Source organism: Cinclus cinclus, chromosome 13 (assembly GCF_963662255.1).
Source record: "Cinclus cinclus chromosome 13, bCinCin1.1, whole genome shotgun sequence".
NCBI classification, from domain to species: Eukaryota; Metazoa; Chordata; class Aves; order Passeriformes; family Cinclidae; genus Cinclus; species Cinclus cinclus.
This window is the reverse complement of record NC_085058.1, coordinates 12,041,977-12,113,138: the sequence shown is the minus strand read 5'-3', so window position 1 is coordinate 12,113,138 and position 71,162 is coordinate 12,041,977. Positions and strand designations below refer to the sequence as shown.

At 42.1% G+C, this 71,162-nt stretch overlaps 3 protein-coding genes, 1 long non-coding RNA gene and 1 other non-coding gene across 5 annotated transcripts in view; 1 reads left to right on the top strand and 4 right to left on the bottom strand.

Moving 5' to 3' along the window:
* The window catches only part of WHAMM (WASP homolog associated with actin, golgi membranes and microtubules), a 13,837-nt gene extending 7,140 nt beyond the window's left edge, over positions 1-6,697 (bottom strand). Inside the window, exons 1-5 of the mRNA XM_062501504.1 lie at positions 6,111-6,697; positions 3,082-3,255; positions 1,644-1,794; positions 986-1,155; positions 159-324 (exon numbers count right to left, since the gene is read on the bottom strand). Coding sequence (XP_062357488.1) covers positions 159-324; positions 986-1,155; positions 1,644-1,794; positions 3,082-3,255; positions 6,111-6,653 — 1,204 coding nt within the window. The 5' untranslated portion in view covers positions 6,654-6,697. The remainder of the gene's footprint in view (positions 1-158; positions 325-985; positions 1,156-1,643; positions 1,795-3,081; positions 3,256-6,110) is intronic.
* A 4,382-nt stretch (positions 6,698-11,079) lies between these two features.
* On the top strand, positions 11,080-24,140 carry FSD2 (fibronectin type III and SPRY domain containing 2). The gene is made up of 12 exons (XM_062501554.1): positions 11,080-11,835; positions 11,915-12,010; positions 13,081-13,314; positions 14,542-14,564; positions 15,515-15,636; positions 16,629-16,784; positions 17,599-17,733; positions 18,493-18,646; positions 19,029-19,162; positions 20,758-20,890; positions 23,004-23,180; positions 23,888-24,140. Exons 1-12 carry the CDS (start codon positions 11,080-11,082, stop codon positions 24,138-24,140), a joined length of 2,373 nt encoding a protein of 790 aa, XP_062357538.1.
* Positions 24,141-25,191: 1,051 nt separating this feature from the next.
* LOC134049216 (uncharacterized) lies at positions 25,192-28,349 on the bottom strand. Its single transcript, XR_009933599.1, has 3 exons — positions 28,214-28,349; positions 27,241-27,301; positions 25,192-26,275 (listed from the first exon to the last, which is right to left on the bottom strand). It is a non-coding gene; the product is annotated as an uncharacterized LOC134049216 (long non-coding RNA).
* Positions 27,462-27,593, bottom strand: LOC134049409 (small Cajal body-specific RNA 15). The gene has a single exon (XR_009933607.1). It is a non-coding gene; the product is annotated as a small Cajal body-specific RNA 15 (non-coding RNA).
* Positions 28,350-37,894: 9,545 nt separating the features above from the next.
* On the bottom strand, positions 37,895-68,150 carry PDE8A (phosphodiesterase 8A). The gene is made up of 21 exons (XM_062501842.1): positions 68,109-68,150; positions 65,512-65,702; positions 64,279-64,335; positions 62,760-62,817; positions 61,251-61,339; positions 60,945-61,023; positions 59,198-59,335; positions 54,837-54,925; positions 54,204-54,255; positions 54,061-54,103; positions 53,068-53,145; positions 52,059-52,129; positions 51,330-51,494; positions 49,588-49,636; positions 49,184-49,319; positions 47,212-47,410; positions 44,227-44,444; positions 43,253-43,385; positions 39,781-39,945; positions 38,770-38,899; positions 37,895-38,001 (listed from the first exon to the last, which is right to left on the bottom strand). The coding sequence occupies exons 1-21, from the start codon at positions 68,133-68,135 to the stop codon at positions 37,895-37,897; spliced, it is 2,274 nt and encodes a 757-aa protein (XP_062357826.1). The 5' UTR covers positions 68,136-68,150.
* Between the last annotated feature and the right edge of the window lie 3,012 nt (positions 68,151-71,162).

Sequence of the window (71,162 nt, the reverse complement as noted above, 5' to 3'; positions counted from 1 at the left end):
ATCAAAAGACGGATGGTGCCACAGCATTAACGTTTTCCAGCAATGCTTTCTACTACCAAGACCTGAGCAATGATATCCTTTTTTTAAAAACTGAAAACAGAGAAGGCTATGTCACTTCTGTGTTCTGAATATGTGCTTAAGTAATATCTTAGCCTCACCTTTAATCTGTCTCTTTATAGTGTCCAACTGTACAATAAGCAGCATCTCTTCATGTTTCAATACTTCAAGCTGTACATTATATAATTCCAGCTGTATTTCATAATACTGTATTTCCAGCTCCTCCACTATACTTAAATTCCCTTCTTGTTCACCAAGATTCTCCATCTGCAATGGAAAATAAAAATAATTAGTAACAAAATACACACACATGAAACATGTCTGGGTGCACAAATGCCTGTAAGGAGCCTGGTCTAACTGGCAGCTGCTTTGGTATGGAAAACAACAGAGCATTAGAAAAGGCTTGGAGCAGAAACTCAGAGGACCAGAGAGCCTTATTAACCTAAGGCATAAATTTACCTAAAGTTTACCAGGAGGGACTTTAGTTAATCTGCACAAACAATAGTGCTGCTGGAAACAATTATATTATTATACTCTTGGAAAATAAGTATCAGGTACTCCTTGCAGCAGTTAGATGGCATCAAAGATTAATATTAAGTAAGTATCTTAATTTTTCAGTGTCCTCTGAAAATAATACCTGGTCTTTATCTCCCTAAAACTAAACAATTTCAAAGATTATTACCACAAATGCTCAAATGATACTTGAACTGAATAAGCATGTATCTTAAGATTTGCTGAGTGTCCTCAAACAAGCAGGAGCAATTAAAAAACTTCAGACATGCTTTTTCCACAACATAAAACCACGCTGAAAACCTAAATTGTTTTATGTACAAAGACTTCAAAAGCCTACTCTCATGACCATTTTGGTAGGTTTTGATCAGCCCTTCAAAGAACAGTGACCGAAAAGGAGGCTTTGTTAAGGTCTTACCAGTTTCTGAATGCCAGTTCTCTTCTGTTTCAGGCACAACTCTCTTGCCCTCAGATGCTGAAGTGTTTCTTTTGCTAACATATATTTCAGGTTCTCTAGTCGTGGCAAAGCTGATGCCCAGGTGGTTTTACCAAATCTCTCCTCATCTTGTTCCATCTGTTTGTGCATTGCTGTAGATTTAAACATGGCAGTAAAACATGAGAAATGCAGTGTACTACTAACCCTTGTGTGTTTCTGAAGTATTAAAAATGCTAAACTCTTATTAAAAAAATTCTGAAGCTTTAGAAATTACAAGATTACAAGGTTGAATTTGTGATCTTATACATGTAAATAAAATACTTCATTGCACCATGGAAACATGCCCAAACAGTTGTACAGCAACATACTCCGTTCACATGCTGAAATCCTTGAGGCTTGCACATCAAACATTAAAAGCACCCATGGTTTTTGTGCAGAGGTTTGCAGCCATAAGTCTCAGGCAAGTTAAATGCAAGTTTTAAACCAAATTGGTTAAAAGATATAAATCTTAAGTGAATAAAGTATTTCTTTCTAAAGCTGGATACTCACCTGATCCTCAGGTTCTGCACAGAGATAAGAAGAGCTCTCAGTCACCCAAGTTAGGTATTACACAACCTTTTATGTAAATCATTCTGATTACCTGCCAGAGCCTTTACAGTTTCCTTGAAGTAGTTCACGGTGATATCCTGAATGGAGCACACAGCACTCTCAGCTCGCTTAGTCCATTCTTCAGCATCCTTCTGCAAAGCTGCTACTCTTCTAGGCCCCAAATTATCATACTGCAAAGATTTCTAAAAGGACATAAAATTCTCGGTTACCACCTGGTTTCCACTGAGGTGCAGCCACACTATGCTACACTTAGAGATATTTCAATCATGGTGGCAAACACGACTTTCTCCTCACCTGTCACAAAGTGAATTACTGCTCATTCTTATTTCTCATTTTCTAGGTTAATTCAGAACTTTGTTTCCCAATCCTGACTTGGATTAATTTACTTCTTAAAATATTTTTAAACTATCATCTTTAAAATTACATCCAACACAAGTGTTTTTTATTGTTACTAAAAGTAACTCTTCCATGTGCAATGTTCTATTTTTCTCCATGTGTTGACAGCACATTGCACCAGCAGGTTCTCCAGTTTGGCAGTTCTTTCACACAGAAACAGGGATACAGAAAAGAAGCATAAGAGAATGTTCTCAAGTCCACAAAGGAGACATGGGCACAAGTCCAGTAGCCAAATAGATTTAAAAAATAATTACATTTCAAATGAGCCTAAATATCCCTTACAGTTTTTTTCTAAATACAAACTTTGCTTCATTCTTTCAATTTCAACTTTAAATTTCAGAATAGTACATTGAACATTATATTGTCACAGGTTTAGACCTTCAGTATCCAAGAACCTTAATCTAAACTTGAAACTGTTCTGCTCTTTTTGAGAACATTTACAGCTCACTTAAATTTTAACACACTACTTAAGAAAAATCAACATAGTAAATGGCTGACATTTCCAGGGGCATCCTAACTTCCAGAATGTGCTTCCAGTTTAAGATGCACATAAAATAAGTGAACACAGTGATAACTGATATGTTTTCATCAGCAGTTCTAGCAGTAATAGCAAACTCCTTTGAGTGGGAAGGTCTCCTCTGTCTTCTGTTCTACCTCCTCAACTGAGTTAATCAGGTGCATCAGCATTCCTGGGGGATGACATTATCAATATCAAAAAACTAATCCCATGGAAGGTGGCACAATAAAGGCTACTTATAATCGCAGTAAATTCAGCCTCCCAGAGAGTAAACCCCAGGGAGGTAGAGCCTCAGGACACTCTCCTTTTAAGTGGCACACTGGTGGGAAGTCAGCTGTAGTTCTAGTCAAGCCATTATCACAGAGACTGAGATCCTCTGGGAGTGGCTGTGCCCTTACTCTGAATTTGTCAGTCATGTTTGGTGGTTTGGCAGAGGAAAAAAAAGCAGGTACAGACAGAACTAGGGAATATTACATGATTTGAGCCTGAACTGCTCCAAGAGCAGCTGATGCCCCACTATGTAGCTTGGCCTTTCACTTTTTAAAGGCAGACTTACCAGGATTTCCAGTTTGTACAGCGTCGCCAGCTCTCGCATATCTCTGAAGGGCTGCAGTAAATACTGGTAGAATTGTGTTGCCATGGTGACCAAATCCTGATAAGCTTCATCTTCTTCTTCATAAACCTTCATCAAAGCCACCATTGTGTCAGCACTTTTATGCTGCTGCAGAATCTAATGGGATAAAAGGTAAATCAGACACGGCTGCTTTGCATTTGTGCGTGCTGGATGCTGCGAGGCTCCGGTGGGAAGGACCTGTCCTTCCACAGCCAAGACTTCCCACTGCACAGGAAGCCTTTGCCAAACATTCTGCAGCCATCCCAGATGAAAATACCTCCAACGCCACACTGGTAAAGGCACTAATGGCTGCACATTCATTCCATCAGGAGTCTGCAAGGAGCATCCTGCCTGAGGCATCCACCAGAAACATTCTAATAACTGTGTGCAGATAACTTGGTTCCTGCTTTTTATAAACATAAATGGGAATCTTGGGAAGTCTGTACTAGAACGAAAAGCGAGGTATACTTAAACTAGCTGTTGCATTGCTTCCACAATTACTAAATGCCTGCTAATGAGTTTCTGGATCCAGAATTTCTGTCTTCAGGCACAGAAAAAAAAAAAACAGATTAGCATTTGCTTCTGATACACCCTACAGATAAATTACTTTAACGATTGTATAATTTATAATAGCTTATTCTAACCTCAGTTCTAGTGGTATGGCACTATTTAAGCCGTAATTCTTCCATGGAATTACTGCCTTTCAATACACTAGACCCTATTTATTTTCTTCTATGACAAAATAAAAAGTTGGGGATTTCCCCTCAATTGCTTTTGTTTACTGGTACCAATCAAAGCTTCAATGATTTTTCTTTGACACCAGCTGGCAGAGACCATGGCATGCTCTACGTGCCAGGATAGAGTGATCTGGCTGAGAGAGCACATCTAAGTTCCACAGAGAAACAGACCTTCCTGGAAGGACAGTGTGTGCTCTGCAGCTCCATAAAGAGGGAAGGGGATGGGAGGGGTCTGTGTGCTACCAGTAGTGAGAAAAAGCATTACGAAGAATAAGCTGGGGTTGTGTTGCAACTGAAAAGCACTGAAATTAATCCATCACCTTTGCTCTTGCCAACTGAGTCCGGGTAAGACAGCAGAGCTCCCATGAACGGAGGAACTTCCCCAGAGAAAATCTGTGGAAGTCAGCTCAAGGGCATTTCCCACCCACTCTGTCTGCAGGCCTGGCACAGGCAAGACAGGGGAACAAGAGATCTGAACTGCAACATTTCGGATAAACCCCTAAGTGTGACAGCCTCTTGGGCCTCCCCAAGAGCTCATGGTAGCTCAGACACAATCCTAGGACCCACCTGCAGCAATTTCAGAGTCTGCTTTTGCCCCACTATGGAAGCCAAACACAAATGCAAGAGCTGACTTTCTGATTCCTATTCTAAAAGCAAGAAGGGAGGGTCATGCTGCTCCTGGCGGATGCTTAGAGTGAGTAGAAGGGAAGTACTAGCTAAGGAAATGAATGTAAAAAGGAAAAAAAGGATGCTCTAGTACTTCAGGTTGGTTTAATGTCCATTTCTCAAATCTTCCATAACTTAGTCTAGACTACAGTATAACAAATTTATGTCCCTGTTAGGCCTGCAAGTATACCACCACTCTACAGCATGTTTAGCCATATCTAAAATACAGCTGGAAATCACAGTAACTATTAGAGGCACCAAGCTGTACTTTCACTACCAAGCCCCAAACCGCCACAGAGCTGAACATGCTTGTACTGCTTCCAAAAGGTTGTGCTTGGCTGGAATGTATTTTTAACTGGGCTGTGAACTGTTAGTCAGTGGCAGACACTGACTTTTGTATATAACAAGGTACATGTTCATGTAAACTAAAGCTGTGTTTTTAAAAACAGTGTCTTTCTGAAAAAGCAGTTTCATCTGTTAAACACTGCAAAAGGAAAGGGAAGGCTGAAGTCGACTGTCATAACTTTCCTCCAAAGCATGATCACTTTCATAAAATACCCTTCAGCTTACTTTCAGCCAGAAAATAGAGTGTAAACAGGTACTGCAAGAAGCAGCAGCAAAACACTGGTGAGCCTGAACTATCTGTAACTCGTCAACATCCCGATGTCCTAACTGCAACTCTGCAACTGCATACCACCCACTGAATTCATGCTTACAAGGGGAAAAGATCAAGAAACACATCCACAGCAAGAAGAAACCTCAGGTACCAAAGGAAGAAAGTGCTAACATCATCCTTACCTCAATTATTAGGGCAGAATTTGACACTTAAACCAGCAACAAATCCACACAGAATTTCTCTGAAGATAAACCACCTATTCGTGTAAGACCAGGACTAAGTTTGGTCTTAATATAAGACTGCGAATCCCCCAGCTACAAGCATTACTGCAAATATGTCTCTCTTCACAGAGAGGTTAGGAAATTAGCACATTATTGTATTCTCCTCTTCAGTTATTGTTCCACCCACCGCCCAACACTGCTATATGTTTTTAGCAATATGTTTTTGTAGGAGTGCCTGAAGCTTAAGTAAGAGCCCCAAGGCCTAACACTGACTGCCCACACAGACGTGGCTTATTCCCCACTTAATAAAGGTGCACTTATAAGACCAATGACACTTAGCGCTTCAGAAAGTTGATTTCGTGGCTCCCTGACAATAGAGAAGTGTCTGTGTAAGCACAAATCTGGACATTGGACAACACCACGAGCAAGTTGGTATCAGTGACTTGGTCATCCTTGCTCTCGTGTGTCTGGCCTGTCTGCCCCTGATCGATGAAGTCCCGCAGCAGCAGCGGCTGCCCGGCCTATCATGCAACTCCCAGGTGAGCACGGGGCGCCGAGCTGAGGCTCAGACAGGTGGACCCATGAGCTAAGCTGCAGCACCGAGCGCTGAAGATAGTCCTACACCGACGGCCCCCCCGTCTCCTGCCCGCAGAGGGTGGCCCGGCAGCCCCCGGCCCCGCACCCCTCGGGGCTGGCCGCGGCTCCCTCCGCCCCGCGGCCCGGGGCCCGTACCCGCCGCAGGGCCTCCTTGGCCCGGGCCAGGTGGCCGCGCAGGGCCTTCCCGCGGAGCTCGTGCAGGCTCTCGAAGTACTCGTCGTCGCAGCAGCGGTCGGCGGCGAAAAGCGCGTCCAGCACCACGCGGGCGCCGCAGAGCTCCAGGGCCCAGCCCAGGTACAGCTCCAGCGCCCGGCACAGCTCCTGCAGCTCGGCCTCATCCGGCGCGGCGGCGCCGCCGGGGAACAGCACGGCCCAGAGACCGCCGGCGGCCGCGCCGGGCAAGGCGGGCGGCAGCTCGGGGAAAGCGGGCTCCAGGCGCGGGCACACGGCCGACAGCTGCCGGTGGACGCCGCGCAGGGCCGGCGCCGAGAACAGCCCGGCCCAGCTCTGCGGGGCCTGCTCCGCCGCCTCCGCCCGCCCGTGGCAGGTCACCGCGAACGCGCCCTCCGCGCCGTTCCAACCCACGAGGAAGCGGAGCCGCGGCGGCGGCTGAGGCTCGGCGAAGGCGGTGTCGCGCACGGCCACCCATCCCTCCAGGCTGTCGGGCTGTGGCTCCATCGCGACAACGCCGACGGCGGCGCCCGGACCCCGGAGCGAAACAGAAACCGAGCGGCGGGCGGGGCGGGGCCGCGAGTGGCGTCACCGGCAGCTCCCGCGCCCATTGGGAGAGGCAGGGAGGCGGGGCTGCGGGGGCGGGGCCAAGACAGCGGTGAGGCTAGGGCGGCCCTCACGGCGGGCGTGGAAAATGAACGGTGCGGGAGTGAAAGGAGCGGGAGGGGCGGCCCCGGGAAAGGCTGTGTTTAAACGGGTCACGGGACGGGACGGGACGGGATCCGACCCGACCCGACCCGACCCGACCCGACCCGACCCGACCCGACCCGACCCGACCCTGAATAGCATTGTGTTCCCACCCCTCTGCCGTGGCACGGACTCCTTCCACTAGGCCAGGTTGCTCAGAGCTCCATCCAGCCTGGCCCTGAACACCTTCAGGGATGTGGCATCCACACCTTCCCTGGTCAACCAGTGCCAGAGCCTCACTACTTTCACAGTACAGAATTTCTTCCCCATATGTAACCTAAAACTACTTTCAATTGAAGCCATTCCCCCTTGTCCTGTCAATACATGCACTTGGGAATAATCTTGCCCCATCTTTCCGGTGTGTTCCCTTCAGGTCCAGGAAGGGGAAAGCTTTGTGAAATAGGCCACTGTTTCTGTGAGGAGTGGTGGGCAGGGAGCACGGGACACGGCCCCGCATTTGAGCTGCTGCCTGAGGGATGGTTTTCCTCCCGCCTGTCATTCCTGTGGTCCTCGCAAAAGTCCGCGAGTTGTTGCATTCTCCAAAGCAAGGCAAACCCCACGCTCCTGCCCCACGCTGCCTTCAGCCAGAGCCCCGGGGCCCCATGCCCACCAACAGCCAAAGGGTGCTTGTCCTGACACCCGGCTCAGCTCCGAGGTCGCTGTGCTGTGTATAAATGCCACCCAAACTCTGCCTCATGGCACCGAGGGGAGCAGAGAGCAGCAGGGTGATTGAGCAAGAGCAGTGTCACTGCTCTCTTATTCAGGCCCTGTGTCCAAGGCAGAATGTAATTCACTATGCACCAAACGTTATATTCCAGTCTTTGGCAGCAAAGCTGACACTGTTAATTTTTCAAGAAATTAAGGCCTACAAGATAGCACAGGTTAAAACAAAGCAAAAGGAAGGTCTCATTTGAAAAATTAATCAAATCTGCCAGACAGCATAAATGTTAACTTTCCAGCAAGTGCTGCATCACTTACATGGAAACACTTCTGCTCCAACATCACAGATGATAGAAGCACTGTTAGCAGTAATGAGATCGTGCCTACATGGGAAATTAACTTGTGATTCCTCACCAAACAGCAAACAATTGCACTGCTAGAAAAGTGAGGAAATGACACTAAGATAATTGGAAAAGGAGAAAAAAGCAGAGCTGTGTCAAGATCTAATAGATATTGTCCCTTGTGGTATCCCCTGAGCTCAAGCCATATATAATACAACATTCTCAAACGTGCTTAAAAATCTACTGCCAGCAGGGCTGGCTCTGTAGCATGTTCACAAGCAGCAGCCTGTGTGTGCTGGGCAGCTGTGGGTTTGAGCAGATTCACAAAGCTCAAGTGCTACAGTGGTCACTATAATCAGTAGTAATACACAGCCTGTTTTTTATCAGGTTGACCTCTGCTGAGCACAAACTGAAGGGATATGTTCCTATGAAAGCCTCCCTAGTGGGGCCAACATTCACTTTCTTCACTATAATTAGCTTTCCAGAGGTCTGGAATACACGCACAGGGTGCAAATGTGTGGATATATATAATAAGAATAGGCAATGGTATGATTTTTTTTTCTAAACTCTAAATATGTATTTTTTTCTAATGTATGATCATGATTCCAGCTCAGCCTCATAGAAAAGCTTCTGCTAATTTGAGAGAGATGACTTTGCCAGTAAGTGTTTGTAAAGAACAGAGCAGGTACTTTCATTAAGTTGTGCAACTCTGTAAACACATGTCCAGCCACCTGAGTTGTTTGCACATTTTGTGAATCCTACACACCATACTCTGCCTAACACCCCAGCCTTGGAAATCACACCCAGAGGCAATGAATGCACTCTGCAGTGTTTATTAATACCACCTCCAAAAGTGAGAGGGTACTCTGGCTTTAGTGAGGGCTCTCTGTAACTGTTCTAAGTACTTCAGATCCAGGAATCAACCTTCAGAGTCTGTTCTCAGTGTATGACATTCATCCTGGTGACACTCAAGTAGCACACTGCTGAAGGACAGCCGGGGCACATCTATATTTGTGCCATTGCTCATTGCTGGCATGCCCCTATCTGAGCAAAGAGGCAGGGTAAGGTTACTGCAATAAGTCTTCCAACTGCAGTTATAGGAAAGTGGCAAGGAATTGCTTTCATGTGAATTAATTTTTACTAAGGGGAATAGAAGTTAACTGTGATGCCATCTGAGCTATCAGAAGAATTTATGACGTCTTAAGATAGAAGGCAAGTTTTTAGGTAGTAACATTCTTTGTTATGTATTTATGATAACTGACAGTCACAGATCTAAACGTGCTTCGTGTAATTTTATCTGTGCCTGCAAAGCAAGCAAACACTGAGCAATCATCTGAAAATCTTATTTAGGCAGCAGGATTGCAGACAAGCTTAATAATGCTCATTTTAATTTATTTAATTTCATTTTGCTAGGAAAAATATATGTTAATTCACTTTTCTAATTAGTAGTAGCTTCTAAAGCAAGTCTTATTGTTTTAATTATGGGGAAAAAAGTCTTTGCGGGAGCCAGACAACATTTTCTGGTATGTGTTAAGACCTCTTCTCTGTTTAAAATGTTAGAATTTGCATGATTTATTTTATTGCCTTTAGCATAAATAGTATTTCTGCCTAACTTCAGTGTTTTTGTCTATAGTAGGGTATTGCTAGCTCTAAAATCCACACCCATTTCTGCAGTGCCAGAAGACAAATGGTGAAATTCTGTGTGGGTTTTCTTACAGATCTGTAGGGCTGGACTCAGCCAGGGATGTAAAACCACAGAGGGCAAAATGTCTCAGTATTTTTTACTGATTTGGGAAGTTGCTTTCTACTAAATAATGGTTTGTGTTGATTCTGTTAGCTAAGCATTTCTCAGGAAAATGAGTAAAATATTGATTAAATAAATTTGAGGCAATAGCAACTACTCAAAACTAAAAAGACCATAAATAGTAGTTTTAAAGCAAACTTATGTGAAAGCTTATCCAGAAGCTCTGATAGAATTGATGTCTGATTGATCTTTTGGCTTTTTTCTTCTGTGAGAAAGTGATTTTAAAGCTTTCATATGCCTTCACTTACCTAGGGCTACAGATTAATTGATATTCAGCTGAAATCTTTCCATGAAGTATTTTGCTTGTGGTACTAAACTACTGATGAAGTTGATCTGAGTAGTTTTGTAGCTATGATTCCATTCATGCTGATGAGCAGTGGAGGGCTGTGGGGACACCAGCTCAGAGAGAGCTCTGACTCTGCACTGGCATTATTTCCCTGCTGTTAATACAGGCTGGTTGGAAAGAGTGGGCTTGGGGAATCTGCATCAAAATTGGCTTTGCACTTTTAATGTTGTCCCACATGAATCTGCTTTATCATACAGCTTTGTGTGACACCTGCACATGCTCTCTTCACACCTTCCTCCTTGCACACAATAGACAAAATGTGCAAGGTTTGGGTCAGAGCAGGCATTTCTCAGTCCAGAGGTCAATGGCCTGCCTTGCTCCCTAGTCACTAATAGGATGCTTTATATGTTAAAATGTGTATTTTCCACAGCACATGAGAAGCTCCAAAGGGCAGTATGTTTTCTCTGTGGTATTTTTTGTAGAAAGGACCCAAGACCTGGACTCAAGTTTCAGTATTATGAATGGGAACTTGAAAAATACAGAACAGGACTTTTCAGGGCATTTACTAGTGTGTTCTGTGGCATCAGTGGTCACAACAGAGGACATTCTACATAATGCCTGACAGTTCAGAAAACATGCTTGACAGCAGCTGAAGGGTGAGCAGGCTTCAAAACAGGCCATTTCCAATTGCATAGAACAGCACTAACTGTGCCTGAAGCACACTGTGTTTATCTGAGGACAGAACTACTCCACAGTTGGGAAATCAGGCATCAGGGTCACATATGAGGTACTCAGAAAAGAGGATGCACACCAGAGACAGCTCTCTGCTGTGCTTTGCACTGAGGTGAGAAGAAAACAAGTTTCCTACGGCTTCCCTTCAGAACCTTCACTTAGAGATCAGAGCTACTGACTCTGGTCTTTCCCATGCCTTTCCATTCCCTCCAGGACCTGAGCAGTTGTCAGCCAAATCTATTCTATCTATATGCTTTTAAGCAAGAAAAACTTAACCCTGGTATCTAAGTATGTAGCTAAAGATCTTTCTTACCTTTTACAAGCTTGAGACTCATCATCTCAAAAGCCTCCCTGAAGATACCAATGTCATCCAGATCTGGCAGCACGAGAGGCTATGAGACCAGTGGCCAGTCACACGATCATTCAGCTTCCCCACCAATCCCAGAGTCTAGTGACACTGAGACTGAAGGTTTGATATTTTATCACATGGATCTTTATGGATCAAAGGAGAGGTTTGATATCTTTCCTGAAGAGCTCTCTGGTCGAGGAGACAGGTCTCTGGGGGATACGAGAAGGGAATCTGCAGTGAGTAGTGAAAAAGTTCAGCGCCCACAAGAAGTTGGCTATGACTTGGAAAAGGAGGTTGCAGAGTTGGCTAAGATGTATGGACTTGATGAGGATAGAGAAAAAGAGCTTGAGCTTCTTGGAGGACATCTGGAGAAGGTGGAGAGCAGATGGCCACCTGCTCGCACAGAAAAAGCAGGATCACAAGGCTCCATCTATAACACATCAAAAAGCAGCTCTTCAGTGAAAGATCCAAATCAAAGCACAAAGCAACAAAGACTTCCTGATGAGGTTTCTCAAGGTGAAAATCAGAGCAAAGCCAGAGCAGATGATGAAGCTGAGAACAACATATGGTCCAGAGGGGGGCTAAGCAGTGGTGGCATGTCAGATGAGTGGAACAGTGAGGCTGCCAGTGAGGAGGAGGAAGAAGAGGAAGAAGCAGCAGATGTTTTTTGTTCTACCTGCAAGATACCAATCCGAGCTTTTGACAAACTATTTGGTGAACACAAGGATCACGAGGTTGCTCAGCTCCCCAGTGCTGTGGAAAGTGAAAAGGTGAGAGTAACACGGGCGTACTGTGGTGCCTCTTAAACAGTCTTCAGACACAGTAAGAATCACACTGGGTGTTTTATAGGAGGAGATCCATAAAAACATGTGCAAGTTGCAAGAACAGATTGCTCAGATGGAAAATGTTGCCAGCCATTTGGAGGAAATCTTCATCACTGTAGAGGTAAGGCATTTTCACTTGGGCTAACTTTATGGTAGTGGGGTTAAACAGTTTTGACAGTCATACTGACATTCATAGTGTTCAGTTGCTAATGAGGTGAGTACTTACAGTAACAGAGCACAGAGTTATCTTGGGGTTTGTCTAGAACTGAAGTACTCAGGAAAACTCATCCTAAAGATTTTTTTTAAGTGGGCCAGTAAAACCACATTTATAATTTGCACAGAAATTTGCATTCAGAAATAAAGTGACCTTCACTCAGGTCATGTCAGTTTTAAATGGCTAAAGAGCTGTGGTCTAACTAGTCCATCCAGAGTGCAGCCCTTGTGTTCCCTCAGCTTCATTCACAGAAGTGTCAGATCCAGGCAAATCCTTGGACCAGCTGCTTCAAGCTGATGACTTCAAGAGTTGTGCTCCCACTCAGCTACTGTCAACTTGGCCCCAGGGGAAGAAGGTCAGCTGGCAGCAAGTTCAAACTGAAGCAATAACTCAAGGCACTACAGTCTTTTCTCTGCTGCATGTGGCACAGGAGGACATCAATGCCTGAACAGTGGGCAGCTGCTGGCAGTAAAGAGTTGCCTGCTCCTTAAATCTTACTTCCTAATGCTTTCTCCAGCTGTGAGTGAGGATACTAGCTTTAGCTGCCCAGCTTCCTCAGTACAAATCCATGGATCCCACTGAGTTGCCATGGTTTCTCTCATGGAAGGATGAGCTTGACTGTGTTGGTGGAAATACTTGTGAGATTATGGCTAGGATATATCCTAGTTGTGCTCCCTGGGTTTAGGTTGCCTTATATCATTGTTCTGTTGTAATTTCTATTGCTCTTATGTCTTGGAACAAAATCCAACAGTTTTGTGCTTGGGTGGGGGTGAATGATCAGAGTAAACCCCTAAAAATGCACCTAAGTCAAATTACAGCTTCTGTGTACTGGTACTGTGTCCTAGTTTTGTGAATTCAATCATGACATATTACCTCTAAGGTAAGGAGAAGTTTAGGCAGAGCAGAGTAGGATTTTCCTCTGCATGACCTGTGGATCAGGCTTGATGCCAAGGTACAAACCCTCAAATATCTTGCAGGAAAATTTTGGGAGGCAGGAGCAGAACTTTGAGGTGCATTACAATGATGCAGTGCAAGTGCTTGCTCAGAAATATGAAGAGCAGCTGGAAGCACTGGGAGAAGAGAAGAGAGAGAAGCTGGAAGCTCTGTATGAGCAGCTGGTCAGTTGTGGGAAAGACCTTGACACCTGCAAGGAGCTGACAGATGAAACCCAGGAGCTTCTCCTGGAAAATGACAAAGCTGAATTTATGAAGGTAAAGAGCTTTAACTGTCAAAATGCTTTTCACTGCTTGCAAGTAGTCCCCATCTGAGAAGTCCCAAGCAGCCTTATTGCTAGGGAGACTTTGGGATGTTCAGTCCATGATGCTGTCACTGCTCCAGGTGCTTGGCATGGTGGCATTGACTTGGTAGGGCAACACAATGGGGACAAGATGCAGAAGCAGAAGTTTGTCATTTGGATGCTCGTTGATTTGTGAGTCACTGGGGATAGAGAGAAGAAAACCTGCTGAAGTGCTTATCTGGGGAAACTCTGGAAGCACTTAGTGTTCCTTTCCTCGTGCAGGCTCAGCTCTCTTGCTCTATTCTGGGCTCACAGCAGGCAGGCTGATGTACTCACTTAGGAAGATTTTTCCTTTTCTTGCTCATTTTGAGGAAAGTTCAGCTGAAATATGTCAAGAGCTCCTGTAAAGGGATGGATGAAATCCCACTCTTGAGGTGGTGTCAAGAAGGTGTTTTTCTTTGGCAGGTAGAAAAATAACTGGAAAAAATCAGAATTTTCACTGACGATGAGTGGTTGCTCTCACCTGAGCTGTCCTGTGACTAAGGTGGGTGGGAGCATTTCTGTAGCACAGTGACAGTAACTTCTGAACTGGACAGCAAACAAATCTCACAATGCCTCCAGTCTACTCCAATGGGTCAGTTTGCTGTGACTCCAGCCTGCTGAGTTCTTCACATGAGCTGACTTTTCCCATTCCTCTGCATCTCTGGAATAAACTTACTTTCTTCTTAGCTTATAAATAATTTTTACATCACCCCTGAGAAGCATTATTCATCAAAAAGTGAATGTTAGTCATGAGTTCTCCACTGCTTTGGTTTCTCCTGGGACTGTACATCTGTCTTCCAGTTACATGGACTGCTCAGACTCCCTCCAGCACAGAGCATTTCACTGAGTTCTTTTGCCCAGCTGATTTTGGTTTTTGTTTGTGAGGCACTTCGGACAGCCAAGGGAGGAATCGGTCTAAAGTCTAGGTGGGCAGACACTGATGACAACATGATATTGATCATTATCTTACTGTAAATTCAGCCAGGATCTGTCCATTTGAATAGAAAGGGCTGGCTTTGTTCTCAGAGTTGGGTGAGAGCAAATTACTTCACTCCAAGGGCTGCATTTGGGGCAATTTATGTAAGACATATCAGCAGCATGATGTAGTCTGACTATGGACTCTTCTACCTCTAACACTTTCTCTTTTTTTTTCCAACAGGCAGCAGTAACCATGGTTGACAGGTAGTATCACAGTCTGGGATTTTGTGTCACATTTCTTCCTGCTAATTGGACAGGTTGTTGGAGATGCCTGCGTGTTCCGGACTTTGTTCAGGCGCACATATGTTGTCTAATCCACTAGAGCTATTGAAATATTTAGAATTTTTTTTTAAAGTGCATCAGAAAAAGTTGCTCAAGGAAACTTAACACTCAACACTTCTTTGTATCCAATTTCAAGAAATCCAAAAGGAGAGTTAGAGCCTGAATAAATCAGTGTTTTCAGCTTAGTCATAAGGAACTAATTTCACTGAGAAACAGGATTGCTAAAGCTCTTGAAAGAAACACTCTGGATCCAAATGAGACTAAAACTGAGCTCCCTAAACATACCGTAACAGGCTTATTTATGCATTAATATAGTGGGGTAGAAAGTCAAGCTGTGGGAGCTCAAAATAGTTACTGAATAATCTTGGAGCAATTCGAAGAAGTCTTAGGGCACACTAAATCATATGCGAAAAACACCCTCTTAATTGACTGTTATGGTTCATTAAAACACAGAGAAAGAATATCCCTTTTTTTTCAGATTTACAACACCTAGAGCCACGAGGTCATGAATTAGTAACAGTGTAAATTCAAAATAATGAGACAGGGTGCTTCCCACAGTGAGGCGCTGGGCACCCCTCACTCCCTGCTCGGTGTGTGCAGCCAGCTCGCTGCACGAGCAGGGCACACAAGGGTGGCCCTCAGTGTCAGCAGCCAGCTCTCTTTGGCATCTTGAGCACTGGTGGCCACACATCTCCAAGTTACAGGCACGAAGAGGCTGAGCTCGTACACCTATGAAAATGGTGTTTTAAGGAAATAGATGTTAATTTGGAGTCTGCTGTTCTTTCTCTCTTACAAATAGGCATCATAGACAGATATCCTCAAGACTATGGTACTTCCAGTTAGAGATTATTTCCCCTCCCCTGCAATTACAGGCTGGAAGAATTCTTAAAGAAAGAAGTGGATTTAGAGCTTTCAATGCTGCCAGACTTTGAGGAGCGAGTCATAGATGTCTCTGAAGTTGAACAACTAATGAACTCCATTAATGCTATTCCAGGTACTCTTCCTAACTGATCATTATTTCACCCCTATTTACATTTAACTAAGGATGTGTATTAAACATTATTTCTTTTAAAGGAGATCTTCAAAGGCAGAATTACCTTCTTCCCAGTTTTCCTTCTAGTTTTATTTTTAATTTACCTATATATACAGAGACATTGGAAGATATTTTTTTCCATTCGTTTTCAATAAAAAAATTACCAGAATTACTGCTAAATTGGGACTTCCTTGCTTTTGCTGGACGATTTCCTAGAAGACTCATGAAGATTACCCCCTTCTGTTGAGGGGTCAGGCATGCTTAGTCAGTGATAACTTGTCTTACCTTGTAGTTGCTTGAACAAAATAGAGAAGAACCCCAGACTGCTTTAAATCACTTATGCAGCTTCTCTTGATAAACAGAATTCAGTGACTTATTCCTCTGCTTTTTATCAAGCATTTCCCCCCCCCCCCACAATCCACAGGAAACAGCACAACAAAAACAAATTTTGAGTCACTAAAAAAAAACCTTTAAATATTTTCTGGTGCATCACAAATAGTCAGAAAGAACATTATTATTTTTTTCTTTTTTTTTACACCCAATACTGTATTTTCTTAACACAAACCAGCATTTGGTACTTGTTTGCTTGTGCTGATGCTCCCATGTTGCACAGCTTTTCCCTGATACCCAGGTTAGCTGGCAGCAATGCTGGCATGGCAGATGTTGCCTCCCTGGAATGGCCTTCAGATCAGAGGAGGTGGAGTTTACAGAGGAGGGGTAGGCTGAAGCTTCTTTATTTTGTTGTTTTGACTTTGATTTGAAGCAAGACTAGTTCTCACACACCAGTGACCTGATTACTGTCTGCAGCTGTTTTCAGAGTCAGCTCCTGATTTTCTCTGTGTGGGAGGAATGGAGGAATATGACCCTGTTCAGTGCCAAGGCTTTGTGCAAACACAAAGATACAACAAATCATGATTATACATTCAAAAACTTACCTGTTTTTCCTTCTGTAGCTCCTTGTGCCCCTGTGATCAATCCCCAGGCTCCCAGTGCAGCAACTGGCACTTCACTGAGAGTTTGCTGGGGCCTGTTCTCAGATGACACTGTGGAGTGCTACCAGCTGTGCTACAAACCAGTGAGCAGTGAGAGGCACAGTGATGGGCAAGCAGGTAAGGAGGCCTGGGCTCAAGGGGACACCTCAGCCCTCCATTGGCAAAACCAGCTGATGCTAAAGTGTCTCTGCATGTCTTGTGCACTCTGTGCCACCAAAACTGTCATCTGCCACCACCATCTGTTTTGTGCCTCTTCCCCTGCCACGTCTGCCACGCTGCCCACTGTAGCAGGACCCATCATAGCAGCAAAGACAGGACATGGCAGCAGCAGGGATAGCAGGAATGGGAAGGGGTCATTGGGTGGAGTCACAAGGATTTCTGGAGGGTGGGCACTGCATTAGAACATATGTGCTGCATCCACAGCCAAGGACAGTATTTTTAAAGAGCAAATCATCATATCATCAGCACTCCCACTGAAAACCCCAGATGATTTTACAACTTACTTTAGTGCTAATAATAGGCTGTAATTCTCTAAGGTGTGCAGGCACGCACACAAAGAACCTACATGTCCCAGCCTTGTGACAAAACTGCCTTTGCTAATATTGCTCTTGCAGAACCTTCAAAAGTGGAAGCCAGTAGAGTGCCAGTGGTCGGTTAAGAAAGAAAAGTAGAAACTCTCCAAATTTTATAACAAGAAGAATGAGAAATGAGCAGTAAAATAGCTTCAGCTCTTGTCCCATCTGATTTATGTTGCTTTAGAGGAAGGCATCCTGAAAGTGCCTGAAGCTGATCAAAGGGCGTGGAGCACAAGGAGCTGTCTTGAACTCAGCACCCAAAACAATGCACCCCAACTCCACTGTATGATGCAGCTTTGGGGAAGAGTGGGCAACTGTGTAAAGGCACTGTAAATACTTTGTTGTTGTCATTTCAGAGCATACACTAAAAGTCAAAGAAACATACTGCACCATTACTGACCTGTTGCCAAATACACAGTATGAATTTTGGGTCAGTGCTTTAAATGCCTCCGGTATCAGTCCACCGAGTGAAAGAGCAGTTTATGTAACAGGTAAAAATATTTTATTCATATGACTTTGTAACCTTCATAGTGAAATTCAAAATAATCTCTGAATGTTATGCCAGTAATGCTTTCTGGGCACTTTCTTCCTTCTGAAGTAAGCCTACTGACTGCTTGGGAATTCCCTACTTTTATTTGGAGAGCCTATCATACCAACTGTTCCTGTTTTAGAGTGGAAGAAACAGAAGCAGAGAGACAAAATAACTTATTTAAATGCGAGCATGTAGACCAGCTGTGAGTAAGGTTCACGTTTCCTGGCTCTGCCAGATGAATCCCAGCTCTCCTTTTATTGGCCCATAGGTATTTTGTGGATTCACCTGTTATGCTGTTCTTTTTAACTGCAGTTCAGTCTAGGACATTGTGTGAAATCCTGGTATCAGATTGAACAAGTCAGTGTAAGACCTTTCAGTCCTTGTTCCAGATGTCTTTGACATCTCAGAGCAGAGAAGAGATGTACCATTATGACATAATGACAAAACTAATAAAGAAAAAAGATAAAACTAAAGATAAAACTAATGATAGAAACCAGTTGTGTAATCAGTCTTTATGTTACTTCTCTGTTTAATTCTCTTGGGACCTTTATAGTCTAAATGAAGTCTTTAAATAGTACTGTTAATCACTCTACCTGCTACTTCTTTAACTATATAGTATTAGTAAACAACATTTTTCTATTTTTTGTTGTCTTCAAAGTGTGTTGTTTGCAAACATCTTAAGCAACAGCTTAGAATTGTTCTTTTGCCTACTTTTCAGCTCCTTCACCACCTACCATAAAGAATAAAAAGATCCAAAGCTGTGAAAATGCAGTACTGGTGTGCTGGGAATCCAGAGACATCAACCCTGTTGATTCCTACACGGTTGAATTGTCTAAGCTGACAGATGAAGAACATGATGATATTATTACTGAGTGAGTTACTCTTCTGTTGAGCCCATGACCTGTAGAGATGAAACCATTTCAATCATGTGGCATCAGATAGGACTAAGAAAGGACATGTGGCCTTCTGGCAAATTTACATTTACAAACAATCCTCTTAGCAAAATTAATTGTAAAACATAAATCAAAAATTACTGTATGAGAATTATGGGCATGGGAAAAGAGCAGAAGTAAATGTAAAAATCTGCAGTCTGTCACAGACTCTCTTGCCCTGCTGACAACTGTACAAGGTAAAATGTTGAGTGGTTAAAAGACAAGTTGAAGTGTAATTTCTTCTTTGTTGCTCTGAAAAATAATTTCAAGGGCCTACCTTTGTTTCCTACCCTATCATTTTCCATGGATTTGTCTTCTGTAGATCTATTGTTGGGATCCCTAACTGTGAAGTCCTAATTCACCTCCAGCCAACACAAAAGTATCACATCTGTGTCAGAGCTCAAAACCTGGGTGGCTCCAGTGAAAGAAGTGAACCTGTCCTGATACACACCACAGGTACTGTACAGCTTGGAACAACTCCAGCAGCCTATTGTAGCATCTATTGTCTAAACAGAAAGATTCCTGCTGCTTTCAATGGCCTCTGGACCAGGCCTAATCTCTTACATCTAATTACATTCCTGGTAACATTTTAGGAATGAAAAAAGCAACTTCTTGTAACAATTAGTGCATTACTTTAGCTCTGTAATTTATATTATTGCTGTGTGGTACATTTGATACATGAAAGTTACTAATTGCTAAACATTTTGAAAGACAGTGTCAACTCAATGCTCACATATTGCCAGTCTGTGAAGTACTGACACACCAATGAGGAAAGCTGTAGTGTGATTTTAGTTCAGAGATTACCATGTAATGACAGTGCTGTTGGAAATTATGGCTGAGACAGCAAATTCTAAAGCCATTTAGCAGACATCAGTGCTCACCTTCATCACTGCTGCAATGATACTGCAACTTCACTGCTCATCTTAAATCTCCCCTGCCACTCATGGATGTGTTCACACCTTACCTGTGTCTCTTCCACCCTTATGTCTCACTTCTGTGAGACATTTGAAAATGGTATTTACTCAGTAAGATAACCACACAAAGTTGTTTCAGTAAAAAAACCTGTCTGCTACACAGCAGTGACACCACAGAAAAGAAATGCTCATCCTTAAATCCCTGGAGAGGAAGAATGTCATTGTATTACCATCGTTTGTGTGTATTCCAACTGCTTAAATCAAACTCAATATTTGAAATTGCCCATTCTGTTTGCACAGCATGGGTTTGTTTTCAGCAGCACATGCCGTAATTGCCCTGTCATTGTTTGTGTTGTATTTGCAATGAAGTAAACTTGCAGTTTGATTATAATGATTTCATTTGGGATTACCATGGGGAGATTTATCTTCTGAGAGTCTACATTATGCAAACAGCTGATGCAAATTCATCTGTCGGCTGCAAGAATCCACCTCCAACACTGTGAATGACCTTTGATCCTTTCTGGGGTGGATAAACAAACACCAGCTACAAACAGCAGCTGTGCCAGCCGTGGCTGTTCCTCAGGCCCCAGTGTGTCAGACCTGCTCTGTGAAGTCCCTGCAGGAAGAAAGGCAGAAGCACTTTTATCCTGGGCTGGACTTACCTCTCTGAGGGCTGGTCTGACAAGGGAGGTGCTAAAGCATGAGAGATCCTTTCTCTTCAAACTGTGCCCAGCATTTATGTGGATGAGTGAGGCCATGGAGAGTCCTTTTAAGGCCCCTTTCTCATTTCAGTGATTAAAAATAGATTACTTGAAACCAGACAGTCCATTGCAGGAGGACCCCTCATCTCTGAATACCTACTTTCTGCACAATGCCTGCAGCTTAGAGCCCTGGTAGGCTTCAAAACCAGGCCAAGTCCCCTGCTTTTCACAAGGCTGAAACGAAACAGTGTTAAGCTGTAAAACTATTAGAAAAACTTAAAAAATATGATCTTGTCCCCTTAATGTCAGCCACAGATTCTTTCTAGAGCACTGGTGAATCTTTTTGTGGATCCAAACAATATTTCATCACACCCTTGCTGCAATTCTAATGTTCTAAGGAGTTACTGGCGTTATCCTCGGGCATTTTCTCTCACAGGCACCTGCTTCTACCTTAATGAGGACACAGCCCATCCTTTGCTGGCAATTCTAGATGATGGATTTACCATTTCATGTGATGAACTGGAAAACCCAGAGTGTGATCTGCCTGTCTATGATAACAGCTTTACAAGGTAAACAGGGACATTTCAATTTCTTTGGTTCTTTTAACAGATGCCAGGAAATATCTAATGGGGCTTTCAGCAGCTCTGATTAACTTTTTGAGCTGAAATCCCTCTCTCCAGCTGCTCTTTGGAACTTGGAAATTAATGCAAGTTCTTAATTAGGATTACAGATGCAGCCGCTACAATTATGTGCAAGTCTACTTACATGTCTGGCACACTGAGCTAAATTTGAACAGGTATTTAGGTGCCATAACAAATGCTAAGGAAAGGAGAGGGATCTGAAAATTTACCTCTTGTCGAAAGGTATAACTGATCAACAGGTATTACTTTCAAAATATAATTAGGCTCTTTTCCATTGAAGTGAGAGACTAACCTTGCCAAAATGCATATTTCCAGTCAAAACCACAGCAACACCATATAACCAGGACAGGCACCTGCAGATGCAGGATAACACAAGTCTACAATTTATTCACTCCATGGAAATGCAGCGCTACTAGAGGGCTCATTAGATAAGAGTTGGGAGACTCGTGATCCTTTTCATTAAAGCCATCATGGTAATCTTAAATGGGATTTCATCCCACTTCTATGGGATGCTTTTATGTTTCATGCAAGCAGCCAGAGCTGGCAGTAATCTCATTCAAAGGCTGAGGTTTTGGCATCACTATGAACTTCCACAAATCTCCTTCAAACCAAGTTACTGGAGAGAAAAAAAAAAAAGCTCCCAAGGAAATTACATGGCAAACTCTTCAACTCTTCTTTCAACTCTTCTTTCTGAAGTTTGTGTGGTCGATGTATTTCCTAACTGCTTCTTCAGTGCAGCTCAGGTTTGCCTTGGTGGCTTTGCAGCTCTCATTACTATGGTCGTGTTTTGTTCACAGATGCTTACCCATCCATTTTGCATCATTCCTTTTCCTTCTCAAGCTGTAGCAACACAGCCCCTGAGTTCTGATTTCAGCAGCCTTTAAGTTGTTCCCTTGTTCCCAAGACATTTACACACACTTGCAATGAACTGCACACCTGCTCTAAGCAAGTGCAGCTGGATGGGCAGACTTCAGCTATTGTGCTGTGCGTGCCCATCCTCACACAACAGGCCCCCCAAATGACAAGTGCAGCTCTCTCTCAGCATTGCCTAGAAGAGATCAGTGCCTGCCAGCAACATCCTTTTCCTTTGTAACTTACAGCTTTAGACACTACTATAGAAACATAAAAGTTGTGGGTGTTTGAAACCTGCTGTCCCCCTTGACAATGATAGGTAATACACCATGTATTTTTCCCGAGAAAAAGCTGAAGTGTAAGCTTATAGGACTCGTGTTGCCCTCCTAAGAGTGTTTCAGAAGCATTTGGAGTGGGTTATTTTGTCCAATTTTCTTGCTTTAGAGCCTGTGTTTTTACAGACTTGCATCTTCAAAGTACTCAGTTCCTTTGACTCCAAGACTGCCAGTAAATCAAGCTGAAGGGTCTCTCTGTAGTACATTGTCTTTGTCTGTCTATACCACACAACCTTCAAAAGAGTTATTTTCTGCATGGTTCCTATCATATATTTCATGGCCCAGGTACCTAGCATATTACAAGTTCTCCTACCGTGTTCAATTCTTCCTAATCTCTCCAAACACTGCAGACAGGTTCCTTCCTCCCTAGCTGCCCCAGGAACTTCATGCTGTTACAGTGCTCAGCTCCTGATGGTGAGTGACATTCAAAACCCTGGGCTGTTTGGAAAGAAAATGCAAAATCTGTACAGACTTTTTTTCCCCTGCTATTCTGGGGCTCAGCAGAGCACTCTCTTTTCTAACAAGCATTAATTTTCCCAGAAAACCCAGTCACCATGGGATGCTGTTCTTCATCTTCCTGGAAGTGTCCAGGGCACTCATTTATACAAAGCTACCCACAAGTGAAAACAGGGCAAGTCTCACAGAGAAACCTGCAGGCTGGGTGTCAGCTCCTCAGTGTGGTGATTTAACTGGAGTCAAAAATCCACACTGCACTGCTAGGGAGACAGCAGAAGTGGCTTTTTTTTATTGCTATGTAATGTCCAGGAATATACATACCCAGACATATTCAGAGTCCGTAAAGAGTATTATAGAGAGGGCCTGCCAAAACACATATTCCTGTCTGTCTCCCACAGATGTATTGCAATCCTGGGCAGTCTGATCCCATTTCCAGGAAAGCATTACTGGGAGGTAGAAGTTGAGGAAGACACAGAGTACAGAACTGGTGTGGCTTTTGAGAACACTCCAAGACATGGGCACCTGGGGGCAAACAACTCATCCTGGTGTATGAGGCACATCATCACACCCTCAAGGTAAGGGCTCTGACAGGAACACCTCTTGCATATTCAGGCAGGGCAGCAGAGAAGGCAGAGATTTTATATCAGCTCAGACCAGGCACCGGGGCCTCTGACATTCCACCGCTGTCACTGTAAACTGGTGTTGGAAGGATAATGGAACACTTAAGCAAATCTTCCTGCTTTTTTAGGGCGTTTCAGAAGCATTCAGCATGGGTTATTTTGCCTAACTTCCTTGCTTCAGAACTTGTTTTTGAAGATTTGCATCTTCAAAGCACCCAGTGCCACTGACTCTGGGAGGATGCTAGTGAATCAAGCTGACGGGTCTGTGGTACATTGTCTCTTTGAAATGAGACATTGTCACATTGAAACGGACCAATCTGAATAAAATCAGGGTTGCAGAATTTAGCTGTAAACATTACCAAAACCTCAGTGGGAAGACAGAGTAATAGATCTATGCAATCCAGAAACTGCATATCTGGCTAAACCCAGCTATACCCAACTGGCTTTGCTCTCTGTCCTACCTAGGGAAGTATGTCATACCTGCCTGCAGAAATGTCAGCTCCCCTCTTGCCTCAGCTGCACTGCTGGCTCTCTCTGGACAGTGGTACATTAACATTACTGCCTTTGACTCTCATGAACAACCTGGGCACCTGTGTGCACAAAGTGCTTCCCTTTGAGAGCAGCCAGGATGCCTTCAACTCTTCTGTTTCTCTTGCCTGCAGGCACAAGTATGAATTCCTGCACAGCGGGACAACACCTGACATCAGAATTACTATTCCCCCCAGAAGGATTGGCATCCTGCTGGACTATGAGAACTGCAGACTGTCATTTTTCAATGCAGATATTGGCCAGCATCTTCACACATTCAACTCACACTTCCAGCATTATGTCCACCCCTGCTTTGCACTGGAAACACCTGGTATCTTAAGGATACATACTGGAATTACAACACCCCCATGGACTGCCATGCCATAACCTGTGTTCTGCAGCTACCACATTTATGTGTAACCTGCCATGAGCAATGCCCTCTTTCAGCATTAAGTGCTCCATCATATTCACTCTACATACTCACAGCTGTTTCCCCCTAGCAAGATTAAAGCCACCCTGATCCAAACCAGCTGCCAAGCCTGAGCCCTTAGGAGTTTACATCCTCTTGGGAAGGATCTTAGCAAAAAGCCACTGTGGTCACAAGATCCATCAGCATCCCAGAATTCTTGTTAGAAATGGATACCATCCTTCTCAGAGGAGATGCTGTCACCACACAGCAGTGGCAGCTGGACCACAGGTTCCCCCAACACCCATCTAAAGCCCAAGGAACTCTCCAGTTCTAAAGCAATCGTTAATTCTACTCCCAAGTCTACTCAAGAGCTAAAAAGCAGAAATAAAACAAAACCAGCAAAACAGCTGTACAGCTGCTGGAGCTGAAAACAGCCATGAAGTTGATCTCCCTCTCAATTGTTTTTGTTGCTACATGAAGGCTGTGACACAAGATAATCAAATACACCTCTCCTGTGTGTGAACTGTTAGTGCCTGCATATCCAGTGAGGCTTTCTGGGGTACCCAAGCCATTACAAGCCAAATGTAAGCCATTTTTCCAGAATGCTTGTCATTCATTCACCCAGGGAAAAAAAAGATAGGCTTTTTGCAGTGCTTGACTGTCCCTATAGAAAAACCAAAACCAGTATTTTAGCTCCTTTTTAGCTGTGCTCACCTCCACTTGGGTGTATCCTCCCTCCACACTCAGAGATCTGCTCTCCCCCTCAGCACTGAAGAATTCCACTCTAATGCTGTGCCCTTGAAGTTTTGGGTGTCCAGTGAGGCTGGAAGGACTCTGGCCCAGCATGCAGTTGTGACATCCTTGTTTGGGTTTAATTTCCAGACACCAGTCAAGACAGGTTCTGCCTGTCAAGCAGGCTTGGCCAGCTCTGAACAGCTTCATCTATACATGCCAAAACTACCTGAACTCAATCAAGAGTCATTAACAAAGAAGCTTTTCCACAGATTTATTGCACATTCATCACAAAAATCACTGGTTCAAGTTTCCATTCTAGAGAATCGCCAGGAACAAGCAGTGGCCTCTACAATATGCAAGGTCTTTACAAATAAACATCGCTGGCCAAACTAGTGATATTTTACCTAGAACTGTGTGTCAAAAGCTTGTCTTTTTCAAATAGCTTTAAAAAAAGTCTTGCCAAAACAGGCCTTTAGAAACCACAAAACCAGGTGAGTATGTTGCTACAGCAGTGATTAGTACCATCTGCTCTTGAGTATCTGCTTCAAAGCCCTCAGATGGTTTAGCAACACTAAGCTATACCAGTACAGGGTCATTTCTTAACCTAGCAGGATTTAAGATATTTTCAGGACAGAAAAGGTTGTTATGGTCAGTTTGTCAGACCTGCTGTAAGCAGGCCAGAGACTTTCTGCCTTGTCTGCCAGTGAGCACAGCAGCTTGTGGCCATGTGTGCCCTGCTGATGCTGGCATAGCTGTCCCAGGGAACAGCAGCTCTAGGGTACAGCTCCTGTGCAGGGGATTGAAGTGGTGAGAAAGCACCATTCTTTGCTTAAAAATGCACTCCTTGACTCTGGGTCCAGCTTCTACCCACCGGAACATGTTTTACCCCTATCGGTCAAGAACTGAGAGCCCAATTCTTATTTTTAACTAGATACCTGAACAAGTGTACACATGGGCATCAGAGCAGATGTGTGAGGACATCTGAACCTCCAAACAGAGCCTCTAATGCACAAAGACTGCTGGTGAAGCTATGATTCTACTCCCCACTACCAGCTTCCACCTCAAGTGTTCAAACCATAGCTGTAATCTGGCAAAATACTTTCCAGCTAGTGAACTGAACTGGCAAGTCCCCAGGACTTCACAACCCTCTTGCTGGACTGTGCAAGGGCAGTTTTTCTGAGCCAAATGTGAGGTGCTCATACACCCCTGCAGTGGGACTCCACAGGTACTAAACCGCTCCACTGTTATGCTGCCAGGTTGGTGAATCTACTGGAGAATGCAGGCCAGGTGGCTGAGTACAGAGCAGTCTGCTCAGGAGAATGACCCCATGGTCATCATCAGGCATGGCACAGGACAGCTGAGGCAGTGACAGAACTATCTGAAAGAAAGAACAAATACACAATTGGCTTCTAGGTTAAGAACAGTAAGGGAAATGAGTTTGTATGTTTCTGTTTAATAACAGCTGCACCTGTTGGCAATAGCCCAAGCTTTTCCTCCCTTAGGAATCCAAACCCTATCACTTAAATATTTATACAGCAAAGGAAACTTGACAATGTGTATTTCTTAGAACCAGCTGTTGCTCTGAACAATCTCTATATAAATCCTTTACAGGGAGGCCACCACTTCCACTACTAACGTTTACTAAGCTGTAAGTTCACACCAATTCTGCATATCTCCATATTCAGTTTTTTCACCAGGTGTATTCAGTTTATTGGAACTCTGGGTATAGCACTCAACTTGAAGAACTGGTTTGAGCTGTTGATCTGAGATCTATCTATTTCTCTGCATTGAAAGGTATCTCAGATGAGGCAAACACAGTTCTTACCTCTGGCATGCATACAGGAACTCTGGCTGAACTACATCATGTGGTAGGGCTACTGTTAGATAAAAATGACTTGTCCTTGTCTCCAACATTATGTGCTTCAAGCTGCATTTTTCCTGGCACCTGTTGGGTCTTTTTCTTCTTGTTCCTTTTTCTTATGGGCATTTATTGGCACACAGCAAAATCCATCCTCTGTGAAGTACAGAAGCTCATGCCTAAAGCTCTGGTTTTGGCCAGCTGAAGCCCACAGGCAGTCCTCATATGCAGCAGTGGTCCATACATCCCTGCAGGACTTGCAGCATCAGGAACTGCCAAAGGACAGGACACCCCAACCATGCCTCCTCCAGCAGCTAACTGGGGACTCTGCAAGGGTTAACCAAACCCCTTCAGGGCAGGCCAGAAGGATCCCTTTTTCCAATTCCCGTTGTTGCCGCTGGAGGGCATCACGTGAAGCCCTTTCAGAAGGCCACAATGGTCTCACACAAGTTTCCAAGGCTGAAAACGGTTTTCAAACCAGTTACCATAATTGAAGGCATGTCCAGTGTCCCTCCTCACCCAATGCTGGAGCCGGGAATGAAGGGCCTGTGAGCAATTACACAGGTGAGATGTCAAAAGCACAAAATACAAGAGACAACACAACAGCCCTGAAATAGAGTTTAGTGTAGAGTTAAAACAAATACACCCAATCTTTTACTACAGAAACACATGTCTTTTAACTTGCTGTCTCTTACTGTCCTTAAAACACTGTAGGTAGATCAAGTAGGTCCTGACTTTTATCTCACAGGCAGGCCTTGTTCTTCCACCATTTTATTTAGGAGGATAGTATCAATGGAGTCAATATAATGCCACTGGCTCCACTTTCTTAGTCCTCCAAGTGAATTTCTGCAAGAAACTCCTGAAAAGTCTCAGAACAGACTGAGCCCTCTTAAAGTAGACTGCAGAGCCTAAGCACTCAGCCAGGAGGGTAATTCCCTATTCCTGTATCCAAACTCAGTTGAATCTATTTACTGGCCACCTCTGTTTCACAACTGTAACCAATATCACTCAGCAGCACACAGCAAAGCAAACAGGGACCATGCAAGGTGAGGTCAGGTGCTTGTGGACTCTACTGCAGCCCTGGGCCAGTCCAAAACACAACACTGCCATTTTATTGACTTTTCTCTCCACCGCGTTTACGGCGTTGTGCTCAGTTGCCCATATATACTGGGACTCAGGTCCTAGCCCACCTTACTTGAGCCTTTTCCAAACATGCTTATTTTTTAAGCTTTATTTGCTCTGACGGAAGCGATACCGAGACCTAAACTGCTTCACAAAATGGCTGTAAGGGCCCGCGCTGCCAAAAGGGCGCTCATCCCACAGCTGGAGCTAAATAAAATCCAGACGCTAAGATGTGGCTTAAACACGCCCAGAAAGGCTGCAGCGGCGGGTCCCGGGCTACCTCACAAAACCAACAGCCCGAGCAGCTCCTCTCGGGCGGCAGCGGGCAGCGCTTACCTGTCCATTTTATAACACCTGGACCCCGGGCGGGAGCGCCTCCTCACAGGCCCCGCGCCGGCAGCTCCCGCACGGCACACGGGGCTCACGGGCACAGCCGCGGGCGGGCCGGGCCTCGCCGCCACCGCACGGGAGCTGCTCCGGCCGCACCAAGGGCCACGGGGCCTTTCTGTGCGCGAGCGAGCGCGGGAGGCCGTGCCCGGGCTCCGCCGCTCTCCCGCTGCCGACCGCCCGCCCGGGCACCTCAGGCCGCTGCGGGGGGAGCGGGAGCGGGGCCGGGGCCGGGGCCCTGCCGCCATAGCTCCCTCACCTCCCCTCATGGCGCCGCCATTTCCTGCGGCGGGCGGGGCGCGGTCCGGTGCGCCCCGGCAGCGGGCGGGGAGAGGGTGAGCGCTGCCTTCCTTCCTTCCTTCCCTTCCCTTCCTTCCTGTGCCGGGACGGCGCCTCTGGCGGGCAAAGATCGCTCGAGGTTCCCCCGGTGTGGTAGCTCTATTCCCGCAACTTCGGCCTCACTAACGCAGCCTTTTCCCGAGACGTTACGGACCAAACCGAGCTCGGCACCCACCTGAGCCCTGCCTGCCCTGGGAGCGGCTTCCCCGGGGTTGCCTCCAGCAGCCACCATCCTGTGCAGCACCTGCTGTGCCTGTCCATCCCCGTTCCTTCCCATAATGTGTGCTTGAGAATAACATCTCTAGCACAGCCCTGGCAAGGCTGAGGGACAGCTGCCAGCTCTCGGCGGCTCCTGGGGCTGCACCAGCAGCACTGGGGTCGGACAAATCTGCTATTCCTCACCCCTGAGATGGGTGTTCCACAGCTCCCAAATCACCTGCACGGCCGCCCTCATCCAGGCTGGGCTGGGCCAAAAGTAGCATTTTAACTCCCTTGCCTTGGAGGCATTTTGCAGCCAGTTGAATGCACTCTACTTTTCTCTTAACCTCTGAACAAAATTCCTTTACATTCCCTTTACACCTCCTGCCTTGTCCCCTGTGCTGATGTGAAAGCTGCAGCCAGGCTACTGTAATAGAACTGTGTATTGTGCCCGTGCAGTGAGAGAGATGTATTTCATAGTCTGTAATAAAATGCTTGATTAAATAAATATTTTGCCTCCCATACATGTAAGCATGTAGTTTACTGTGAGGATTTTTTAAGCCCAAAATTTCTGAGCATGCTTAAAGAGATGGCTTATATTGACATAACTGAAAAGGACACTTATGGATCAGTCTGACTTCTTAACAGCCTGTCCAACAGAAAAAAACCCCTTTGTTTCAGATAGAGAATGTGAAATTCAGCATCATCATTGTTACAACCTTTTCTCTTGCTTTGCATTCCTCTGTGCACTAACCTTAGAGTTTGTATCTGGTTCTTAAAAGGGTTAAATCAAAGGGTCAAAGAATAGACAAAAATACAAATACCTATATAAACGGCTGTTTAAATTAGAATCTGATAGTGATTTGTTTTTTGTTTGGTTGGTTTTGGTTTTTTTTAGGGTTTTGTTTGTTTGTTTGTTTGTTTGTTTGTTTGTTTTGCTGCAAATGGAAAAGCAGCCATTGGGTTTTGGGCCATGTGGTGCTGTCTCATTCCCTCGGTGGAGTTTTGCACATTGCAAATATCTCAAGACTGGGTCAGCACAGTGGCAAAGCAGTGACAGTAGGCCTGTGTGGGGCTCTCTGGCACTCCCTGCTTGCAGCACAAGAAGAAAATCTAAGCTCAGGGTGTGTCTGACCAGAAGAGGTAGAAGTGGGTCTGAACCTTGCTCAGTGACAGCACTGTGGCATTTCAGGTACACAGTATAATAATGTGACAATTTGCAACCAGACTTAGGACAGATTTCCTTCCGAAAGACAAAATTATCTAAGAATCCATGGGTAAGAAGTAACACTTATGAGGCAGATTATGAACAGAGCTAAACCAATGGAAGTAAGTATCACTTCACCAAATTCAATGCATTGGGAAGGACTTTCACTTGTAAGTCCCAAGGTGGGGCTACTGGTAGGCAGATGGAAGAAATAAAACCCCAAATCCAAAGTCCCTTTTTTCAGACCACCTTCTACAAACATGATTGATTCTTGCTACAACAAAAGCAACACAAATATTATCTTTCTGATACCTACTGAGCCAGACTTTAACATGTCACTGATATTTACTTGACAAACATTGTTAGGTATGTACTCTGCTGTGGTTCAAAGAACACTGGTTTATTTAAAACAGCTTATTGTAAAACAAGGCTTTGGGTAGTTTGGTTTTTTTGTTGCTCTTGGGGTTTCTGTGTGGTTTTTGGTTGGTTGGTGTTTGGGGGTTTTTTTTGTTCCTGGCATGATAGAGCAGCCTAAACTTCGTGCTTTCTGACCTTGCCTTGTCAGAGATCTGTCATAACAGGGGACAGCACACTGGCACTGAGTCTGCCAGCATGGATTTTGAGGGCCTGGGAGAGGCTGCTCGCTTTTAGGGCTTGGTTGTCAGGTGAGGAGTACTTCACTCTGCTCTCACAATGTCCTGAAAAACTGTATTCAAGCAACGGGAGCCTTTCTTCCTCATTAACCCCAAAAGCCATGTCTGATGTTATGTGCACCGTTCCCAGCCCAGTCCCAGAAGAGTGGTTGGGTGTCCTGCCTGTTCCTGAGCACTCCCATTCACGCTGTATCCTTGCAGCCTGCTTCTCTTACACTAATCAGAGTGAGACAGCTGGCAGCACCCAGCGTGGGGACAGTGCTGGGACCGTGTGCCCACTGATGGCACTTGGCTCTCCTCCGAGCTTGGCACACAGTGGGCTGGGAGGACAATGCTCTGGCATCTCAGGAGCTCTGACCAGTATCTCTGAAAAATGCCAGAGACAAATCCTTATGAAAGCACCTGCTTACTACTTTCTCTTTCCATTTTTTGGCAGTCAGCAGGATCCTCACCAGAGCCCTCAGCAGCAGCCAGGCAGCCCCAGGATTAGGCCAGGGTTTGCCATGGCATGGATGCCCACAAGCCCCTATGCTTCCCTGCAGCTCCTTTCACCCACCTGTTTGTAAAGCTTAGAGATCTGTAAAGCAAAAACGTTGTTTTCTGCATAGAATAATACTACTACAAAGTAACTTTTTTATTTATTTTTTTAGGCAAAAAGGGATAGTTCTTGCTGGAGGTAAAAAACAATATTCCTCACACATTTTACACTGCAAATAACAAGAAAATCTTATCAAACACATTCCAGTTCATCTTTAGGCTCAAGACAAAGCCATATCTCCTCCTCTGAGCTGGGGAGCTGCAGGATCACCAGGTTGATGTCATTCTCCTTGGTGATAAAACATGCTGCATGCTGAACTTGGAACTCAGCATTCTCAGGCTGAGCTAAGAGCTAATGTAATGAACTCTGGGAAAGGATTTACATTAAATACCACTCTGCAATATTAAATAGAGACAGGGCCAACTTCTCACTTGAATAATTACATACATTACATACATTCCTTCTTTTGTTTCAAAGACAAGAACCACCTTTCTCACTTCCTCTTGAAAATTGTATGCATTGGTGTGCTATTCCACTAACTATGTAATGAAAGATGAAGTGATTTCTATTAATTACTATGGGCTGATCTGAGTTTCAGCTCTAGCAATGACTCTTGCCACTCGATGGGGGGAGCAAGCAAACCAAGAAAAGGCAGATTTAAATTTCAACAAGTGTCCCCAGCTGCTTGTGCTTGCCAACATAACCTCAAAGGCAGAGTTGCCTGGGAACACTCCTGAACTTCACTTTGCAGATAGGAGTACAGTACCAAAGACCTTGCACACATATTCCCACTGCCCCAGGAGCACTGCAGTGCTCACAACTATTTCAGTAAACTATTTTGTCTTCTCCTTCTGCCTGTGGATACCAAAGTATCCATAGTCTTACCACATTTTACCACTCTAAAAGGCTTTCAGCCATTATAAGATATTTCTCCAGGTTCACTTTGAGTCAGAAAGAAGATTTGCTTGTGATAAAAGCTGTAGCAAGTACCAAGAGTCAGATCGAAAGGCAGGGTTTGGTCCCTGTGTGTTTGAGGGAGATGTTCAGCCAGTGGAAGTTATAGCAAAGACTCCTAACAAATTAGCTATAAAGAAAAATGGAAGCAGAGAAGCTGGAAGAGAGGGGGGGAAAGTGGAACATGAGAAGAACAGAAGACTGCTTCCTGGCCTAACACTTACTGTTAAACCATAGGCAGGACTTGAAGATCCAGGACATCAAAGATATTTAGAAGCCTCAAAGCCACTTTGCTTAGTGGCTCTGGGTTCCCTGGCCTTTCCTAACTCAGTTGCTTTGCTTGCTAAAGAGGCAACTGCCACTGCTTCACAGGGTTTGCAGAGCTGAGTCCACTGAGGTTTGCATGGGAAGTGTGTGAAGAGAGTCTTAAAGATGTTAAACAAGTGGGAAAAAAGGAAAACATGATACACTGTCCACGTAACATTCAAAGCAGGCACCGAGAGAAAGCATTCAGTGGAGTTAAGCCACAGCCCTTTGCCCACAGAGCTAAAGCTTCAGCAAAAAACAGCTGAAACTCCTGGACATCCCCTTTGTTCTGAACCAGTAGTACAGGCTGCACAGGGACAGGGCAGCAATTTGAAAGCTTGTTTTCTGCATCTAAACATCACGTCAGGACAAACTGCACTCCATCCTACTATCAGTTAACAGCACCCCTGGGACCCCTGTACCTTGGAGGCATGATGTCACACATCAGCACAGAGATTATTTGTTTTGAAGCTTGTAAATAGCTCTGAGACTTCATTTCAAAGCACTCCTTGCAGAGTCATGACTCAAACCCTTCTGGTCTCACTGAGGGGCACAACTCACTACTGTTTGCCTGTTCTGTTTCTCAGCACTTGGCAAGTGATTATTAGATATCTATTATCCTTTCTTTTCTTTTATGCAGGAATGGTTTTGCCATTGCTCAATTCCTTCATGTTCACGACACATTTAAGAAAATGTTTTATCAATGATTTCTCTACTGAGACAAACAGAACACAGCCAGATGAAAAAGCACGGTGACAAAATACAAAGCATTCATTCCATTTCAGGTGATTTTAAATTTATATAGAGCCACTGGGTAAACTGCAGTATAAAAGCCATCTTCAGACCTCTGATAAGGTAGCTGTGCATACCACCTGTCTGGTTTCTCCTTTTGTCAGAATAAGCAATTATTACTCTGAATTTTATACAAGGGAAAAATATATTAATCAAGGACAATTTGCTAAGAAGCCAACATTTTTTTTTACCAGATTATAATAGTTCAGATTCACTTGGAAGCACCTACAGTGATACCCAGGTTTAGAAGCACAATTACCTGATAGAAAACATGCAGCATGGAAAATAGAGCCAGTTATTCTGTCATTTAATGCTGAATTGTTGGACCTTATTAAGTTTTAAAACACAAAACTTTATACTAAAGCCCTGGAGGTGCATAAAGGACCTTTCCTTCATCATGTCTACATTGAAATTTACTCTTGTATTAGCATTAAAGCAAGAACAAATGACAAGTGCAGACACTGCATAAGACTGCCAGCCTAACTGAAATTGGGAACACTTCAATCACACTCTGTTTATTCCAGAGTTCTCCCTTCCATGGTGAAGGACAATCAGTAAAACCATTTCTGTCCCCAGAAGCTCAATCACTGAGTGACATTTCAAAAAGTTGGAAAGGGTTCAGAGCGCAGGGCATGTGATGTTGCTGTGTAATCTTGGAGAATAAAGGAAGGGGATCTGGAATGGCTGAAGCATTTGCAATGGGATCCAAAGAATGTGCATCGTGGAGCAGTGAATATCAGGTTAGAGCTATTAGTGCTCCACAGCAAGGCCTTTCACAGTGCATGGGCAGCAGCCTGGAATCACCCCAATGAAATGGGCACAGCCTCACAGTGAACAGAAGGCTTCAGAGGTGTGGCTTGGAGACAGAAGCTCAGTGGTAAGAAAGTAAAGATCAGGCATCAGGATTCCAGATTTTAATTATAATTTGTCCTTGGCAAATTTAGATGGACAGGAGAGTGAACAAAGCTGCAGTGGCTGAAAATCAGTGTTTTATGTTAAGTGAAATTATTGTACACCAATATGGATATAAATCTGGCTTATGGAGAGGGTTAATTAGCACAGTCCTGCAGTCCAAGTAACAGAAATAAAGATGCAGTGTGAATTTCAGGGAATTAATCATATTGATCACATCTTTTCAGTGATGATGTATCAGACATTTTTATAGCAGATGAAATTAACTGCTTTTTACCATGTATTAATGTAACCCAGAATATTAACTATGCTTATGAAGAAATGTTGTTTTTTTGGTGTTTTTGTTTTTTTTTTTTTTTTCTGGGCAGTTCTGTTTAATCTTTATTGAGGATCTGGATGAGGGGATTAAGTGCACCCTCAGTCAGTTTGGAGAGGACATCAAGTTGGTTGGGAGTGTTGCTCTGCCGCAGGGTGGGACGGCACTGCAGAGGGAGCCGGACGGGCGGGATCCATGGAATGATGCCAGTGGCATAAAGTGAAACAAGGCCAAGGGCCGGGTGCTGCCCTTGGGTCACAACAACCCCACACAACGTTACAGGCTGGGGCAGAGGGGCTGGAGAGTGCCCAGCAGAGAAGGACCCGGGGTGCTGGTCAGCAGCAGCTGAACGAGAGCCGGCGTGTGCCAGGAATGCCGATGGCACCGGGCCTGTGCCAGGAGCAGTGTGGCCAGCAGGGCCGGGGCAGTGGCCATCCCCCTGCGCTCAGCATTGGGGAAGCCGCACCTCGAGTGCTGTGTCCAGTCCTGGGCTCCACATGACAAGAAAGACATTGAGAAGGTAAACAGAAAAGGTAAACAGAGCTGGAGAAGGGTCTGGAGCACAAGTCTTGTGAAAAGCAGTGGTGTTTAGCCTGAAGAAAAGGAGGCTCAGGGGAGACATTATCACACTCTAGAACTACCGGAAAGGAAGGACACCGTAGCCAGGTGGGAGTCAGTCTCTCCTCCTGAGAAACAAGTGATAGGACAAGAGGAAACGACCCCAAGTTGCACCAGGGAAAGTTTATATTGGATATTAGATTTTTTTTTTTTTGAAGGGTTGTCAAGCATTGGAACAGGCTGTTCAGGGCAGTGGTGGAGTCACCCCCCCTGCAGGGATTAAAATGTGTAGATGTGGCTCTTGGGGACAAGGTTTAGTGGTGGATTTGGCAGTGCTGGAGGAATGGTTGGACTCCATAATCTTATAGGTCTTTTCCAGCCGAAATGATTCCATGATTTTTACCTGCAGACAAGTCTCTGGGCCCACATGCTCATGCCCACGCTTCCTCTCCCATCCTCATTGCAGCAGATAAGTGGAGGAGATGCTGATAATGTGAGGATGTTTTCCTCTAATGGAGACACAGTAGCCTGCAAGGAACAGAAGAGATTAATACCAGACAGCAAATTACAGCTGGTTGCAATAGATGCAGCATAGGGAAATACAATGTAATATTGCCAGGGAAACTGTCAGCCAAGTCCCCCTCTTCTTGCATGTTCCCTGTGAAAACAGGATACTTGTTTTATTGAGCCTTCAGTAAAAATATATCTGCTCCTTCATCAGTGATTGTAGAACCTCTGGAAGACTGACCAGAGAAGATTCTATCCTACTGACTGTCACTGTCAGTGAGACAGTCTGGGCACCCCTCACAGGATCTGAGCCCACTGGCTTAGGCAATGTGCACACAACAAAGAACTAAATGGAATTATGAAAGGGAATTCCCTACCCCAGCAGCACATAACTGAATTCAGAGTAGTAAAGAGACCACACAAGCAGGATAAGGGCAGCAAGGCATGACAATAACAGGAACAAATGGTGGCAGCCCATCAGTCTCACTGGCTTGGAGAGGAAGGAGAAACACAGAAGCAGGTAACATCTGGAGAGGTCACCTCTTCCTTTCTTACCTTAAGGCTGCTACTGCTGCAGTCCCTGAGCTGCTCCATCATCCACCTTTCCCCAGCTTCCACTTCTTCAGGAATGGTTCCAAATGTCTCTAAAGTCAATTGCCTCTGCAGTAACAATAGTCAGCAACTCTTTCAGTGCCTTTGGATCAGCCTTTCTGTCAACTGGGAAGGCTGACAGGATACTCCTCGAGTCCTTCAGTGGAACACAGTGTGACACTGTGTAGCTGTGAAGGGACTTGTCCAAGGGTACACAAAGGTCTGATGGGCTTGCCAAGGGCAGGCCACAAACACGGGGTCTGGCCAGCTACATACCACCTTTGATCACCCTTATGCCAGTCCAACCCCCTCAACTTCTCCCTTCCCCAGACAAAAAGTATCTTCTTTTTTAAAAAGAAGAATTTCATGTGTTTGTTAGTCTGCAAACTACAAAGTGCATATACATTTCAAATGAAATTGGTAGGACTTGACACTTCTTAAAATATACATTTTATTATTTTCTGGTAATTGTTATGAAGGTTTCATTCAAATTGTGAAGGTACAGAGCCTTTACAAACTTCTTGAATTAAAGGTTTTTGTTGGTGGTTTTATGTTCTTTTTCTTTTACGGCAGAGGAAAATACATTGGCTATAAAATGTTGAAATTCATTAGATGCTTAGTATCACCTCTTCATATATGCTGTGGAATGATTTGTAGAAATACTATATAAAATAAGGCAGACTTCAACAGGGAATTCAGTCATAAAATGCCATGGGAAAAAACAAAGAGTTCCAACATATTATTATTTTTGTAGCCAAGAGTAGGTCAGGTGGTCCTCACTGGTTTGTGGGAGAACTACTGCAGTTCTGGTGCTCAGACAGTATACAGTTCTTGTTTATTCTACTATTCTCAAGTGAGACCTTTTTAATAAAACTTACTTTAATTAACATAAATCAGACAATATTTAAACATACACATCTATCCTTACAGTGCAATAAAAATGTATCATTGTATAGTATTTTGTATTTGCATTATGAAAATAAAAGGTCTGTACATCAATTAAATGTATATTAATGAGTATGAATCATGTAAATTTATAATGCATCTAAAGTTGGCTTTGGCTTTTAAGTATTTATAAATTCATAGAAAATATTGAACATCTAACAAAATAAATAAAACATAACATTTTAATCATAGATGCTAACGATCAACCTCAAAAATTCTTGTGTTATTTTTACATTTGCTACTAAATTTCTTAAGGAGAACTCACTTTCAGTAGTGCTCAGAAGTGAATGATTGCACCTTCTGTGATGTGAAAAAATACAGTACATCTATTTTTCATAGATCAAAAATTCTTTCATAGACAGTTGCATTTTAAGTGTCTGATTGTTCTACATAACTGTCTTAAGTGCTTATAAAAAGCATATAGCTTTCTCATAAAAGCTGTGAGTCTCTATTAATAGATAAACTTCTAGTGAATGTCCTTTTTATGAGGATTCTTTTCAAGGTCTTCCAGCTTCACGTGCTGGTATGAAGATGTTGCAGAAGTATGTTCATAATAAACCCTCTTCAGTACAAGTACTGCAGCAATCCAGTGTAATTCCACTTGGTGGGCTTATTCCATCCGAGTCCACACATGGTACTTTGTGGAAGTCAACTGCTGACCTGGTGCTCTCTTGAATGTGAAAGTTCCCCAAGTGCATGGGGCTAGCTTTACTGTAATACTGAAGAGACCAAAACAAATCTGAATTCACACAGATAAAAGTGAGCTTGAATAAATATGCTTCTGGCTAGTGAATGACACACCATGGTCTAACTGCTATTCTGGTGGTGGTCGAAGGACTCGCAGGTTCCTTCCATCCAGTCCTTTCCAGTATTTAATGTTATTATTCAGATGCTCCATCAGATTTGGCAGGTCTGCAAATGCTAGGGAAGAAAGGGCAGAGAGCATTGAGTTTGCAGAACTGAAACAGTCACAGATTCTGTCTGCTTAAGTATCACTTGAAATGTCTGGGCAACAGTGTTAAGTAGAAAAGCTTAAATTTGTCATACTGATGCTTAAAATAGTTTTGGCTGTGTAGCTCTCAGCACTCATGTAGCACTCGGGTCACTGAGAACTGTTCTGTAAATCTACTTAATACTGGTATTACACTGTATTAATACTGGTATTGCAAGTTCCAGCAAAGGAACACAGTTTTCCAGGAGGGCCACAGCTAATTATGGTTGTAATTATCCTGTCCCATCAAACCTCAGTCACATGTCATGATCTGGCATTCAGGAGAGTCACATTTCTGACCACTTTTACCATGGAGGCAGCACTTGGAAGGAAACAGCTGCTACCCCAGGCAGTTTCCAGAGTGTAGAAATTTGCCTTGAAGAATAACCAATATTGACATGGACAAAATGACCGTGCTCAAAGAGCTATCAAAGATAATGTGTTCTGTTCTCTGTTTACAGAGAAGCAAGTTTAAAAAGTTAAAGACTGCCTGAATCTAGTATATTAAAGACAAGCCATGAGAATTGCTTGTAGCAATACTTGCAAGCAATAATAAAATTATTAATCTTATTTGAACTGCAGGAATCTTCTCTTTTCTCTCCCTTTACTTAGGAGCCATAAAAAAAGAAATTTTGTATCACAGCGGTTTCAAATGTTCACAAAATGTTCACATCAGGAAACAGCAGAGTTTTGCTTACCATCCCACGCATCAAACATATCAATAATGAAGTAATCAATGAATGATAATTGAGATTTAGGGATGCTGCAAGTATTTCTGTCAAAAACTGGCATCACAACAGGCAAACCTTGCCTCCTTTCTTCATCAGTCTGCAAAAAAATTAGCAATTATTCATCTAAGACACATTCTGTTAATGGGCTTCTTTTAGCAGCAGATCGTTTATCTGCTAAATCAAAGGAGGAACCTGAACAAATCTGAAGCAGCAGCAACCTAATCTTAAGCACCTAGTTGTTCAGTTACAACAAAACAGCAGACAAATAGTGCCTTCTGTTGTTTCCCACAAAGGGATGTTTACTTTCTGTATCCACATATGAGCTGATGCTAAGTAAGTTCACACATCACCAAGTCATGACTGCTTTGGATCTAGGAGCTGCTCAACCATCTTCAATCTCTGATAAAAGCTGTGATCTGTCCCAGTCAGAGATGGCAAAGTACCTTTTTTATTGTCTTGCCCCTTGCTTGGGGTGCCAAGTTCCAGCTGCGGTGTTTGGTCTATCATCTGTAATGATGATGGCCCTCTCCTTTTCCACATCCTCCTAAAACCTTTCCTCAGCACAGTGTGCTAAGGGCTTATAGCATTTCTTGGAGTGAGTGCTTCTCCCATCCAAACACAAGAACTTGATTATCCTATTCCTGAGGCAAAGCCAGCACGTGGGTACAGAAAGCATCCTTGCTCTGCCTTATGTGATGGGAGTGCATTTGCAGATAAGGCTCAAAAAACCCAGTTCCAAACTGAACGACTTAGAAGCTTAAACTTTTCAGAAACTACACAATAGAAGTTGTCAACTTTCATCTCTCTGAAGGCACCTAGCTGTATATCAGCATGAGTAATATCCATCATTTAAAATAAAAAGGTTGTTATCTTTCACATTTCATAATGCAGCTTGAGATATTCTGTGATGCTTGCACCCTTCTCCCTTTTGAAGAGATGCTCACCTGCAGTTTCAGCAGCCTGTTTTAGCTGCCTTACCTGTGCAAAGTACTCCTCGGAGATGCGTCCAGCCCATTCTATGCACTGTTCTCTGGGTCTGCATGGATTGGAAATGTCAGCACACTTTATCAACATGCGCTTGATAAGGATACGGTTTTCAGGAGACCTGAGAACAGTTTTGATTGACTCTCCATCACCATTATTCTGTAACATTTAAGAATTGAAATCAATCAATTAGCAAGGTCTCCATGCAGACACTCAAAAGCTTTTGTGCTTTGGGAATGCTTTCAGCACATCCTACAAGGATCAGTCCTGCTACTGGCTACCAGATTTGACTAAATTTATAGGTGGATTATGAAAGTTAGCCACAGCTCTGAGCTAGCACTGAACTCCAGTTTCTGGATTCAGTCACTGTCTTTGTGACAGATCTCTTGGGCATCTTTGGGCAAGTCATCTAATCCCTCTATTCCTTATCTGCCTTCTTAAAAGTGTGGAGAGGGTCAATTCATCACTACACTAGTGAGGAGGACTGTGTAGGCAGAAGAACGTAACTCTGCTGAAACCCAAGGATTAATGGAATTGCACATTAAGAGTGGAGTAGTTGGTTTGAAAAGAGGGACTGATCCGAGATGCAGAGTCACTCTTGGCACACAAACCCCATCAGTGCATCAATCATTCTGACAACACTGTTACTATTCAGAGTCAGATCCCACATTGCCTCCCAGGCACCTTCCTCATTCCCTTCCCTTGTTGCTGGCCTCTTTAAGGATGGATAGGTACAGGAGTTTACAATGCTGTCTACTCAGAAGAGAAACTCTTTGAAGCAAGGAACATACAAGACTTCTCGGGCACCTAACAAGATCTTGTTCTACATTTAGAGCAGGGAAGAAGTAATGAACAATAATGATAATAATGTGCTACCAGTTCCTGCAGTGTTTTGTACAAAGAGGGAAATAAAAAACACCAGAAACATCCCGACCTTTTATTAGGTCAGAATAGCCATGACATTTTTCAGAAGAAAATTCTTGTGGGGAAGGAAGTTCTTCCTAAAGGAAAAAAGTGACAGTAATAAAAAAAAAAAAGGATAGTATAGAAATAGCTCCGAAACACCAGCTCCACAGTTCTTACCATAATTAGATGCCCAGACCAATAATTTTCCCTCATTTTCAGGTATGTGGAAGGGAATGCAGAAGGAAGAAACAAAGTGAGATGTATACATCTCCAAATGCATGGAAAAATTATGTATGAGAAAGCCAACATAAAGTGATGGAAGTTCCAGAAACACAAGTATGGAAATTAGGTATGGAAAATTAGAAATTGTTCACTTATGGACAGTAGAGAATATCCTGGTAGGTAAACTACCAAGAATCAAGAAAGGATGTTCACCTCTGAGATCTGTTCAAACCAAAGGCACAGTTCTACTTGCTGGATGCAGATGTCTTGGGAATAAAATGTTTTAACTATGCTTAGTCCTATTATCCTGCTCAGAGTGCAGAGGTGTCTCTGCATGTCAGATGTTGGCTTCCTGTCACAGCTTAGGTGACATCATAAGGGGAAATGGGAGGATAAAAGATGCTGGAGCTGGAAAGGATTTTTTTCAGTTTATGAAACAAAAGCAGAAAGGAAACAAACAGAGCAGCTTCTCAGCATGGCTCTTTGAACAAATTTGTATGAAAATAATAAATAAAAAAACGAAGTGGAACTGTCCCATTTGGAACAGGCTGTTGGCAGCTCAGCCTGCAAACACTACACTGAATCACCACCATGATTGGAAAGCCAGGCCAGAAAACACACACTGCAGCTGCAGCCAGAGGGACAAGAGACTGGAAAGAGGGGCTGACAGCGTTGTTCTACTCAGCACAGTAAATAATTTGCTTTGCCCACTCACATATTACAGGCCTTTTAATAGGAACTTGCCAAACTCAAACTCCCAGCTGAAAGAAGGGAAACATTTTGCTTCCTGTTTTCAGCAGAAATTATATATTCTTTGTGTTTCTTCCCATCCTTGGGCACAATTTGCTGTGAATCACAAATACCTTGTGGGGCAGATAATTTCCCTGCAGTCTCTGGGGCTTAAGGGTAGAACTAAACTTTTGTTTCATTTTCCTATGTCCCTGTTTGCATTTTTACTGTCTGATTGTACAGGTCCAAGCCCTGTTCTTCAGCAGCACCAGCTGTTCAGCTCTCTGTAATAGGCAAGAAGAGGAGTTTGGCTTTTTGGATGGATGCTGCTGCTCAAACAACTGTTGCATCCCAACCCAGCCAGGCCAGTGCAGAGCCCTCCAGCAGGACCAGGAGCACTACAGAGTTACACACTGCAAGGGTCAATGCAGTGCACTACACCCAGCAGCAGCTGCCTTGCTCTCCTCCTGCACCGATGCTGCTATGCTCATCCAGAGAGGCTGTCCAGCTGGGAACTTAACAGCCTTTCTTCTAATTTATTCAGTACAACCAGTGTCCTACTGGGACTCTGGCTTCACATTCACAGAGTTCCCATTAGCATTGCTGGGTGCCAAGAACAAAGCTAATTCCAGCCTATACTCCTGTGGACAAAGGCACAATTCTCCAATTAAGCTCCTGTCTGCTTCTCATGGGTGAAGGAACAAGACCTGTTTCTCTCCCACTCTCAGATAATAAAAAGACTGCCTTCCCCCATTACACACAACAGTCATAAATGTGGTTTTCTAAAAAACATGGTAAGAAAACAAAAAAAACCATTATGGCTCCTACATGACGTTGCCACCGATGCAAACTTTATCATAACCATTTCTGCAAGTCTTCTCTTTGCAAAGATCATTCCAACAAAATTATACACTGCTCTTACTGGCAACAAAACTGCTGGTTGAAGCTGTTATTGAAACTGGTGCGGTTTTTCAGAAAGACTTCTTAACAGGCAATTTCTTTGTGTCCATGGGGTTCCAGATAGCTATTGATTATGTCTATATGATACATAATGTCACCATCATCTATTTTAAAGATGAAAAAAGAAGGCAGACAGAAACCCCATGAATGCTGCCAGGCAGCACTGGAGGCTGAGGGCCCTTATTCCCAGAGAATGCATCACATGCCAGCCCGCAAGCCTGCCCTTATGCTGCACCGCCAGCATGTCCCCTTGGGAGGGATGCAATTCAGCCTCTGCTTTGAAGCAAACCTTGTCTCCTTTGCAGAAACTGCCACAAACAATGCCCAGTCTTGCCACTCTGTCCTTGAGAATGACAGGGTTAATCAAAATGGCATTTCTACATGAAAATGTACAGCCCAGGGCCCTGGTTCCAAGTATGACATCACAGTACTGTGATATTAATAGGATCCAAGTGAGTCCCACTCACCCTCAAAATGAGTGACAACCACGTTAAGCAGAAGAGGATTCAAACCCAGAAGTGAAAGATAAATCTCCAGTCTCTCCACATTTCTGATAAACTTTCTCAGAACACTGTGTGGGAATTTCCTACTGCCAAGGGTTCCCAATCCCTGCCTAGGCATTTTAAGGAGGACTTGCAGTGTTGCTTACCCCATTTTCTTCTAGTGCTGCCAAGGGTTTATTAATGCTGTTGACAAACTTGTTGACATGCTCAAAGTGCTTTGTCATTTCTGTTGCTAAGACCATGTCAATAATGACTTGGCGAAGGGTTCGATACTCATTCCTGTTTAAAGAAGGAAAATATTAAGAATGCTGGCTGGGTCACAAAGGGCTGGTTGCTAAAACAAGTCTAGCAAAATTGCAACAGACCATTTCTGTTTGAGAGAGGTGCTAGGGGAAGAAAGAACAGTAATAAAGGCTTGGACAGCTGCATCTCTGTTAGGTGGAGTACCTTTGGTGTGTAGAGACATATGTGCTCCAGGCATGAATGGATCTCTAGGAGAAACAGTACCAGAGCTGGGCAGAAGCAGAAGCACCAGCTGCTTAGGAGGCTGCTAGGACATGCCACACCTGTATGTTCCTGAGGCTTTTAGCACAAACACTCAGCAGTGGCTCACTCTCCAATCAAGTTGTCAGCAATATTTTTCTGCTCTATCTTGAGAGAACCAAGGCAATGGTCACATATTTGCCCTAAATGCTTCTCTGAGGCTGCAGGAGCAGCAGGTCCTTCATTATCCTTCACACTGCAACAAGGTATTTTATTTTTGACTGATGCTCTGTGGACCTTTCTCTCCTTGCTCTCTACCCACCCAGCCATAGCTCGTTCTCTGCATCCAATGACACAAAATAACTCTCCTAGACTTGCTCATATTAAGATTTACACTAAATTCCTTAGGTAGGGTCTGCCTTTTTATGGACGGGAGAAACTGACAGTAGGGAATTGCTTGGAAGTCTATGCAGGACAGACAGAAGCGTTCTACTCTTTTATAAGCAAACATGACAAGGGCCATGGACAGTTATCTACCAGGAATTAACCTCTTCTGGGATGCTTGCTTGCCTTATGTTACACAGAACGAAGTGAGAGATGTTAGTGGGCAGAAAAGGACCCTGAGGGTTAAGCTTACCTCTCCATGTTTTTAAATATATTGCATTTGCCATCCCGGGTGGTGAGCTGGAAAGCCAGGGCAGCATGGTGGCTCTCCAGCACGGCCGTGTCGTTATAGAGAATTGCGAGCTCACTGCCAGCATTGCACAGGAAAGAATTTGTCCTTCCTGGGTGATCCACATCATGGACTGTGGCTGCAATGAGTGCTGCAACCTCATCAATCGGATCCAGAGTTTGCTGAAAATAGAAGGGTGCTTAGTTTTCCTGGCAGACTCATTAGAAACCCTATTCTGTCCATAAGACTAAGCCAAGTCGCTGAGGAATAAAAGCCCAAACTCTGGAGATCAGTAAGGGTCAGATGTTCTAAACAGAGCAATGGAAAATTCATTATAAGCTTCATTGAACATTGTGTGACTTTTTGGCCGTTTTGTACCTCTTAAATTTTGCCTTAACCACACCTTTGTCACAGCACATCAAATTAAACAAATGTAAAGTAATAAATTAGTTTGTGTTTTCTAGCAACATTGAAACCTCCTTCACTTGGAGTTAAGGTACTTGGCTTGGAAAAAAGACCAATACTGCTAAAAATTATTCTATTACCACGAGACCCCTTAATTTCCTTTGGCAATTTAATGTGTGCTAATCATGTTCCATTTACGTACTGGCTAGGTTTACAATTTGAAAGGAATGTTATCCATACATCCATTTCTTTAATAACAGTGTCCTGGGGTTACAGCTAATGCATATTCTATGGTGACTATTTGATAATTTGCATCCATGGATAAATTACATGACACATGTTCTGTACTTTCTGTATCACACCCTGATTCTGGTAGCATGCTGTACTCCATGCTTTATGTCTACTTGCAATAGGCATTGCTTTATGTCTATTTTTATCTACCTTGTCATGTAATACAAAACTATTTGACTCTTAAGATTTTAAACTTAAGTGTTAATAATTTATTAATATCATAAAGGAGAACAAGAACTAAACATCTCAGAAATATTTCATATGCATTTGGAAACTAGCCTTTGTGCTGTGTTTATACTGTCATTTGTGAAGGACACAGATACAAAACAATTACATTAAAAATTGTAATAAAATTAAAGAGACACAAGACCAGAAATATTCCCATTTGAATTTGGGAGCAGGGCAGATAATTTTAATTCAAATTTGCTTTAATTTGAGGTCCAAATTCTCTATGGGCCCTCTACTACTATTCACAATAGTTACACTTGGCAGGTGAAAAGACAAACCCTAGCCTCCTTTACACCTTCTGAAATTATGCAACGACTTGACTTTGCAGGAGCAGGGATATTATTCATTGAGGACTGCCAAGAAAGTCTCATGGAGAACAACAGAAGGCAAGTAATTCCTTCTGCTCTAGTTCATAGTTAGCATTGTCTGAAATACTCCCTGCTGTGTGTTAGCTTCTTCATTCTTTCTTTCAGCTGCTGCTCATGGGTTTCTATTTTTGTGGTATGAAGTTAGGAGAGAGGGATTTGAGTATAGGCTCTCTCTCCTCAGAGGGACACAATGACCATCATTCAGTCTGGCTGAGAATGACCTGTGCAGATGGGAGATGGCCAGAAACATGAGAACACATGACCTGGAGGACCACAGCAGTCTACCTGACACTTATTTCACTGGTATTTACAGCACTTTTACACACAACATCAAGTCAAGGATTCTAACTTTGTTATCTTAACTCCCATGGCACAGAAATGGAAACCATTCTGAGAATATGGCTTCAATTTGGGAGCCAGAAAATTTCCTGAGGCAAGCTGAACTGAGTTCAAATAAAAAATAAATAAAAAAAATAAAAAATAAAAAAAAAAATAAAATTCAGCATGAATTTCAGTGGCCGAATTGGCCCTTCTGTGTTTAAATTAAGTTGAACTCTGAGCAACACCAAAGCAGCTGGGCTATAAATCTGAAAAGATAAAGAGAGAATTCTGAACTTTGATTCTGCTCCTTCTGCTGCTGCAACATTTTTTTCTCTTACTGTGCCTACAGAGGAATGGAAATAACATTCTGGAAAAACAGAAGGCAGTCATGCTTCTGTGGCATTGAAATAGATCCAGATCTTGTCTGTTTTTCATAGATATTCTTGGGAAGACCAGCTAAACCTCTGGCAAATCAAGGACTGAAAAAATCCAGTGATATTCTATCCCCACTTGGCACATAGTATTTGTAAATCAGCCTCTGGAGAGCATACTAATGAGCTGCAGCTCCATGTTAACGGAATTACTACAGCCTAATGAGCTGTCAGAAGCAGGTTTACAGTCACAAATTTCTCAGCCAGGTACCCATCACTGGTGCTATCCTTTAGGCAGGCCAGTTCAGAATTTCTACACAAAACTGTGACTCAAATATATCCCACCACTCTACTGTACACACACCAAGCACTGCTTGATTCCCCTTCTCCAGTCTGGGTATGTGAGAGCACAAGTTACTCTGATTTATTCTAATAATAAACTAGGGCTCTAATACCCCAGTGAGTGTTATGGTAATGACAAATAATTTCTTTCAATACACTCCTCCAATGCAGTCTCTATAAGCCTCAGGGCATTTTCTCCAGTGAGTGATATAGCCTACTGTATGGACTATATTTTCCTGGGAGTCTTCTGCAAAACAACCATCAAAAGGCAATAAAAGGTGGTAATTTATTGCATTAAATCTGTTTTTGTACCATCACAAAAGTAATTATGTTGTAAGCTCACCTGAGAGGGTTTAATTGTATGAAGAGGTTTTACCTGAAAAGGTTTTCTTACTCTCCCATCAAGAACTATTCAATTCTATAATATTAGTATCCGTCCTTCTACACATACTATAAGAGAGATCCTAGAATTAATGTACAACAGCCCAGTTCTTTGACCTCAGAGTTACCAAACTTGGTTGGCACTAGGCAGACATTTGGCTTTTGAATCTGTTTCTGAGAGATCCTTCTTTGATTGCATTTGTATTTCCCACCTACAACATTTCTCACAAATGTGAACTCACCTTTACTCTTTCTTTAGACAAGAAGTAAGCAGTAGCATGTAGTACATCTGCTGAATGAGTAGAATTATGGTAGGAGTTGGAGGAATGGTAGTTAGCCTCAATAACTTGTAACCATGACCTCAGAGTGGATTCTGAACAGTTTAGGAATTCACAGATTCCAAAGCGAGCAAATATTTTGAGACCCAGATAAACCAAAGGCCTGTGGAGAAAAATAATCAGAAAGTTTTAAAATTAATGCAGTTGAAAGAATATTAGGTAGCATAAACGGTATGAATCCACACAGCATTTTTAGCTAATGACATATGAAATGATGTAAAAGGATTCATTACAGCGTTACTGTGTCATATATTAGAACTGTAAAATACATAAAGTCAAATTCCCCTTAGTCCTCCCCCCAGTGTCAGACAAAGGTGTCTCCAGGTTTCTCTGTCAGGTAACTGTAATGCACTAAAATTTAATTAATTATCCTGGCTTTATTACCGTATGTCTGCTTGGACTTAAGGCAATACTAGTAATATATTCTTACTTGTGAGTCATTGAAAATCACTTTACTTCTCTTAACAAATGAACTGCCATTATTTAAACACAGTAGGAAGCAATCATAATTATACTACCTTTAATAAGAGTAAAGGCAACAAAGTACCTCCTTTGTCCCTCTGTGGTCTCTCCAGATCAGTAAGAACAGAGAGACCTACCTGGTGATCTCATGCATGGTGGCTGAGATAATTAATTAAGTTACTACAATGTACCCATTAAATGTTGTAAATCACAGACTGACTGTATTTTTACATTTTTCTTTTTAATTACTTATCTGTATTACTTCATTAGAAATCAAAATGCAGCCAAGAAAGAAAACCTAAAGCAAGTGGATGTAAGTACCTTCCTTTAAAATAAAATAATTTTAAAGAATAATAAAACCCTAGAGAGTTTAGCACCTTTTTGGCTCATAAAACCACTGTATAAAAATGAAGTGCATATTTGTTAACGAAGTGCCTGGTACCTTTCTTAGACTTTGGTTTTGAATAACTTTCAAAACCCTTACAGATCTGGGATTTTGACAAAGGGTTTAAGATAGTCAATTAATTGTAGGATCTGGCCTCCAAATTAGTACCTCACAAAGGCTTTTTAACCTAAGACAAAGCATAACACATGAAACTAGCCCCAAAAGGGGAACTTTTGATAAGCATCAGAAAATAAAACCAAGGATTTAAACAGAAAGAACAATTTACAGTCTTGGGGGAACTTTTGCTCCACCAAGAGCAAAAAAAAAAAAAAAAAAAAAAAGACCTTTTGGGGGAGCTTTTGCTACTAATGAAGTACAGTCTTATCAAAGCTGCTGATCTGCTTTTGAAAACTTCTATGATGGAAATTGGTATGCCCTGCTTTTTATCAGTAAATCTTCTTCAGTTAAGCTTGTACATAAAATGAAACCTGGCAAGATTTTAGAATAAAAACCTTCCTCTAATCCCAGAGAAAGGTAATGGCAATTCTGCTGAAAGGCTGTATTGGAACTGTTCAGGAATAAAACATACCCAATCAATGAAAAGAAAATAAAACCTGATCTGTATCAATTGATGAAATCAAGACCAGCATGTTGCCTCTGAGTGTAGTTTGCCAATAATAAGAATTTGAATCCCCACATGAAAATAATTTGATTTGTATAACTTTTCTATTACTCAATGAAGGAAGGTTTTAAAAATTATGTTGTTCTGTCATTATACCATACCAATGAGATATAATCTTCACTTATATCCACTGGGAATTTGCAGGAAATAGTGCATGATGAAACAGAAGATATTTAAGATGCATACACAACTAGAAATGACAAGGAGAAAATTCCAAACATCCTACATTGAAAATAAAATTAATTCAGTTTTAAAATCACAGGTAGAGAACTTAAGGATCTGATTACAGGATGACATTTAAGTCACTTCTCAGCAACTTCAGTTTATGAGCTCTTGTATTTACTGACCTTTTATGGGTGGCAGCCTCAAGTTCAAAGATATCAAAATCCCACTGTTCCTCATTTTCCATTGCCTGTGTTATCCGTGGGGGTATGTCATTGAGAGAGATTGGAGAGCTCAGACTGCCAGCAACCTGGTGAGTTTCTTTTGAGGAATAAAGTTATTACTATATGTATTTATTAACAGTATATTAAGAAGTATATTTAATACTGAGATACAATTTTGCTAAGTGACCACGATTTCTCTTCTGTTGTAACACCTGACTTAGTAATGCTGCAGAAAACCACTTAAAGATAAAAAACAAACAAACAAAAAAAAAGCTCATAAAATAGGACATCTAATCACATTTCCCCTGTTTCTTAAATTTCTGAATATGTTTTAGTATCTCAGTAGCTGCAAAATTAAAACTTACGTTTTGCTGACAATATGTATTCATTCCCAGATAATCTTCGTAAACCATCCTGTTAAATGAAAGTTGCAAGTTAAATGGAGGGTATTGCACAATAGGTCAAGGAAATGATGACACCAAATAGTAGCACAACTTCAGAGAAGCCTGACTGCAGCCTTCACAGAGCTGTCTCTCCCTTATTTGTACTGCTCAGGTTTGCCTGAGCTAGGTTCACACATAGCTCGTAACAGATGAGGAACTGCAGGCTAGGGGATACAACATGGACTCAGATGGGTAAAACCTCAAGTTTTTCAGGTGCAGATGAAGGTCTAGAATTGCAGCCTCACATCTGTCTTTGTCTGGCCAACACGGACACCAGTTGTGTGTCTGTCAAAGCAGACATGGTGTGTCCACACACTTCCCCCCCACAAGCAAAGGTGGGCGGTGGGAGGGAGTGGATGGAGACATTCCCCTGCTCTCCTGCCTTGGCATTGGCAGATCCAGTCACCTCAGCAGCATAAGAATCTCATGACTGCAGAGGAACAAATTACTCTGAGGCTTCCTTTCTAGCACACAGAACGTATACTTATTTATTCTTCAGTTCAGTGCCTCCTAGGCTTAATTCTGGCACGATGCCTAGATGTGAACACTGAGATGATGGATTTAAACTAACAGAATTATGTATTTAATATTTACTTTTTGTTTTATAATTCTAAATGTTGTGGCCCAAATCCTGCTTGCTCTTTTGAGGTTACAGCTGTTAGCTCATGTTTAGCCCATGATGTAAAAAAAATATTTATGAATGCACCTTACTAAAAATGTTACTCACAACAAGTATAGAAGAAGTAAATGTGAATGCTGTATCTGAACATGGAATATATGCTCTTAAAAGAACTGTCATATCCAATTTTTGTTTTCACATTTGTAAGTATATGAGCCTGGAGTTTTGTGATTTAAAAGAAAAGGGAGTACAACAGTGGCTGTTCAGTAGAACTGCTATGACACAAATATTTAGGTCACCAGATGCTGTCTATCATTTAGAATCAAAGATTAGTTTTTAAGAGTTGAAATAGCAGGTGTAATTGTATCTAGTAAATCTATCTTTGAACTCCAAATGCCCTTCCTGCTTGAGAGTTCAAATCCAATAACATATTACTTGTTTCCTTCTCAGACATAACTTCTGAATGCAAATAGAACAATATAATTCTGTTTTCAGCAGACCCTTTGATGGAAAAATGTTTCTTTCCAATAACTTTATAACTCTTATCATGCCATATGCTTTGAAATTAATTTTCTCAGCTTTTCTTATTGCTCCATAAAAGAGCTTTGGGTATTAGTAAGGATTTTATATTTTGCAATATTGTTATCTTCATGTTTGTGGACCAAATGCAATCAGAAAACAATGCATGTAAGGATCAACAATCCAGAAAAAGAAAAAAACAGGTGAGTTTACGGACTCTTATGTATTCAGCAGAAGAAAAGATTCACTTCAAGACTAATGACTAAATGTATCAATATTCTTCCTATATTTTTATAGCTAAGGTAAAAATAAATTTTGTCTACTCTGCTGGCAAATACAACCCAATATGAACCATTCAGGTCTTCTCCTGGTATTCTTGAAGTCTCCCACATATTTCTCCTAATTAAATATTTGCTGTGATATTTTTAAAGGTAAAAATGCACATGGCAGATGATGAAGATCAAGTAACTGGGGAAATCAGGCAGTGAACATTAATCAAGAGCCATTTGTGGCAGTAAGTACTTACTGTCATTAACCCTCCAACAAGGTCACTTGTATGTGGATCCTCATCTTTTGTCCCCAGTTGTGGAGAATACAGTTCAGTGGTTCTTAAAATCTCCAAAGCCCGGTCTAAAGCTTCTGCAACTGGCATGGGACTGCTCTCTTGTGCAGCATTGATGATGTTTATTACCTAATGCAGCATCAGACATATTGTGAACTTAGAAGTGATTTTGAAAAAAACCAGAGATGTTGATTACTGTGGAAAACTCAGGAAAATAACAAGATCTGAAACTTTAATCCACATGAGGAAAAATCAAAATGAAATGCTGATGTTTGCTACTGACTCTGGGAATAAGATCATGGCCTTAAAGACAGCAATCTTATTAATGACTTTCCCCTCCAAGGCACAGCCTCAAAAAGTCTCTGAATGGATTTAATGTAACTCCCATTTGCCTCTTGAAATTTGTTAAAGAGCTGGTTTTTGACAAATCCCTGAATGGTTTCAGAAAGCAGTTGACAATGCTTAAGTAAGAAGCAGGAAATCCAGTCCCTCCTTCTTAAAAAGGTGATGTGATGGCTGACCCCACGGATGCACACTCTACCAAGCAGGTTTGGGAGATCTTTGTTCAGAGTATCTGCCTTTTTGAGGCTACAGCAGCAGGTGAGTGGAACAGGGAAGGAGCTGCACCAGAGGCTGGTGCTGTCCTGGAGCCCCATGGCCCAGTGGTTCAGCACAGCCCAGCTGTGACATTACCTTGGTGATGGGAGCCTCGATAGTCATGGAATGGACCCTGGCCATGGAGGAGCGGCGCCGCTGGGAGCTGCCTGTGTGCAAAACAGAGCAGAACTTGTACCCTGATTGCAGAGACCAGGAGGATCAGCCAGCAACTCCTGGGGCCTTTTCTGCTTACCCTGCTGTGCCTTTCAGAGGCAATCTACTGCAAAATGCACAAGTGCAAAGAGATTCTGGCTGAACCACTGATATCCCTGATTAGAGATAAGTGGCTGTAACAGCCTGGCAAAATCATGGCTTTGCTTTATTATTTTAGCTAATTAAAATATTCAGTTACAAACTCACTTATAAGACTATACAGATGTGTGTGTATAAACTGGCAGGTATAGGTAGGAAACCACTGAATTTAGATTATTACAGGATGTATCTACTCTTGCTGCCTGATGCAATATGACAAGTCATAATGAGTCAGCTTCCAAACTGAGGTAAATCACTGAAGCTCTTTTGAAGTGGGTAAAAATAATAGAAGAGGTTCTGGCCTATTATTCATTGGAAATTTAAAACCAAATATTTTATATTGGTTCACAATTTTGGTTCTGCAGAGAAAAGGTCAAAATGAGATTTTTCTGGTTACTGTGCTACCTATAAAATGCAGACATATCTTTGTTATTCATTGTGCTGAGCAGTTCTTAAGAAGAAGAGTCAATGCTATTTTTGCTATACTGGAATATGACTGTATTCTCACTGCCACAGACATGCTTCACTAGTGTATGTTGCCTAGACTGTGATGAGGTATGATTTAACAAAAGCATGTAAGTGCCAGCAACATTTTTGAGTATGTGACTCATCTATCAAGTTTAGGGTGATCTAACAGAGCAAAATACAGCACAGTGAAAGAAAACAAAATTAAGAAAAAAGTATCTTCATATCTTTATCAGGGGAAGAGGTAAGAAATGTAATAATTTGTGTATTGGGTTTGCATGACAACTCCAACTCAGCCAGACTCAACACGATATGTTGTTTCACATACCATCACTCCCACGTGATGTTGTGGATCTGACATCCAGGGATCCTTTCCTCATGTCTTTGTGTCTGCAAGTCTGAGTATCTGTGAAGAAAATGGTATTGCATAATGACACAAAGTTCTGCCTAAGATGTATGTTAAAGGAACTGAAGCACAGAAGAGTCTGGCAGCAGCTGAGTGACACTGACTTCAACGTTTCAGGAAATCAGAGCTGATCAAAGTGCTTTCTCAAGATCTTGCCCTATTACATTGTCCTGAACCCAATCAAGTTCTCAGGCAGAACATGCCTGAATGCCTGTGCAGAAGGACACAGAGTGGAGAGAAAAGCTCCTCTCTTGCCACTGTGACACAATTTCAGTTGTGAGCACAACTTGTGCAGCAAACCTGAGTTCACTCAAGTAACTGCTGCCACCAGGAACTGGTGGAGAGCACATGCCAGCAAACAGGGCTGTGTATCCCAGGTTCCTTATGGACTCCAAGATTCAGCCTGTGCTAAGACTACTGTTAACAAGTACCTACAGCATGGATGCCAAGTTTGTCCTAACTGAAGTGCTGATATGTGGGATGAGGGTGAATGATAGTGTTGGTCACCCTCATTCCCACCCACATGCAAACTCCCCACAATGCAGCTTAAAGCAGTGCAGACACAGGTGCCATGTGCTACAGAGCAGCCACAGCAACACCATGACATGACAGCATCCTTCTCATTTCTAATTCTGTCACAGGGATCCACCACCTACAACTGAATTGTGCACTGAATCCAGCAATACCAACCTGGGGCCTGTGACAGCGTTTCCGAAGGTGGGTTGCTTTATGCCACCTCTAAAGTAAGTGAGGCAGGTAGAGAGGGTGTTTGTATTTACTTTCCTGCCTTCTGAGTTGGATTCCCATCTTATCACTAGGTAAATAAAACTGTTCACAGTCAAATCACTAACAATGGCCTTTATTTCCTCCCCAGGCATGTTCTCCACTCCTTGGGATGGAAGAGATGTGTCGTACCTGTCTGAGATTCAGCCTGAATACATTCACATGTCTTCTCCACCTGCAATTCAGCATAAGAAATCCAGTTAGTCAGAACTTTGCCATTATTTTGTTATACTTAGGGCTCAAACTAAAGTGAGCATAGCACTATTTTCACTTACCTTATTGTTGTCATTGCACAGTCTACTAATTGACACATAGTGTCTAATCTTTCTGTAGGCAAAAACCAGAAAACAGTATGTTAATTCTATCCAAACCTCAGCTCTAATTCAGTGCTGATACTTGTGTGCTCCAAAGGCTCAATTTGGGGACCAAGTGGAAGTTGTATAAACATCTAGACATGCTTGAATCTTGCCCATGATTAAAGTACACAGTGACCTCATCCCATAACAACCCTTGGCAACAGCCGTGAAAGGAGCACAGAAAAGTGAGAATGGAAGGACATAGTACAGGAGCTCATTGAAATAGGTCCTGGTGACACCAACACAAAGCAGAGAAAGACAGGAGGGGGCACGTGCACTTCAGGGAGAATTAGAAGAGTCAGAGTCACAAGTGAGCACATCTGCACCTTTGGCTCCTTTTAGGGAACAATTATGAGAATTTCACTTTCCCTGCACACAGCACGTAAAGTTGATTTTGCCCAAGGAATTAAGCACAGAGGTCTGAGACACCCTTCCTTGCATAAGCTTCCATTGTACTCAGTAGCAGGATAATCCAATATCTGCTGAAGGCAACTGAACTCTAAACTGAGCCTTCATTCAGACACAAATCATGACTTTAGCTTTCACACTTACCCTCCCTGTCCAATGACAGGTAGTATCTTCACATTTTGTTGTATGCTATCTCCATTTTTCTTTTTCGCATAGTACATTCCTTGCCATTCCTGAAAAAATAATTCAAGGGGAAGGAAGTTCAGATAAAACATGAAGAGAAGCTGTGGCTTCATACCTTCTTTCACTGAAAGCTGTCTCAAAATACAAAACCAGGCAGGACTGGTTAAACTGTGCTCAAACCATCAAATTTCTCCCCAGTAAGTAACCTGTAGGTCACTGTGTTGCTGCCAATGCATGGACAACTTCCAGAGGAGCAGCCTGGGAATACTCTGATTGCAACAGCTGGACTCAGAAGCTGTGGGAATTAGCTGCCTTCTCTTCCCCATCTTACCTTAATGGTGTTGCAGGTCATTTTGGGGAGAGCAGGAGCTTAGGCCAGCCTCTGCCTGGAGCAGAGTCTCCCCAGAGACCCAGGACAGGAGGGTCACTGCAAAGCTGTCACACTGCCCTGATCACCTTCCCCGCTGGATACACCATCACTGCTGCATGGCTTGGATGTCTTATCACTGGTTGGTTAATACTAAATGCATCTGTCACTAAAGTGCTTTGGTATCCCAGCACATTTACTTTCCATACTGTCAGTTTACTATCAAATGCAGCAGAGATTTATTCTCTTTCTTTTAAAGCAGAAGAGAATGCAGTAGAATAGGTCCTGGATTCTGCCTCCCCTCTAAAAGCACTCTGGTATTAGGATTGCCTATGTGTTTCCATCCCTAGAATAGCTGTTGGTGGTCTTTTTTGAGCTGGGCATTTACTAAATACTGAGTGATTAATGAATAATAGAATCCATCTTGCATGTTCACTTAACACAAGCTGCTCAGGCCAATTGCTGTATTTCCGTTGAGTTCAACAAACTTTAGATCAGATCTTATGCATGTGAAAATACCCTCACGAGGCACACAATATGTATTTATTTATGTGAGACTGACAGATTTCACAGTCAAGCAGGCCAGAACACAGGTACAGAGAGAATAGTTTTACATTTATGTTGATGGAGCCAGCAAATAAAGACTCTAGCCCACAGAGAACTGCATGTTGACAGGCTGCACAGAAAAAAATATGAAAGGCTTTTCTGAAGATCTGTCAGAGAAGAGAACTGTGCATAACAAATTGTGTAGTGAGCATAATGTCTTCTGTGAGCTACTTGAGGAATACAAATGAAGATAAAGCAAGCACTACAAAATTCAATGCTCTCATAATTAAAAAGTATGTACATCAATAGTTTCCTGACAACCAGGATGAGGTAGAGATGAGTAATCAATCTCTAACCCAGGTAATAAACCCAGGATGTGCACAAAGGGGTGAAGTCATAAACTCTAGATTGGATAATTCCCTCATTTGAAAGCACATCCTTTTCAAGGCAGGTTATTCACTAATGTGTTCTTCTCAGTCAACAGATCGATTTTTCAACTTGTGAATTTCTAAAACCTGTGAAACTGTGGCAGGAAATGTGTGAGGGAAAAGGTCAGTGCAATTCTGAGAAATGGGAGGTCCAAGCCAAACTCCTGCTGGTAGGTGAAGTTCTCCCAGGGATGTCACTTAAATGTATTTTAAGAGCACCATATGCTCTCTCCCAGAGCTTCTGTCAGCAGTCCAGCAGAGAAGATCTATTCCCAAGATGTGCTGTCAGTCAAGCCCATGGTTATGTCTGCACTGGAGCCACACAAGCACCGTGAGCAGTTCCTGCTGCGGGGAGTGCTGGGATCAAACAAGAGCAAACACCACTCAGCAAACCCCACAGTGACACTCCTTACAGACTGAATCAATGCTGAGGTTTCCAACTCCACGAAGAAGGCCAAGGCACACATCTGTCCACTGAGCACTCTCACAGTAAGGAACCCCTCAGCTCAGGCTTTCTTTTTGACTGGGGCTTCTTGCACTAGCCAGCAATGCTCAGCAAACAGCTTGCAGAAAACAGAGCACACCAAAATAAGCACAAGATGTCATGAAAACAATTTCACAGAACTGAAGGCTGAGCTGGGAAAGTGCTGTTGTATCTGCTTTATCACAGCGTGGCTGCTCTCCCACCCCCTCTGGAAAGACCTTGCAAACAGCTCCCAAAGACTGAGAGGAATTGCACGTCTTGTCTGTTCTATCAGTAGCCCTTCATCTCACTTCAGAAAAAGCAAAGCTAAGAGCAAACTGCAGAGATCAAAGACAGCAAGAATTCTAGTCAGAACTGCATGTTTCATCTTAAAGGATGCAATTTGAATTGTGAAACAAAAGAATGAAGAAAAGCATAACTCTTTCTTAACTCCTCAAGTATGGATGGATGAACATTTCAATAACATTGCCTTCTGGCAAATTACAGCCAGCTGTTGTAACAAAAAATAACTTCCAGAGATATGGTTTTTGCTAAGAGAAACAACATCCTGACTCAAGAATCTCTATGAACCTTGCAATTTCCACTTTTTGAGTATAATACCTATTAACCAGTTTGTTTATACTGAACTTGCTCACAGTGCGTGAGCAGAAGAGGTGAAATGCTGCAAGAGTCCATCTTCCTGAATTCCATTTAAAGACAAGATAAATTTCATGCAGCATAGATTTTTCCAAAGATCAGAAAAACTTGCTTTCTATTATTTTTTATTACTATGTTAGTATAGTACCACATTTATTCAAAACAGAAAAGTCAAACCTGTTGACAGGAAATTATCACAAGAGCAGACAGTTTCTCTTTTTTTGGTGTGCTGTAACCTACTGTAGCCAAAATATAACCTATTGTAGTGAGAAGCAGTCTTTTAGATTTAGGATATAAAGAAATCACAAGCCTTGTAACTACACACAGACCATGTCAGAATGATCCAGGTAACTCAGGCACCTCTGAAAATGCTGTAATATCTTGACACAAATAATTTCAAAACTAAAAGTATTTCAAAGGTTGTTCCTCACAGTTAACCTCTACTTGCAAATGATTCCTGTAATAATTTAACTGGCAATTCATTTTTATATTAATATATAAATTTAAGGTTGCATAGATTACCTATTATAAAATGTTCCAGAGGAAACACAGAACGCCTGCAAATAGAATATATCCACCTAAAACAGCTTAAGCTGTTCCAGACAGACAGGTTTAAGTAGGCAGTATTTCATTAGCCCTCACTGTTGAAGCCACACAGTCGAGTAAAATTAGTACAAGGACGGAGATGAATTATATTTAGATTTCCATAATTCATAGAGTAAATATATTTCCATTATTAACGAAATTTCTATCAGCTCACTAAAATATTAAAAAATTATCACTTTATATCTTAAGAATTAATGGTGCAGATTTAAAGCCTGACACATCTAATGTATTTGAATTTTAACTTAGTAAGTACTCTGTCCTAACATCAGTTTTGTCTTGCACACATTTACTGAAATAACTCCAGTCAGGCAACAGAGGTGTGAAGCACCATAATCCAAACTACTGCCTGTTGCTGGGATCTCTTCCAACAGGCCAGCACATGTGGAAACGAGTGACACAATCTCCTTGAAATGCACATGGAATCTGCACCCAGCTTTTGCCACTGAGTGCTGTGTCAGCACCCTGACCTACACAGCATGACTCACCACAACTTTGAATTTGTGTTTTTGCATCCCTGTCTAGATCCAGAGTACCATGATTTGCTTTGGCATCTCCATGCCCTGTGCCAACACTGTGCTGCTTCCCATGGACAGTCCCCATGACCCAGCCAGCTCTCCTGAGCCTGGGCCATGGAGCATCATCAAACACACCCCTTCCCAAATCTCTCTGTGCAGTCTCCATGAACTTCTCCCTGCAAGGCACTATGTCATGTTCAATGACATCAGAAACCAGCTCATCTTGGTGCAATGACCATTTCTAATGGAAATCCATTGGACAGCTCCCATGCCATTAGGGAATTAAACAGACTGGCAGCTGGCAGCTGACACTGCCTATCACTTTCAAGTGGTATTGCAAATGTCTCATTGGTATTTTTACATTCTGAACTTGCAAATCAGCTTTCACATTGCAGGGTGAAATTCTTCAATATGGTACTTTTCTCATTTACATAGCACCAGAAAATGTGCTTCAATCTCATTTTTCTTCACTACTCCCACACCATTTGCTATGAACAACATAAATTATAAAGAAATGTAGCAAGTCACTTATTTTTGTAAAACAAGTACCTCTATCAAGCAAGAAAAGAGAAAGAAGCCCTTAAAAATGAACTTTTTTTTTTTTTTTACTTCCTGTTCTTGTTTTAAGTAAGTTGCAAATGCTGTGCATCTGTGAAGCTGCAAGTCCTAATGTGTATCACTGCTGGACTACAATAACTTCTACAGGTAGCAAATAAAAGTGATACAATGCCATTACTCACCTTTCCTATCTTTATGCAGGAATTAATAGTATCTAGGAAATCAGCTTTTTTTTCATTTATAGGCACTTCTGTTAATTCCTTTTCTATTAGTTCACCTATTTGATAGCCCATCATTGTTTCAAAAGCAGGATTGACGTACTGTGAAATAAAAAAAAACAACAAATACCCATTCAACAGTATACTTAAAGCACAAGAGAATCCCTTGTTTTGTCTGCTTAACCAGGAGATCTCTTTCCCAGCCTGAAATAAATGTCTGTGTGTACTATTCCTGAGAGAGATGCTCACATTTTTTTTTCTTTGTGAAGCAAACCAGGAATTTCCATGCTAGAATAGTTGTGCAGAGTGCATGCATGTCAGCAAGGAGAGGGAAGTTATGCAAACAGCTGAATATCACACATCCACAGAGTTTAGACACACAACATAAATTCCTGAAAAACTGGCTCTGTCAGCTCCCAAACCAATAAACCTCAAACCTACCTCAGTGTTCCTAAAATCACAAACTGGACAGTGGAATATCATAGGAATATTATCCATATCTATTGGCAAATTCGTCATCTCATTCTGTGCAAGGGCCAAACATCACTATTCCTCTGTCCAGGCAAAGCCCAGCCAAGCAGAGTGGAAGAAGTGGGATTTAATAAAGCAGGCTTCTCCCTGAAGGGAATGCTGCATTTCACTGCAGTTTTTGGCCCCTGCCCAATAAAGCTGCAGACTGGTACCAGCAGCCCACCCCTCCATGGTCTTCTCACTTGCTGAGTTACAGGCACAGTCCTGTCAAAGCAGCATCTGGATGCCTTTACAGCTTACAATCTTTTAATATGAGAGGAAGGAAAACGTGCCACTCTGCTTGTAATGGTTCTCCACTAAAGAGAGAACACTCTTTTCCTTCCCAAAGGAAGCCCTTCCTTCTCCTCCCTGTGCAAAAGCTGGGCCTGATGGAGCTCCAGGACTTCTGAAAGTGTCAGTTCTCTCATACTCTGGGGCTGTCTGCAGAGGGACAAAATTTGTTATGAAAAAAGTGTATTTAAAACTACTTCAGGGTGTGTTCTGTTATTTCTGTAAAAGAGATGAAGAAGGCATATCCTTCAATGAAGCTGCCATTGTCAAGATTTGGCTCAAGAAGGTACAATTTGTATGTGTGTTATAATTCCCAGAGGCTTAGACTCAAGCTCTTTACCCATAATAAAATCACTCATCCCTGCATCATAGCTAGAGATGGAACTAACTCCTTTAAAAAGATGATGGTTTTCAGAACTGCAAAACTAAGCACAATTTCTTTTGCCTGCTTTAAAGAAATTTCTAAGAGAAGATTACATTCAAAAACAGTTGGCCCAAAAATTCTGATACATCAAACAGTATCAGATTTTAGGGGAAAAAAAAAAAGTAGGGTTATTTGAATAGTACATCCATTAGATTTTAAAGAGCATCAAATTAACACAATATTTTTGGAAAAGAATGCACATAAACCAGCGGCTGCATTCATTCTTGATATAGAGAAGGAATGAATAGAGAAAAAGAATCAATACAAAATAAACAAACGAGAGTAAATTCAGAAACAACAATCTCCCTTAAAATTTATTTGATTTAGTCCAGACACTTTAATTGGAGAAAATTCTACACTGCAGCTAAACTCACTTCAGTCTTTTAGAAGCATTAAGTTAGATTCTTGGGCTGAAAGAAAGAGTAAGTGTAATCATAGACGAAATAAAATACAGAGCAATTTTCTGTACTTATGACTGGAACAAACCTGTATTACATGGTCTTCACTTGTGATCTCAATGGCTTCTTGACTTTTCTCTAATGCTGTAAATAATGAATTACATGCCCTGGAGAAAAAAGAAAAAGGCATCCAAAAATTTTATCCACTTAATTCTTATATATGATAATAAAGTATTACAACTTCATACTGAATAGTGTTGTAGTTTAACAATTAATTTATTTTCTCCAGGTAACTGGCATTCTATAATTAACTACTGCACATTAAAATAAATACTCTATTAAGGATATGGCTAAATTGGAAATTCTTTGTTGATAATGTTTTTGGTAAAATTACCTTAATTTGAATTGTGCCTTCACCTGTCCAAATTCCAGTTGAATCAACTCATTGTAACAGGCCATTCTACTAGGATTTTCTACATATCTCTGCAAATAAAAGGTTACATATATTTCATTAATACACATTCCTGTCTGCAAGGATTTGAAGCTCTGATTTCTTTTGCTTGCTAAACAACCAGAAAAGGAGTAGACATGCCAAAAATGAATATGCTGGGACACGAGCAATGAGAGAAAATTATTTTTTGGTACTAGCAAAACTTTTCAAGTTACTGCATTTTGAAAATGTGAGAGATCCTCATAGCAATGAGGTTCAGCCAACCTGTTAATCTCTGTGACTGTCAGCAGGATCAACGTATATTTTTTTAAATCTACTTTTAGCTTTCATGCTGCTTATTTAAAATAACAGTGAAAAAAAATTTGGTCTTAAGTAGTAAAAGTTACTATGAAGTTATTATGAGTTTCTAATTTCTAATATCCCAAACTGTCTAAATAGATGAAAAAAAAATTCCTGTGATGTATACCTTATTCACCTTGGGGCTTTTATAGCAATGATCTCAGCATCTCTCAATAACTTTCACTTTTTAAAAAGACATTTCATTTTAACAGGCATGAGCCTGAATGGTAAATCTTTGTTCACACTGAAGTCCCACAGACATGGATAGTTTGGGTGGGAGGATTGATTATCACAGGTAAGCCACAACAATCAAAGCTGCTAAACAAAATTTTCTGTGCTTTGCCATTAGCTCCATCTCCAAAGCTCTGATCCATAAATTATTCAGAACCTGTGTTGAATTACTTATGTGCCCACTGGAATGACTCTGTTCATATAAATGCCATTATTTTCAGGCTGTAGCATTTCCTGGATCAGGACCTTACTAGAAATAAGCAAATGGGTGCAAATGGAATGTGATGGGACAGCAAAAATCTGGTGAGCGTGCAACCAAATATTTGGAATAGTGCTGTAAATCAGGCCAATTCTTGTTCCATTGTCAGCTGAAGGCAGTTAAGGTACCCACTGAACTGATGCACTAATAAGCACCTTTTCTACTCAGCTGGAATAGTTGCCAAGGAACAGAATCAATGCAATACTTCCCAGGTGCCTCCAAACAACAGCTAATGGCACTTGACAGTGTGTGAAGGCTGTTTACAGTGGGAATTGGCATTTGATAGAAGAAATTTCCCACAGAGCATTCTGTTGTTCATTGCAAGCTGCTCTCTGCCTCTGCCACAGCCACTAATCAATTTGTCAATGTCAACTTTTCAAGGAAAGGATAATGTAATTAATCTGAAATAAATGTATGAAGCCGAGAAGTCTCAGACCCACTTCTTATATCCCCAAGAGTGTCACATCAACATTCAGAACTGGGACATAGAAGAATGAGCAGCACGAAAAAGATCTACAGGTTGGATCACTGGCACAAATGGTGACTGACAGCCAAACTTCTGGAGAGCTTCTTGCTTGACAATTTTGAAATGTCAGAGCAAGCCAGCTGAGCACAGCACATACCCTTGTGAAGCCAGCAGAGATCAGGGGCAATATTGATGACTCCTCACGATCAGTGTGCCTTTGAAACAAGGAGGATAAATCAGTGATTATTTTTGTAGTTAACTCAGACCAAATTTCACAATCTATTCATCTACTTGTACTCCAGATATCACACTGAGGCTAATGCTAGATCCTTACAGGACATAGGAATTAGACATATTTTTTATAAGGTTTCATTTTAGGCATGGATAAGCCAAAACATTATTTTCCTTCATGCATGTAATGAGCTGCTTACATCAAAAAAACTCTAATGCTTCAAGGAACCAATTAATGAGCTAGATCATTAGACTTTTTCTGTACTGGATCCTTGTTGTTTATGCTGGCATTAGTCAGAAATGAACCTGAAAGTCTGCACAGCCAAAGTTTTAATAAATTACTTGCTATCTGAATGTACCAAATCTCAGATGGGCAACTCAAGGTGCCTGAATTAAGATGGATTTTCTAGTGTTTCCTATCCACTGCCTTCTAGTAAGTCACATTTGGGACACATTCCAAATGAAGTACCTGAATAATCTGGCTATACTGTGAAAAGACCCTTTAACACACATGAATGTATGGCTGGAATCTGGAAGAAAGCTATGTGAAGTCTCTGTCAATAAGCAGATTGAAGCTGGTCATGTTTAGCAGATGGCACAATAGCTTTTATTTATGCAGGAAGTTTTGGATCTTGAAATGTTTAATTAAGGTCTTTTTCTTTTTTTTTTGGTAGAGATGGTAGTGTATTTTTAATGGGAAATTTCAACACCTCAGAATTGGTTTTCAGAAATAATGTGTTCTGAGAAATGGCTATTCCCAAATTATGCTTTGAGGAAATTAACTTCCAGTTATTTAATTTCATTAAATATACAGGATTTCTTTCTTTTTTACTTTTACATTATTTTGTAAGTAATGTTTTCAAGGGAGGGGGAGGAAATAGCATCCATAGTACTTCACTGAGTTAAGTACTACATACATAATCATATATACATAAATCAAACTATACATAATGTAATCATACATAAACATATCTACATACATAACCTCTTTTGCTTTTACAACTTCTGTGGTCAGAGGATACTTTGCACTGATCACATTGTTCTATATTGCTTTTCATACTCAGTGGATCTCTGGGTTTTGCTGAGATTAATCATATTGAAAGGCAGATTAAGAAAGGTTCAAAACACACATCAGTGAGACAGTTTTGTACAGGATGTTGCAGAAGTTGTTTGAAACATGCTCTGAAAGTTTGCAGTGACTTGGGGGGAGTGCAAGGAGGAACCCAAAATAAAGTTCAAAATTACATCCTTTAGTAAAAACTAGAAATTAAAAAAACAATTTCTGTCCCAATGCTATGGTCAAGGATAGTAAAAACTCTGGTACAGCACATTATTATTAGCACAGTAGGAAGTTCTAATTGAGGTTTTTTAATGTAGTGTTTACTTTTACAATGCTAAGATTTACAGTTTTGATCACAGGTGAAAGTAAAGATATGAGTATTTACCTTTGTACTACACAAATAATGACTGTATTTTCTGAGGCTTTCGTTGTTCTGATAGACCTTTAAATAAAAAGCAAACTATTTAAATACTTTTGAAGTTCACATTTCAGAAAACATGACTTTACAGAACCTTCAGACAGCACTTTTCTTAAAATATCTCTTTTAAATCATTTAACAAATGAAACGAAACACAAATCCTGAGCTTGCTGCTAAGAAAGGAGAATAAATTATATCTGAGACTCCACGAACATAGATTAATCTACAACTCAAATACTCTCAGTGGGGGAATGGCAAAAAATATTATCTCTGAAACAGCATATAATGGACTTGTTTGAAGGGTTTGGCCTCACTCATTTAAGGTGCATTTTACTGAGTTCTGGGTCAGATTGGCAAAAATGGAACAAGGGGAACAGTGCTGCTACCCAATCTTGGCCTGAAAACGATCTTATCTACTTCCCTCAGTTCAGCAAGAAGAGCCTTTGCCCCACCACAGTCCCCCAGGGCACACACTGTGACCCTGCCACCCCACCCCAGTGATTTATTCAGTCTAGACACGCTCCCAAGGGCGATTTCACTGCCAAGTCACTGGAGCAAGGCACCGCTGCCTGTCAAGTCTCTGTGAAGAGACTCACAAAGGCAAATCCTTTCCTCCTTTTTTCATACTTTACAGCAATTTCTAAAATTAATTTTGGAATCTGCTTGCAATTTTGCTCTTCGTAACATATTTTCAAATGTTGTAGATATGGAAACTCGCACACCAAATATTGCCCATTTGCATTGGCAGTTGTTCAGTTATTCAACAGGAAGTGACATTGCAAAAAAATTAGAACATTAATGAAGTGAATGAATTAATTAAGGTGCTTGGCAGCACATGCTACCTTTGCAGTTGATCTGGTGTGAAAACAAGGAACCAGATAATTGAAAAGAAAAGACAAAAAAAGACCAAATAACAAAAGAAAACCAAAAAACTACCCAACAGTTCACTATGGCAACAAATTTGTACACTGCAGCTCCAAGCCAGATGGAGTTTCAGAGACTCTAGGACACAACGAAAAATGCAGCTGCTATCAGAGGTAAAGCACTGAAGTAACAGTACTTGATGCTGCCAGTGCACACCTGTCTAAAACAAAAAGAATCAATGCTGGGAAGAGTTTATAAAAGCATCATATAAAAGCAAAAACTCTTCGATGATGTGTTTACATTGTTACACACTAATTACACTGAAACAGTGCTTACCTGCATAGTGCTTCTGCATCGAAGTATCTGGAATGCCTATGGTCAATAATGATAATGTCATGGTGTTTATCTAGGAAACATTCTAGTGCAGACTGAGGTGTCCTGGCAATATTACATCGAAATCCAGCCTTGTCACACGCCCAGCGGAACCCGTTACTCTGCTCGTCTTCCTCAGCAAACACTAAAAGTACCTGAGGTGAAGACAGGCAGTGGACAATCACAAACAAATCTTACAGCAGATTCTGTGATTTTCCCCCCGTTCTTAACATGTTTTTTAAAGTCACTTTTGAGGCTTAATAATTGTTTTTAAAAGAATTGCTTTCTACAGACCACTGTTTTTTTCATAGCTGCCTGTACACAGAGAGGTGTTTCAAGTGGGTGTAACAGTCTGCCAGAGGTAAGTATATCCACACGGGAAGAACAAGTTTTGGAACTGTCTTGTCATTATCTACAAAGAAAGCTCAGGCAATCAGCTGACACAAGATGCCTGTGTTTCAGACAGTGTACATGAACCAACAGTGAGTTCACTTCTCCAAAACTGTCTCACATGCAAACTTTTCCTTGGGGTTGTTTTTCTTGCCATGGTCATATTCCAAAAAAAGGGGAAAACAAATAAACAAATAAACTCCAACAACAACAACAACAACAAACCCACAGATCATCTTGTGTGAATCAGTATTTAAAGCTGCTTCAATGGCATGACAAAAAAGTCTGCTTTCCTTCCCATCTCATCCTAATTCCCCAAAATACTGGATGCTGCTCACTCCGTGGGGTTTCTGGAAATTCTGAATAGGTTGGTCAAAAGGAACTCATGCCAGATTGAAATCATAAGCAGTACCACTGTATATGGAGTATGTCCCTGTGTGACTCCTACACAAAGCCTGCCACAGGATTTGTATCACAGAAGGAGATTATCATAGCTGAAATCCAGAACTGGAGGTCAGACCTAGGAGCCACTATCTGCTCTGTCCTAACTTGCTGTGTAATTGCCAGTAACTAATCTCTCTAAGCCTTTTTAAAATCAACACAATGCCTAAAGACTAAAAGTATGGGAAGGCCCAATTCCTTTAAAATATATTTCCAATTCTAGGATTTAACACAGAAGATGAACAAAGTCTGCTAAAGAAGACTTACTGATGTGATTGTGCTTTGCATCAGAATAGTGTTTTGCAGAAGAAAACTTCTCTTGCCTGAAAGAATACAGTATGGCAGACTATAGATCAATGTTGTGTTGATTTTGGGGATGGTCCAGCACATGCAGCTTTTTGGGAAAGATGGGTAACCAAGCCAGCATTTGGTCTATTTTCCCAAGACACCAATCTTTCAGTAGCTGATTTAAACCCACTCTGATATGTTTTTTTCAGGCAAAGTGAAGCATGTGTAACTCACATCACATCCCACTGCTGTTTATCTTCTGCGTAATTTTAGGAACTCCAGTGCTGTTACACTTTGGACCAGGCTGGTGAAATGTCTATCAGTAAATATTAACATATCCATGTACTGCATATTTTGTAAGAATGAAGGATCTTGGACACATTCAGTTCAGGTTCCTTTTACAGCAACCTGCAAAACTGTTTGCAAAATCATGTCATAGTTTGGGCTATATTTAGTGAAGTTAATCTATAACACTCCTTAAGAGGAGAAGAAAGGCTTTCAACAATAGCACAGGAAATCAGCAGATCTGAGTTGTATGACTGACTCTAGCAAAAATGTGATGTTGCCTACCTTCTCCTTCCCTCACACCTGCCAGCTATATTACCAGATAAATCAGCAGCATTTCAGAGTGGTCTATGACCGGACAAAAGTGATACAATCATTAAAAACAATACAGATGGCAGAAATACTCAAGGACTACTCCAGTTTTGGAGAACAGCTGGATGATGATGTCCTAAGATCTGGTTTTTGATGATATTACTATTCTCAAGAAGCTGTTAAACTGCAGTTCTTAAGACAGACATTTTCAAATTATTAGGTCCACATTGTCTCTACTTGCAGAGTTTTGCAATTACTGACTGAGGAACATCTTGGATGATTAATGGTTCAGTATGCCTTGGGATATGGAAGAATTTTCAAAGGATGTCCAAAGGAGTCATATATCTACAAACCTCATGTCCATCCCAGGCAAAGTAAGGGGACAAATGACATAAACCCTTTATTAATAAAGGCATAAAAGAAGATTAATTATAGTCAGTCAGTAATGAATAATAAAAAAAATATCTTTTGCCAAGTTCAATTCATATCTTTTGTAATGATATCGCAAGTTTCTTTGGCTTGGAATCAGTTTGGTGAGATTTTGATTAAGAATTTGACTAGCAGTAAAATACAAAATGAGGCACAAACTAAATTGATGACAAGGTAACTAATACCAGAAAAAATTGCTCTATTTTTATGAGCTGAGAGATGGTTGGAGAAAACAGGCAGGGTTTTTAGGATAACACATATAGAATGTCATGATAAAAATCTGTTATGTACACATTATCTCTTGAAAAAAATATTCTGTGAAGTTCCCTATAATCTGAGAAATTCCAGTCATAAATTTTAAGCTAACATCTGTGATATTTTAGAAATCAAAACTTCAGTTTGAACTGCTATGTTACCTGAAGTTGATCTTGATGAAGTCTCATTGGGCCAAACTGCACATCTGTTACTGGTGCCTAGAAGAAATAAGAAGGGAACTTATTAATGAATAATACCTAAGGAAGAAGAAACATTATCTCTATTATCTCTCTTATCTACCATTGTCTGGGGGGATATGTTACTATCATTATGAGGCTGCATCCTGATAAGGGTCTTATTCTGTTTTTTTAAATTTATATGCTAAGTTCGAAATAACAAACTAGCCTTCAAGTAATTTTTAATTGTTATTTTAAATGTAAACTAACAGATTAGTCATGAAAGTCTGGGAGACAGATTGTTATTTTTCTGTATCTTCTGTATCACTCCAGCTGTTCTGTGAAACATGGAAATGTTTAAAAACTGCTTCTTTTAAAGTCCAAAAAAGCATTAAAGCTCCAGGAGAAATGCAAAAATACTTAATTCTTCTCTTAGAATTTCAAATGGAACAGGTGCTCAAATTTCATATATAACAGGTGCCCAAGGGTGCTACAGAAAGACACTGATTTAATTTCTCCAGGAGCATTTTGCTGCATTCCCTGCTGCCCACCCAACCACTCCAGGGAAGGTTCCAGGATTCAGGAACGTGTTGGGATGAAGCATGTATTCAGCATGCAGCTTTGCTTGAAAAACCCTGCAAAAATACTGTCCTATGTCACGCTTTTGACTCGTCAGTGATTCTCACATTAGGTTCTGCTCAGTACCATAGTTCAGTTTAGGATGCAGGGACTCATTGGCCACGCGGGTGCAGGGCTGGGCTTTGCTCCGGCAAGTGGCCAGGTGATTAAAGGAGGGCTCCAGGGAGTGAGCTAAAGGGAGTGGGCTAAAGGGAGTGGGCTAAAAGTGAGCTAAAGGGAGTGGGCTAAAGGGAGTGGGCTAAAAGTGAGCTAAAGGGAGTGGGCTAAAGGGAGTGAGCTAAAGGGAGTGGGCTAAAAGTGAGCTAAAGGGAGTGGGCTAAAGGGAGTGGGCTAAAAGTGAGCTAAAGGGAGTGGGCTAAAGTGAGAGGGCTAAAAGTGAGGTAAAGGGAGTGGGCTAAAGGGAGTGGGCTAAAGGGAGTGGGCTAAAGGGAGTGAGCTAAAGGGAGTGGGCTAAAGGGAGGGGGCTAAAAGTGAGCTAAAGGGAGTGGGCTAAAAGTGAGCTAAAGGGAGTGGGCTAAAGGGAGTGGGCTAAAAGTGAGCTAAAGGGAGTGGGCTAAAGGGAGTGGGCTAAAGGGAGTGGGCTAAAGGGAGTGAGCTAAAGGGAGTGGGCTAAAGGGAGTGGGCTAAAAGTGAGCTAAAGGGAGTGGGCTAAAAGTGAGCTAAAGGGAGTGGGCTAAAGGGAGTGGGCTAAAAGTGAGCTAAAGGGAGTGGGCTAAAGGGAGTGGGCTAAAGGGAGTGGGCTAAAGGGAGTGGGCTAAAGGGAGTGGGCTAAAGGGAGTGAGCTAAAGGGAGTGGGCTAAAAGTGAGCTAAAGGGAGTGGGCTAAAGGGAGTGGGCTAAAAGTGAGCTAAAGGGAGTGGGCTAAAGGGAGTGGGCTAAAAGTGAGCTAAAGGGAGTGGGCTAAAGGGAGTGGGCTAAAAGTGAGCTAAAGGGAGTGGGCTAAAAGTGAGCTAAAGGGAGTGGGCTAAAGGGAGAGGGCTAAAAGTGAGCTAAAGGGAGTGGGCTAAAGGGAGGGGGCTAAAAGTGAGCTAAAGGGAGTGGGCTAAAGTGAGAGGGCTAAAAGGAGTGGGCTAAAGGGAGTGGGCTAAAAGTGAGCTAAAGGGAGAGGGCTAAAAGTGAGCTAAAGGGAGTGGGCTAAAGGGAGTGGGCTAAAGGGAGAGGGCTAAAAGTGAGCTAAAGGGACCGGGCTAAAGGGAGTGGGCTAACGGGAGCTGGCAAACAAACAGGAGTGTGTCACAGCAATTTGTGCAGGCACAGTTGCAGGTTTCCTCCTGCTAGTGTGGTTTTCAGTTTGTTGCTTGTTGTGTTTCTCTTGGTCTGTTGGTTGGTTTTGGGATTTTTTGTTAGTAATGTTTTTTACACAATCAAAAGCTGAAGTTAGCACAAATGTATGTAGTCAAACAGAACCCTCCAAAAAGGATGTGTCTGTCCAGACCGCTTCCTATGCAGAGTGTTTGAGGTGAGCAGTGGTATCAGAGGGTAATACAGAAGAAGCTTGCCTGTGGTGTGAACAGGTGAATTATCTCCTTTCAATAGTGGCCCATCTTAGGGAGGAAGTTCAAAGACTAAGGAGCATGAGGGAAAGTGAAAGGGAAATAGATTGGCATAGTTCTACACTTCCATCCTTGAGGGAGCCCCAGCAGGAGTCAGAGGACTCCCATGGCTCCCACTGTCAGGAAACAGGAGAACACACCTGGTGAGTGAAGGGGAGTGGAAATGGGTCCCTGCTTGGGGAGGTAATCAAAATTCCTCCCAACCTCCATCACCTACCCAGGTGCCACTCCAGAACAGGTATGAGAGTCTGGATCTAGAGAGTCAGCCAGATGACAGAGAAGAAAACTATCTGCCCAGTTTCAAAGGAACACAGAAATAAAAAGAGGATGTATCACCTTTGGAAGGAGGGTCAGGTCTCTCAGGAAGTATTTAAGGTGTTTGTTAGGGATGTTGGAAAAAAATTAGAGAGGCTAAAACTCAGTTCAATCTTAATTTGGCAAGTTCTGCAAAGGATAATAAAATTTTTTTTTACAAATATATAAATGGCAAAAGGAAGGCGTAAGACCAACCTTCGTTCTCTATTGGATGTGGGACAGAACTCAGTAACTGCAGGTGAGCAGAAGGCAGAAGTGCTTAATGCCTTCTTTGCCTCAGTCTTTAGTGGGGAAAGAGACTTTGTCCTCAGGACAACTGCTCTCCTGGGTTCTTTTTATATTCTTTGGACTCAATGATCTTGAAGGTCTCTTCCAACCTACTGATTCTGTGTAACTGTGCCAGGATCCTTCCCCCTCACTTGTCCCTTCATGGGGAGGGCAATGACCACAAGTGCTGTTTATCACAACTGCTTCTCTTTTATATCATTAATCAAGCTTCAACATTAATGACTCTTCAACTGGTATGGGACTAC

Coding starts and splice junctions, on each gene's coding strand:
- FSD2 (XM_062501554.1), top strand. CDS start 11,080: ATGTCATCCAGATCTGGCAGCACGAGAGGCTATGAGACCAGTGGCCAG. Junction 11,836..11,914: donor GTGCTGTGGAAAGTGAAAAG/GTGAGAGTAACA, acceptor GGTGTTTTATAG/GAGGAGATCCATAAAAACAT. Junction 17,734..18,492: donor AAGAGCAGTTTATGTAACAG/GTAAAAATATTT, acceptor CCTACTTTTCAG/CTCCTTCACCACCTACCATA.
- PDE8A (XM_062501842.1), bottom strand. CDS start 68,135: ATGAGACTTCATCAAGATCAACTTCAG. Junction 49,637..51,329: donor TTGTTGGAGGGTTAATGACA/GTAAGTACTTAC, acceptor TTCATTTAACAG/GATGGTTTACGAAGATTATC. Junction 39,946..43,252: donor CAGCACTAGAAGAAAATGGG/GTAAGCAACACT, acceptor TAAATGTTACAG/AATAATGGTGATGGAGAGTC.